A 72,089-nucleotide genomic window follows, 5' to 3' on the forward strand; every position below is an offset into this window, starting at 1 on the left:
GGAGGAGAGCATGGTCAGTCGTCATCTTGGTGAGGACACGGAAGTCTTGCCCGTTACCAGTCTGGTGCGCATGGCTGACTTTATGTTACGCTGCCTTAACTGTGACCCTCGCATTGTCAAAATGTTGGGTGACAGTCATTACTGGTTGGTGGCACTTTTAGACCACCGCTACAAGGAGAACTTTCACTCTCTTATTCCTGAGGTGGAGAGGTCTACAAAAATGGGGCAGTACCAGAAGGCCGTTGTGACTCGCCCCCTGGGCTGTGGGGCACTCGGGACCGGGCTTCGGGGCAATGCTGGGAGTAGTAGTGGCGACCCGGTCCCGTGGCTCAGGGTGGTCAGACAGGGGCAGTCTTTTATATGTTTTAGGTAATGTCCGACTACGCCACCCGTGGATTGCGGCTATTATGAACCGCCGCTGCAAGGCAGTACACTGAGGCTGATGGTGTGTGCAGCAGAGATAGTACAACTCCCCACGGGAAGAGTGTAGCCTCAGGGCAGTGAGAGTAGATGGTGGGGGTTGTAGTGCAGGGCGTCCCAGTACCGGTAGTGCTGGCGCGGCAAGAGATGCAAAAGACAACGTGTTGCAGTCCAGTGTCTTTTACTCGCAGTTCATATAGTCCAAGTCACTTCTGCAGGGAATGACTGCCCAAGCCGTGCTGCGTCCACCAGGTGAGGGGCTCGGTCAACCCCCAGGCAATTCAGGAGCATGACACAGGACTCCCCTCTATCCTTCCTCCGGCTCGTGCCCCACCAGTGACCAAGCTTTTGTCCAGCTGCCGCGGATCTATGTGGGTAAACATGGGCCCCATTTCCCGCTATCCTATATGGTGCTTTCCTAGCAAGTTTTAGCAGTGGGTCGCACCAAGTGATGATCACAACCTCCGGTTCTTGGCTGAGGGATAATTTACCTCCACCATTTTGGGATCCGGTACCCTTTTCTTGCCTGACCGGTCACCCGATTTCACGTTGGTCCTTAGGGTCCCTTCTGCCTTCTTGTTTCTGAGCCCTTCTGTTTCTCTGTCACTTCTCCTCCTGTCCTGTTCCTTCTTCTCCTCCTTCCCTCGGCCTCTTATCCAGGCCTACTTCTTCTCCTCCCAGACTCCGGCCTTCACCCTAGGCCTGCCTTTGAGCAGAGCTCCTACAGAGCCTCCCCTCCCTGTCTTCTCCTCTCCTCTCAACTGACTGACTGACCGACCGCTGTCCTAAGATGGTGCCCACCTTTTATACCTCCCCTCTGAGTGTGAGCCCAGGTGACCAGTACCCAATGAGCTCCTTCCTATGATCAGAAACCGTCCCCTTCTGCTCCTACATCACTGGTTTTTCCTCCCCCCACCCCACTCCAGCCAGGGACATGGTCTGTCGTGCCTGCATTACTGAATAAATGGGAGCACCGTTGAGCTGTCCCCCGGAAATGGGGTGTGTGTGATGCATGCAGCTAACTGAGCCCTGGTCCATACTCTATTCTTACCCGGGAGTGGAATATCACACCTCTGGCAGAGGTGCAATACCTCTGTAGCGGCCAAACCCTCGGGGCGCTACAGTTGCTGCAGAACTGTTAAAAAAATTCCCATCTGAACACCCTAGTGGCAGAGGACACAGTTCATTGCCCAATCAAGGCGTACAAGCGAGAGACACGCATCTCCAATCCAGCAGAGGCATGGCAACACTGTCAACGTTCTGGGACAGTTTTCTGAGACCCTCCAAGCTTACAGGCCCTGAGGCGTCTCTCACAAGGAGTGGAAAGTTTCAAAAGATGAGGGAGTACCTTGTCGACCGTACCAGCGTCCTCCGTGATTCCTCTGTGCCTTTTAATTATTGGGTATCCAAGCTGGACACTTGGAATGAACTCACTCTGTATTCCTTGGAGGTCCTGGCTTGCCCTGCCGCTAGCGTTTTATCGGAGCGTGTTTTTAGTGCCGCTGGGGGAATTATAACTGATAAGCATACTCGCCTATCAACTGACAAAATGCTGACAAGCTGACCCTTATCAAAATGAACAAGGGCTGGATTGGGCCAGACTTCTCATCACCACCAAATGACAGCAGAGTAACATAAAGTCAAATCCACTGTGTTATTTCGGGAGGTGTATTCCCATGCACCGCTTCACACCCACACATGGGTATACGCTTCCTCATTTCGGCTGTTTTTTGCTCTTCTCCTTCTCCTCAGCCTCCACCACCACTATACCACAAGTGTGACCGTGGTCCGTGTTGCCAGCATTGCAAGTTCCTCCATCCTAATTTTTTGGCAGCTTTTGCTTGGAAGGCATCGGCAAAGACTTTGGGAGACCCACTCCCCAATAAAGGGAATAATGTTTTTAATTTGCGGTACTGCATGGCTCTTGTAAGGGGGCATTAAAATCATCTTGTTAAGCTACTGTGACCTCCACGTCTCTTCCAAGGGGCATTGATATTGTGTTTTTATTCCACTGCAACCTCCACCACTCTTCCAAGGGGCATTAAAACCGTCTTGTTAAGCTACTCTGAACTCCACAGCTCTTCCAAGGGGCATTGAAATGTTGTTTTTAATTACCTCTAACCTCCACGACTCTTCCAACGAGCATTGCATTTCCTCCTAATTTTAGTCAGCTTTTGCTTTTCAATGCATAGGCGAACACTAAAGGAGACCCACTCCCCAATAATGGGTAGAAGTTTTTTAGTACGCTGTAATCCACGTCTGTTTCAAGGGGCATTGCAGTTCCTCATAATTTTTTGGAAAGCCTTCCATTCACTGCTTAGGCCAACAGTGTACCGGAGACCCAGTTGCTATAAATGGAAAAAACGTTTTAGTTAAGACCCTCTGACCTTCATGTCACTTCCAAGGGGCATTGGAGTGCCTCGAAATTTTTAGTAGGCATTGCACTCACTGTATGCCCTATAACTGTGTAGCCGAACCGCTCATTTTGGTACAGAAACATATCCTACAAGACATGTGTGGTTGACTGGCCTGATATTGATGTGAATGGTCCCTGTTCCTCCTGCTCTTTCTCCTTTGCCACCACCTTATCCATCATTCATCACCTGAAGATTTGTTTTAACGGGAGTCATAGAACTGGGATAGTAGCAGGAAAACATCCAGCAATCCTCGGAGGAGGAAGGATATGAGCCAAAACCCTGACCACCTCAGGCCTAGCCGCTACTACATACATGCGCTTGCATTCCAAGGAACAGAAAGCTAAGGAGATGGATGGCCTCATGACCATGAATAATTTACTCATTGTGTAGGAGGCCAACAACTGCTGCTGTCTACCTTCTGAACTTTGTGTTGAAGCCTGATTGACCCAGGACCCGCAATCCTCTGTCTGGAGGACGTGTTGCATCCCAGTGTCCAACTGTGTCCCGGCTTCCACAATATTAACCCAGTGTGAAGGCGTCAGTGAGATGGACCTTCCCTGGCCACATTCACTTGTCCACATGTTTGTGGTTAGGCTGTCCTTCCTACTAAATGCACTGGGTAGGGCACAGGTACTGTTTTGGTATGCGCTTGTATATAAGGCGCACCAGGACAAATAGGGGCGGCTGGGGACCGTGTGTGGGCACCCGGCCGCGGGGCGGCTGGGGACCGAGTATGGACACCCGGCTGCCCCCTGGTTGCTGGGGACTAAGCATGGACACCCGGCCGCCGGGCGGCTGGGGACTGAGTATGGATACCAGGTCGCCGACGCAGCTATGATGTGGTGGCCAGATTCTACCTCCATATGCCTAAAAAGCCCAATTTCAAGTGCAAGCAAGCAAGCAAGCACTATGGTATTGCAGCCTGGGGGAGGGTGGGTGGCAGGCTGCATACTTGCGCTTGCATTGCAAGGAATGGGGGAGGTGCAATTAAACAGTGCCCTGGGACAAGGACTTGCACGGGGATAGTTGCAAGTCTGCATCTTCTGATGCGGCAAGGATCACTTCTGATGGGCACACTTTTAGGCAGTGACCTGGGTGTCAGAGATGCTTCCAGGGGTCTTCCCCATGCTGTTCCCATGTCTTTTCAGCACTGTATGCATGTGTCACACAGCACATGGCCACATAAGGTTGTAAAATGTCAAAATGACATTTCCCGGTGAATGCATTTGTCACGGTTGAAAGCAATACAAAAGTGCAAAAACGCATCAAAAATGCTACTTGTGAACATTGCCCAAGGTGTGGAGGAGTATTTTTGTTTTTGGTTATTTATTTTACCTTATACACAAGTCTTTACCCTGGAAAGGAAGTTCCTTAACATATTTCACAGGAAAACAGTTTCAGTTTCGTTTTTGAACGTTTTATTGTGAGCCCGTAAAAGTGGCTTAATACCTCTGACCACATTGTTGACAGCAGTGACCTGGGGGTCAGAAATGCTTCCTGGGGCGATCCCCATACTGTCCACATGTTATTTGAGCACTGACACTATCGTTTTGGGCACTTTTTAGGCTTTCTACAGACTACCGGGGGTGCCGCCGCAAAAATGCTCGGGTCTCCCATTGACTAACATTGGGCTCGTTGCTCGGGTCGAGCATCCGAGTATCACGGTGAGCTCGGCCCGAGCTTCGAGCACCCGAGCATTTTAGTGCTCACTCAACACTATAGCCATTACCCCATATTATATAACTTACTGTATTACACTATCTGCACCACTTAAACTTGATAGGAATATCAGAAAGATTGAGATCACGACTGCCAAGAAAACTTCCAAGTTTTGGCGCGAATATCCCATACCCCATCATAAGCAACTTTTCCAAAAAAATGGCACAAATCAGTTGATAAATTTCCCATTTGGAGCTTTGTATTAGGAAAACATTAACCACAAAGAATTTTGGACCTAATTAATTTAGAAAAGTTTAATTGTAGGTATAATTATACAATATAACTTAAATGAAATACATAATTATATAATACCAGATGGTGGCCCGATTCTAACGCATCGGGTATTCTAGAATATGTATGTGGCCGACCGGGCGCGACTAAGCAGTGAAGCAGTATTTAAATGGGTTGTGTACTACTTTAAATTAACCCCCCAATGTATCCCCCCGGGGCCCCTAATGAATTTGGTAATTATGTCATGTTGTCATTACTGCTTGTGACAACATCGCTGACCACGCACAGCCAGCACGTAATTCCCCCTGCTGCAGGCGGCTCTTGCTTCCGCTTACATCACGACTATTTGCGGTTGCAGCCAGTGGTCTCCTGTTCCGCGTACCACGGTGAATGACGGGCTGTGGGCGGGGTTATCCCCCATTGTGTCACACCCAGCATCCACCGTGCGCTCTGTCAATAAATGCGCGTGCGGTGAATGCCGGGTGTAACGGGATGTGGGATAACCCCGACCACAGCCCATCACTCACCCTGGAACGCGAAACAGGAGACCCCTTGGCTGCAGCCGCAAATAGTTGTGACATAAGCGGAAGCAAGAGCCAGCTGCAGCCGGGGGTACATGCTGCCTGTGCGTGGTGACCCGAGTATAAGCTGAGACCCATAATTTTACAACCAAAAAAAAGGGAAAATGTATTGACTGGAGTATAAGGCTAGGGTGGGAAATGCAGCACCTACTGTTAAATTTACATATCCTGGTATGTATGGCTCCCTCATCCCTTAATTGTGGTTTTTATGGCTCTGTCATTCTCCTAATCCTGGTTTGTATGGCTCCGTTATCTTGGATTGTACGGCCTCCTTATCCTGTCTTGTATGGCCCCCTCATCCTGGTTTTGGATGACCTACTCATTCCCCATCCCCACAGCACAGTTAAAAAAATAAACACTAATACTCACCTTTTTTCCTTATCTCTGCCTGAGTTGCTGCTGTATGTAGATTCGCTCCTCTCCACGCCGGGACTAAGTGCGTGGAGAGGCACAAATCTGCATTCAGTTTAGTAGCAGATGCTGCAGATGCCGCTATAAAGATTTAAGAATAATACAATACAATGAATACACTGGATTTTCTGGTTAAAATAATACTTTATCATTAAATATTATTGGTTATAGAACTTAATACAACTGAATGAAATTATTAAACAGATGATCAAAATATATAAACTGTTCCATGAATACCTAACTATTTTTTTACATAAATCATCGGACAAAAGAAGTACGACCCTATAATATATTTCTTAACAATATGAAGCCAAAATATTTTTGTACGTTACATTTTTTGTGAATACTTTTTGACTATCTGGAAGCAACTTTCCTTGTAAATGGGTATCCAAAACTTGCACCTTGACGTTGGATCTCATTTCAACTCTTAAAAATGCAACATACAGTTGTCCATGACCAAAATGGTAAATATATGCCAACACGGTGTAGAGTTTGACCTTGTGACTTGTTTATTGCCATGGCAAATGCTGGTTTTATTGGAAACTGTCGACGCCGAAGCCTAAATGGAAGATCGTTGTCCGAAGGACATAAATCAATGCGTGGAATGAACACTTCGTCTGCTTTCACTGATCCAGTGATCACTCTTGATTGAATTATGTGGGAATGGAGTCTAGTAACAATAAGGCAAGTTCCATTACATAGACCATTTCTGGTATTTAGATTCCGCAGCAACATTACAATTGTTCCAACTTTCAGTTGTAGTCTGTGGGATGGTATTCCTGATGGCGTAACACTATTTAAAAATTCAACTGGATAATGCTCTCGTTCATCTTCATTGTCTATATCCACCTAATCATCACTTTTGTACAATTTATACTCTCCAGGTATTCTATTCATCACATGGGAATTTAGCAGAGCTACGTCATCGTTCTTGGGACAGAGAATTGCATAGGAGGAGGCTCTCTCAACACTGCTTTGGTCGTTCACATCAATTTCAACACGTTGTCCAAAAACGTGACTTGCGATGCAGTCAGTGCACAACATGTCTTCTGGTATTTCAATTATGTCTTCTCCAAGGTTATATTCATTGCTAAGTTCACAATTACCAAGTTTAAGAAGCCAGTTGCTGTACTCTGGGTCAGAAGATCGCATGTTGTTAATTAGTTGGAGTTTATTAAACTCTTTCCAAAGGTCAGACATTTTTAAGCTGGACTCGATAATATTTGTTCTTGTTCCATTTGGTATAACTGGAAGGCATTGCCTAAAATCTCCGCCAATGACAAAAACTTTACCTCCAAAAGGAATTTCATTTTTACAGCAACATTTGTAGTCATAACTTCACGCAGAAGTCTGTCAATTAAGCTCAAAGCATATTTGGGTGCCATGGTGCACTCATCAAGTATCAAAACATTTGCACTGGTTAACTATCTTCCTGCAAATGAGTCTTGTTTGATTCTGGAAACGGAGATTTCATTGACTGGAACTGGTATCCCAAACAGTGAATGCATAGTGCGTCCTCCTCGTAAAAGGTTTGCTGCAATACCTGTTGTAGCCGATGGCAATACGACTTTTCCCAACCCTCTAACGTGATGCAGTAAAACTTCATAGAGGTATGTTTTACCGCTGCCTCCAGGACCATCAATAACTAAACATTTTGGCCTTACATCTGCTTGGTTTTCTATAGCGCTCACAATAGTGTCATATGCAATCCGTTGTTGTTCATTTAAGGCGTTTTTCTTCTCTGTTGCCAACAATAATTCATAAGCTTAGTCATACTCTGGAATTTGTGGAACTTGATTTGCAGGCTGTGGCAAATTAAAGTCTGAAAACGTTTTTCCATGCAGAAGTAGGACATTTTGGACATCTTGCATGGCATAAGATTGGCAATTTTGACAATTTCCACTTCCGTTGTGAAGACGTAAGCAGTAATACTCAATTATATGTTCTTTGAAATTTGTCCAAAGTTGAGCCGGATTTGTAGGCGGTCCAAATACACAAATGTAGGCAAACAATTCGCGAAGTTTCTTAGGCATATGTAGGGTAACTGCGTCTTCTAAAGTAAGTGTCCACACAGTATCATCCAATAGAAGTCCCAAAGCTGCAGCTTTAAATGTATCGTGCAATACTCCGTTAACTGTTTTCAAATCGTCGTAACTTGTAGCTCCTTTGACATGCAGTAGTAACAGCCGAAGGCAATATCTTTCTTGATCCTTGACACTAACAGTATACATGCGTCCAATTATTCTGCTAAGTCCTCGTTGTCTTGGATTCCAAGTTTTATTCTAAACGTAATGCTCTGGAATCTCTCGATACAAATACTGCCTTGCGTTTTCGTCACGTTGGTTCAGCAGAAACCATTCTATTAATGTTGACGTCGTGCTTAAAGTTTTTGAGACATCTTCGACTTGAGCATTTTCAAAGAAATAAAGCTGCTGTTGATTTGGTAAATGAATAGCTAACCGTATAATGGCATGGGACTGTGAATGGATTGGAAACGCAAATATCCTCCAAGCAGCTTCTGGAGCACTCACATATCTTGAGTCAACAAAACTTGATGATTCATTGTGATTGACTGTTTTCTGTTGTATTTCGATGTTAGCTTTGTCATGCCCCTTGTAGATGTACTTAAAAAGATATTTGACACTTTTTATTGAAGCGCAGATTTCAACATTGATGTGACAGTTGTAGCATTTTAATAAGTACGGGTTGTATGGAACTATCCATGAGTTATTTATAATTTTGTTGTTGTATACAATGTTATCAATGAGTTGTCGCCGGTAGGATGGGTAGCCATTCAAATCTTTAACAGTGTGCTGTTTCAACTGCTTTGGAAACCCTTTTGTACACTTTTCGCTTTGCATGCATGGACTTTTTGGATTTGCTACACCGCATGGGTCATGAACCATATTACAGATTACAATATTATACAATTCAGGATACTTTTCTTGGTTTGGAATTTCAGCCCACACTATGTTGTCAATTTCTTCCTCCGTGCGAAACTTGGAATCCGCGTCTAAGATAATTAGTATATGCGCATGTGGAAGACCTTGTTTCTGAAACTCAATGACGTGTACCATTGCTACGACTGTTCCAAAAAGCCCATTTTTGATGTCTTTAAAAAGGCTGCTGAGTTTTACGCGTGCAACTAAGTCCGGCCTGTGTTCAACTTGCTGCCAGGGTTCTAGATTTTCTGTAATTTCCGGCCATTTAGGATTACAGGTCATTGTTACAAAAATGTCAGGTCTTCCATACTTTGTTACTATTGCCATTGCATCTTGATAACGCTGTTGCATGTTGCGGGGGCTACCTTCAAATGACGACGGGAGAATTACTGTTTTTCCAATTGGAATTCCCTTTTGAATGGATTGTTTTTGCAAATGTTCTTGAACGCAGTAGTCTTCAACTTTAAGTTGTTTTTGGTTCATTCGTATGAAATTGAGGCGATTAGCTTCAATTTTATTGTATGCGTCGACTAAGTACTGTTGTATTAGTTTCCCACCGTTTAAAATAGGATTGAAGTAATTTCGGACAGACAGAAGAAAACTGTAGTACTGCAGTTGTGTAATTCTTCTTGAAGTTCCTTGCTGATGTAGGTTTTCATGCCACCCTTGATCACCGCTTCGAAAGAATAGCGGATACAGAAGAGCATCAAGGTTGCTGTGCAAAATGCTAATTCGTTGTGTTTTTGGAACGAAAGTATTGTTTTGGTCTGGTTTAAGATGGACTAATATATCCCTTTGAAACGGAGGCTCTCCATCATCGTTTTGAAAAACAACTGCGACCTCACTTACGCGTGGTTTGTTGTAACATCGGGGATCTTGTTTACGGTCTTGTTTAATGGCCATCAGAATAGAAGGCATTTCTGTCCCATTTTGTATAGCCTTCTGTTCCTCCTCAGCTTCGACGTCTCTTTTAGGATGCGATATGCTGCAGCAAATGGGCTGATTGTTTGTAAATGTATGGCAATTAGGTTCATCAGTTCAGCATTACACTTTTCATTTTCTTTCAGGTTCATCCTTTGTTCTGTAGCCTCATTTGTATCAAAGATGTATAATTGTGCAAATTTTGGTGGTTGTCCTATTTCTGGGTGAAGTGTTCCAGTCCAGTGGTAGATCTGGCCATGAATTTTAAAACAATGCGGTCCGAATCCAGGGGGCGGTGCAATGTTAGCACCAAATGAAGCAAACGCATGAGAACTGTTGATACTTCTGAAATTTTCCATAAAATTTTTACTGTGTTCATGCGTTCCTTTCATTAACTGCTCAAACAGATCTGAGTAGTGAAGTCTCGGTAGCATAACTTTTCCTTTTTGGCAGTGTGGCACCCCACTGGGTCTGGTTGCCACAGTGGTAGAAATACCATGTCTGAAAGCGAGCATGGGTTTTCCTGGTCAGGAGCACTATTGCATGCAACGCCTCCTGCCCCAGTCCAGGGAGGAGAGGAACCTGCCCTTTATAAACTGGATCTGGGGCGGGGTTAGCACAGTCGAGTCGAGTTCTAGTCCAGAGGAAGGGACAGAGGAGCAGCAAGGAGCTCTGTAGGAGACAGGAGCTGAAGGCCAGGGACTGGAGCTAGCAGAGCTCGTCCTGGCCGAAGACGCAGAAAAACGGACACCGGAGTCCGAGGCTGTGAGGATATCCACATCCAGCAGCAGAAACCACCTGGCAGGGGATTTCAGGTCCTCTGGCCATAGAAAGCCCGGAGGCTCAGTCACACGCAAGGGACCGGCACCGCCATCGAGGAGCGGAAGGTACCAAAGGCCCCAAGTCACCAGCCATACGGGTGAGCACCACACGGTACACTCAGTGACGTAGGCTACTACACGACTACAGCAGGGTAGCCAGGAAGAGTGCAGTCAGACGGGAAGGCCTACACCTCCACCTGGCCAGGGGGACTCTTGTTCGCTCTCAGACTGACCAGGCCTCTAATGTTAGCCAGTACTCCCGGCAGGGCATTCTTCATTACCAACAGTAAAAACCCTGAACTGCACTGCACGGACTCTGAGTCATTTCTGCTGTGCCCATGCACCAAAACCCTCAGCATCTACACACGCTGCCCTGAGGCTATACTCCTCCCGTGGGGAGTTATACTACCCTATGCTGCGCACCCAACATCAGCCTCTTCCCCGCAGCAGCAGTTCTCAGTGACCGCAATCCACATGTGGCGTAGTCGGACATTTAAACATTAAAAACCAAATAAACAGATCCGCCACTGGTTTGACCACCCTGAGCTACGGGACCGGGTCGCCGCCACGGAGGCTACAACCCCTAGCATTACACAGAGACCCGGCTCTGGGTATTCCCGCGCACACGGCCCAGGGGGCGGCTGCGACCAATCAGCGAACCGTGTTAGTGAGGACCGGGGAGCGGCGGTGCCTGTGCGTGTACTTCCGCTGTGAGCAGCCGGGAGATGACCGGCTGGTCGCAGCAGAAGTATCCCGACTGGCGGCACCGCTCCCCGGTCCTCCGTTCACACTTGCCTTCGGGAGATCAGCGGCCCTAGCCGCTGATCTCCCGACGGTAGCCGCATGAAGGTCAGCGGCGCCGCTGGTCGGGATAGTTCTGCTGCGAGCAGCTGGGAGATGAACGGCTAGCTCCGCTCATCTCCCGGCTGCATCGCCGCTGACGTCCATGCGGCTACCATCGGGAGATCAGCGGCTAGGGCCGCTGATCTCCCGACGGCAAATGTGAAGGGAGGAGCGGGGAGTGAGGCCGCCAGTCGGGGTACGTCTGCTGTGAGCAGCCGGGAGATGACCGGCTAGCACCACTCAACTCCCGGCCCCGTCGCCGCTGATCTCCCGATGGTGGCCTGCGTGCTTAAAATCCGGCGCCAATTCGTGGCCGGGCTGCGGCAGTCGCTGATTGGTCGCGATCAATCAGAGAAGCAGGGTTTGAAATTTCGCGCCAATATCGCTGATTGATCGCAGTCGCCGGCCGCGACCAATCAGCGAATCGTATTAGTGAGGACCGGGGAGCGGCGCTGCCTGTGCGGATACTTCCGCTGCGAGCAGCCGGGAGATGACCGGCTGCTCGCAACAGAAGTATCCCGACCAGCGGTCCTCCCTTCACACTTGCCGTTGGGAGATCAGCGGCCCTAGCCCAGGTCACTGCGCCCTCTGACCTGAGACGTCACAGAGCTGCAGCAGAGACACAGGAGATGCAGTGGAGGAACGGGGAGGGGTAAGTATGACGCCGGGGTCCTGATCGAGCGGGGAGAGGGACGGGAGGAGAGGGGAGGGGAGAGGAGGGGAGGGGAGGGGTAAGTATGACGCCAGATCGAGCGGGGGGGAGGGACGGGAGGAGAGGAGAGGGGAGGGGAGAGGAAGGGAAAGGAGGGGAGGGGAGGGGCGTCACACTTGTCCTCGGGAGATAAGCCGCCGTAGCCGCTGATCTTCCGACGATAGCCGCATGTAGGTCAGCGGCGCCTGCGGTCGGGGGCCTTATGCTGCGAGCAGTCGACTGCATCTCCCAGCTGCATCGCCGCTGACCTCCGTGCCTCACATGAGCCGCTAACGGCCGCCATGTTTTTCTGAAATGCCGCGTCGCTGATTGGCCGCGGCAGGACCAATCAGCGACCCGGGATTTCCAGGACAGACAGACAGACAGACAGACGGGATAAGACAATTATATAGATAGATACCCTTCACATTCTGCTATGTACGTATCATGTATGCTAATAATAACTAGTCCATTATCCTCAAAAAAAGAAAGAAGTAGAACATATCAAATACAGAACTTTATTAGTCAATTGTAAATTGATATTAATAATTAATTTTTAGGCAAGTTCTCAAATCTAGCTTCTGTCAATGAGGACTTCAGAAAGAAGGTTCACAAATTCTTTAAAAGTTAATTCAGTGTCTCCATTTTTATCCAGATCATTTAGGAGTTTTTTGGAATTGTTTTTCTCTTTGGCATTCTAAAAAAAAAAGAAAATATTTTAGAATCAAAGAAGCTTGTCTGTTATTTGTCAATATATGCATAACTGAATTAGCCAAGAAGAAACGGAATAAACATGAAAATTAGAATTTTAGAATTTTCAAAGTTGAATATGAAAGACCCCCCCTCCAATCCCCCCCCCCCCCGAAAAAAATACATCCTAAATACACCACTACATGCTATAAGCAATGATCTGTAAGACGCTTTGAATATTTATACAAGACCCTTTGGTGTAACCATCCATAACCCTAGACACCTAAACACATAGGAGCTCTGTCTTAACTCCCTCTTGAAGAATATGGCCACCTTTGGAAAATGTTTATGGTTTAAATGTACTGTAAACAGTTCAAGACTTTGGCCATTTACCTCCACTCATGACCCGGCGCATTTTCAGTTTCCGGTTTAAAAAGCTGTACTTTTTTTTTTATCATTCAGATATTCAAGTAATTTTTATGTTAATCTTTTATATCATTGTAGTATTCTCTTTTTTTTTTTGCTGATATAGGCCATCTTTTTTTATCAGCGTACAGAATCACTGACATACTTTTAAGAATATGTTCTCCTTTCTGTAACAATTACTTTTATATATCGGACATTTTTCTTTACTTATGGGGGCGAAGCTAGTAATAGCAATTTGGATTGACAGTGCCATTTTTATCTATTTATTTTTGCTTGTTATTTTTCATTTATTTTATTACACATTATGCCCCTTCCCACAAAGTCATAAAAGACCTCTGGGGGTAAGGGCATTTCAGTTTTTAATTATTTTTATTTTAACCCCTTCACGACCTTGGACTTATCCATATGTCCAGGTTGGTAAGTACTTATGTATGGATACGTCCTGGCGATTTTGCGTGAACAGGGGCTGTGTGTGCGCGATCCCACGGGTGTTCAGCTGATATGACAGCTGACACCCGGCACTCACTGCCAAAAGTGGTGCCTGCACAGTTCCCGGCACTTTAACTTATTAAATGCTGTGATCGATATCGATCGCAGCAGTTAAAAGGAAGGCAGAATAAAGCGATTCAAAAATAATTATTTTTTCTATAAAATAGTTTTTATTGTGTAAAAGCGCCAAACCATAAAAAACAGTATAAATGTAGTATCACTGTAATCGTACTGACCCGAAGAATAAAGCTGATTTATCAATTTTACGACATGCAGAACAGCATAAAAAAAAGACAAAACAATTCATTCCTGAATTGCTGTTTTTTGTTCATTCTGCCTACCAAAAATCGGAATAGAAAGCGATCAAAAAATATCATGGTACCAATAAAAACCTCAACTCGTCCTGTAAAAAACAAGCCCTCACATGACAAAATGTGGAAAAAGTATAGCTCTCAAAATATGATGATAAGTTAATAAAGCCATATAATCATTTATACAGCATGAGGAATGGCGTAAAAAATAAATAATACCAATTCTTCACCTGCTGTTGATTTGTTCATTCTGCCTCCTAAAGATCGCAGTAAGGCTCGGCTCTCATTTATCCTGCGCTCTGCGCTGAGCACTTATACTAGGGTTTCCGTGTAAATCTGTGAAATAAGTGATTCAGAATGAACCCCTGGTGGAAGATTTCCTATAATGAGACAGATTGAGGCACTGTTGGCTGCAGTGTCCGGTTTTGAATTTGCTTAAAACACAGAGGACAATGCTGAACAGAGTCCAGAGTAACTCTTCTGCCTCATTATTGTGAATGGATCTCTCTGGTATTTTATCTGAATTTCATCCCTTTGAGATTTAGGCCAGGGACCCACTATCAGTATTCGGTCAGTATTTTTTCTCAGGAGTGGGAGCCAAAACCAGGAGTGGGTGATAAATGCAGAATTGGTGCACTTGTTTCTATTATACCTTTTCTTCCAGACCGCTGGAAAAATGCTTGAGTTTCCCATTGACTTACATTGGGCTCGTTTCTCTAGTCAAGCACTCGAGCATTATGATTTTCTTGACCCATGCAATAAGCACCCGATCATTTTAGTGCTCGCTCATCACTAGTGCACAACTAAAATATGTAATACAAAAAATGTATTGAACAGCAAGACATGGATAAAAACACTTAAAAAACCAAGGATGGTCTATAAAAAATCCTTAAATAATCATACACGTATAATAAACGTTTTATAAATAGCAGCCAATCTTAACCAGTCAAAAAACAATAGTATCTAAATATGATAAATGGATCCACCATAACAGAAATTATGGGATACACTTAATTAAAGTTACAGTTGTGCTCAAAAGTTTACATACCCTGGCCTTTCTTGGCCTTGTTTCAGAGAATATGAATGATAACAAAAAAACTTTTTCTCCACTCATGGTTATTGGTTGGGTGAAGCCATTTATTGTCAAACTACTGTGTTTTCTCTTTTTAAATCTTAATGACAACTAGTGCTAAGAGAGCATGCTCGCTACTGGCTCAGTGTTCGCCTGAGCATCTCACTGCTCGAGATGCTCGGCGCTCGCCGAGTATTTCCGGGTTTACTCAGGCAGGAGCTCGGGTCTCCTCCCTGCATGTTTGACGCTCTTTAGAGAGCCAATGAACATACAGGGATTGCCTGCCACTCATTGTAATGCCGCAGCCATGGTGGTTGTGGCATTACAGTGATTGGCTGGCCGCACAGCGTCATCAAGTCTATATCAGACCTGGCGCCGCTGTGCTCATCATAGTCACTCCGGAATCAGACAGTGTAGGGAGAGCGGCTGCTGAGCTAAGGAGAGATTTGCTTGTTTCTAGTTAGTGTAGGTGTACCAAACTATATTAGAAATCAGGGAAATCCAGCTGAGCAAGTCTTCTAAAATTACTTTCTTTATTAGGTCATAAAAACATAGTTAAAACAGCTGTTGTCCTCCCAAGGTTGTTTTAACTATTTTTTCATGACCTAATAAAGAAAGTAATTTTAGAAGACTTGCTCAGCTGGATTTCCCTGATTTCTACTTGTCCTCCCAGTCGCACTGCTGGTTCCATGTTGCAGTCTTCTAAGTGGGTGAGCTGATATCTACTTTTTTCTCTTTTGCCAAACTTTATTACACATATCCATCTCAACAAACAGTTCTTCTGAGGACTAATCCATCTGCAGAGATATCTGGCAGGCAGTGTATATAGGCAGGCAGGGTAAATAGTAGACTGCAGTGCACATAGCACAAGAGGCTCCATTCCAGTTTTGTCTGCTGCTGCTGTTAAATATTTCTAGAAATAGGCCCCCCAGGTCTCAGGGGCCAGGAATAATTTTTTTTTTTATCTTAATCCTCATTATTTGCTTAAAAAGCAATCCAGAGAACACTGTTGTTCTGCACCATTTGCTTGTTGGCACTGCAGAATACAGCCAGGTCCTTTCCATAGTACAGCACTAAAAATCCAGCCATTTAAAACTGTGGTTTGTCCATCACACGGATCACATATAATTGCGCTGAAAATACTGCCATTTCTGGCGTCCATTAGAAAAAATTTTCAGTGTGTCAGTGAAGCTATTGACACTAGTTTGCTGTTCAAAATAGTTACCTACAGGCCAGGTATTTAAAACTGTGTTTTCTCCGTCACACGGATCACATGTACGTTTTCAGAAAATACTGCCATTTCTGGCCTCCATTGAACATTTGTTTCAGTACATTAGTGAAGGTATTGACACCAGTTTGCTGTTAAAAATAGTTACCTACAGGCCAGGTATTTAAAACTGTATTTTCTCCGTCACATGGCTCACATATACGTTTTCAGAAAATACTGCCTTTTCTTGCCACCATTAATCATTTTTTTTCAGTGAAGCTGTTGACACCAGTTTGCTGTTCAAAATAGTTACCTACAGGCCAGGTATTTATTACTGTGTTTTCTCTATCACACGGATCACATATATGTTTTCAGAAAATACCGCCATTTCTGGCCTCCATTAAACATTTGTTTCAGTGCATCAGTGAAGGTATTGACACCAGTTTGCTGTTCAAAATAGTTATTATTATAAGTATTATTTATTATTATATCGCCATTTATTCCATGGCACTTTACATGTGAAAAAGGGGTATACATACAAGAACAATTACAATAATCTTGAACACAATGTGACGGCGACTGGTACAGGAGGAGACAGGACCCTGCCCATGAGGGCTCATAGTCTACAAGGGATGGGTGAGGATACAGTAGGTGAGGGTAGAGCAGCCTTTCCCATGACCCTCACGTTCTCAAAATTTTGGGTGACAGTCATTACTGGATTGTGACACTTCTAGACCCACACTACAAGGAGAACTTTATATCTCTTATTCCTGAGGCGGACAGGTCTACAAAAATGGGGCAGTACCAGAAGGCAGTTATTGAGGAACTATTAAAAAATTCCCATCTGAAAACGCTGGCGGCAGAGGTCATAGTTTGTTGGACAACCAAGGAGTACATGCGAGAGAGACACAACTCCAATCCAGCAGAGGCAGGGGAACACTGTCAAAGTTCTGAGAGAATTTTCTCAGCCACTCCCATCGCACAGGCCCTGAGGCGCAGGGCCGCTAGTGGAATTATAACTGATAAGCGCATCCGCCTGTCAACTGAAAATGCTAATGGGTGACGCTCGCAGCCCTACCTTGGGAGATGGGGGTACACTGAGCCGGGTCAGATGTTTGGTGGGTTGCAGCCATGGCCTGGACCTGTTCCGTGCCCAGGGCCGTCATACTAAAAAAAGGGTGTAATGGGCTTTCAGGGTTGAGTGGTTGCTAACGACTACGCCACCTGTGGTACCTGGTGAAGGCCACCAGCACTGCTGCAGTCCTCTGAGGCGTGATGTTGTGGCAGCCATAGTTGACACTACTCCCCACAGGCGGAGCAGGGCCTCAGGGCAGAGACGAGGATGGAGGGAGTGGTAGTATAGGAGGTCTGGTGCTGCGCGGTGCGGTGCAGTGCAGAAATAAAGAGTCCGGAGGCCATAGGGGTTGACTTCCAGGATTTTTACTCAAGATGCAGCTGAAAGGCTTCTCCCTGCTCCTCGCGGAGTTCTGCGGTCACCAGAGACGAGGGTCCGACAACCTCTGAGTAATTCAAGTGCGTAATCAGGACCCCGCACCAGAGTGTTCCTATACTTCAGACCGAGTCCTTTCCTGTCTGTGTGTGTAGATAGGCCGGGTCTCCCTCTGGACTACGCTCAGAAAAAGGGTACGGGTGGCAGTTTGGCTCCTTCCGTTACCGGGTGGGATCCTCTGGGCCTGCCGGGCTTCCCTGACTAGGACATAGAGTAGCAAAGTCAGGTGTCGGGAGTCGGTACCCCTCTTGCAGCCGAAATCCCTCTGACTAGGCCAGATTAGCGAGGACAGGTGGCGTATACCGCTTCGTCTGCATCCCCCTGGGATCCTTTTGTGGTGGAGCTACACTCCTAAGCTCCAGGCCTTCTTGAGTATGGTCCTTGACCGGGTTGAGACATTCGTTAACTCCAAGCTGCCCCTCGACTCAAGGCCGGAGTATGAGGGCCGTGTCTCCATCCGCCGCAGGTTCACCCAGAAGCCAAGTTCAGGGATGGAGATCACAATCAAAGATCCTGTGCCCAAGATGGCTGTTTATTAAATATGAAATATTAAGTGTAACTAAATGTGCGTCCTCCTCCCTCACCCACTAAATGGTTCCCCCTATCTCTTGGTTCCCCAGTCTCACATTTTCCAGTGGGGGCAGCACACTAGTGCCTACTAGCCCCCTCTGGTGGGAGAAGTGTGGTGTTGGATGTGGAGGTGGGGTCCTGACCATTGCACCATTCTTACCTCGAAGGAGGAACACCACACCCCATTGAAGAGGTGCAGCATCCCTGTGGTGATCGAACCCTCAGGGGCGCCACATTAACAGGCTGACTCTTATAAAAATGAACAAGGGCTGGATTGGGCCAGACTTCTCAACACCACCGAATGATAGCAGCGTAACAAACTCAAATCCAGTGTCTTTTTTTGATTTTGGCTATTTGCTCTTGTCCTCCTACTTCTCCTCATCCTCTACCACCATATCACCAGGTTGACCGTGGTCCGTGATGCAACACTCACATAATTTCTTTAAAGGGTGTTTATGATGCCCGTAAAAAAAATTTTTTATACAGTATGTTCATGTATACCCCCCAAGGGTAAATGTTTGTCAGCCCATACACTTAATGCATGGGCATTACAAGAATAGGAGACCCGCTCCTTCTAACATTTCTTTATGAGGCCCTCTAAGTGTCTTCCAAGGGGCATTGGATTAGCTCCAAATTTTTGGCAGCCCTTACATTCACTGCATAGGCCAACACTATGGGAGACCCCCTCTTTTCTAATGGGAATTTGCTGTTACTGTGACCCTTCTCTATGTGTCTTTAAATTGTTAGTGGGGTTTTTCCTAAATTTGGTCAGACGTTGGACTCACTGCATACCCTATAACTGTATAGCAGACCCTCTCCTTTCTAATGGGAACATGTAGTACTCGTTACTGTGGCCCTGCTCTATGTGTCTTTAAATTCTTAGTGGGTTTTTTCCCAAATTTTGGCAGCCCTTGCAGTCACAGCATGGGCATTACCACTATAGGAGACCCGCTCCTTTATAATGTGAACATTTTTTTTACTGAGACCATACTCTATGTCTCTTCAATGGGGTATTGGGTTGCATCCGAATTTTTGGCAGCCCTTGCAGTCACTGCATACGCAATAACAGTATAGGAGACCCTCTCGTTAATAATGGGAACAACAAAGCATAGCCGGCTGATGGCTCTCTAACAATAGTGAGGGCCGACTGCTGGCCTTTTAAGAATTTTAAGGGCCGCCTGATGGCCCTATAAAAATAGGCTTTGTGACTTTTAAGGTTGTAAAATGTTAAAATGACATTTCCCGGTGAATGCATTTGTCTTAAAAATAACGTAAAAAAAACAGTAGGATCTTTCTTTAGTATAAAAAACAGAGTCGCCAATGTAACCTCAATGTAATCACATTGAGCAGCTCCTGCATCTCCTCCTCCATCTCTGAAATAACCACATCAGTCACAAGCTGAAAGCACTGCAGCACTGCCTTGGCCAAGCGGCAATAGGCTGTGCTGAAGATAACATGCTTAATGCTTAGGTGACAAACCGCCCAGCGCTGCAAAGTTGTTGAAAGCTGTAACACAGCAGCCTGATCTGTGGCTCTCACCACTGAACATACAGCCAGTCATGGTCGTGTATGACAATGGGCAGAACCTGGTGACGGAGAAATGACAGCCAGAATAGATACGGTTTCCCTTTCTGCCAGTCCTTTCACCGAGCTAAAGAATATGGCTGTGGTGAAATACAACTTACAACTCCCACTGAGAAGCTGTTTCAGATTGAAAAACATTGGGCCCACCAGAGGATTTAATTCTGAGGGCTCACCTTTCTCCCCCGCTCAAGAGTCCCATAGCAGCTACATAGTTAGCGCTATCATGAACTCTCCTGATGTAAAAGCCAGGGCACACCAGAGGATTCTCTGGTGGGACCATCCAACCCTGCCGAGAAGCAGTCTTGGCTAAGAAAAGTGAGTGGGAAGGTTCCCAGAAACGCTATGGCTGCTTTTTTACTGAGGAGGAAACACACGCAAACACAGGGAGAACATACAACGTCCTTGCAGATGTTGTCCTTGCTGGGATTTGAACCCTGCATTCCAGCGCTGCAAGGCTTCAGTGCTAACCACTGATCCAATGTGCTGCCGTTCACCCTCTGATATCTAACAGGCTGAAGAAACTTGCACCTACTGCCACTCTATCTTCAGCTCCTTTACGAGAAACTAATGTATTTGGGCAGCCACTCAGTATATCAAATAAAATTCCTGAGAAGGAAATTGGGATGGCTTCACTACTGGTACTGGCGGTAGTGCTAATACCATGGCATCGTACCATAGTTTACTGGAAATATTCCAGGCTGGTAGGAGGCAAGCAGATTCCCACAGAAAAGTACAAGCAGTAATGTTCAGGGACCCACGCTTGTAGAAGGTGGAGACAATACCGGGAGAAATAGTGGCGGCTGGGGACCGAGTATGGACACCCGGCTGCCACCACCATGAGTTTATGGACAGCTTCTGCCTCCACGAGCCTAAAAGGCCACATTTCAAGTGCAAGCAGCTGCCCAGAAATCTGGCAGTTTAGTATTGCGGCCTGTGGGTGGGTGGGTGGCTGGCTGCATACTTGCGCTTGCATTCCAAGTAACAGAAAACTAAGCAGATGGTTTCTCTATCATCATCATGGCCTCACCTTGGCACTATGAACTCTACTGAAGGAGAAGTCAGGGCCCTCCGGAGGAGTCTCTGGTTCTCTAGTGGGCCCGTCCAACCCTGCCGAGAAGCAGCCCTGGCTTAGAAAAGTGAGTGGGAAGGTTCCCCAACACTCTATGGCTGCTTTGTAAATGTGGATTGGACGTGCTTATGCATGTTATTTCTCAAACCGCATTGCAGATCAGGCCATTGCCCAACTATTTAGTCATGAAATTAAAGGCGCAAAGAAAGATGTTTGTGTGTCAACGCACCAACGACAAGTGCGAGCTGATGTTGGAAGGGCTGCCATTGCTTCTGCAACAAGCTGCATTAGAGGACTCTCTGGGAGAAATGACACCCAGAGTAGATACGGTTACCCTCTATGCCAGTTCTTTCACGGAGCTAAAGAATATGGCTGTGGTGAAATACAACTCTCAGCAAAAAAAGCTGTGGACTGGCTCCGTACCGTCCCTGGCCACATTCACCTGTCCACATGTTTGTGGTTAGGCGGTCCTTCCCAGTAAGTACACTGAGGAGGGCACGGATAATGTTGTGGGACCTGTGCTTGTGGAAGGCGGAGACGCCGGCAGAAATAGTGGCGGCTGGGGACCTAGTATGGACACCCTGCCACTGCCGGCATGAGGTTGTGAAAAGCTTCCGCTTCCACGAGCCTAAAAGGTCACATTTCAAGTGAAAGCAGCTTTAGAGGACTTCCTGGGAGAAATAACAACTGGAGTAGATATGGTTTCCTAAGTCCTTTCACCAAGCTAAAGAATATGGCTATGATGAAATACAACTCTCAGTAATAAAGCTGTGGACTGGCTCCGCACCATCCCTGGCCACATTCACTTAACCACGTGTTTGTGGTTAGGCGGTCCTTCCCAGTAAGTGCGCTGGGGATGGCACAGGTAATGTTGTGGGACCCATGCCTGTGGAAGGTGGAGACGATACCGGGAGTGGCGGCTGTCAACTGAGTATGGATACCCGGTCGCCGCTGCCGCCATAATAGTTTACTGGAAATATTCCAGGCTGGTAGGAGGCAAGCAGATTCCCACAGAAAAGTACAAGCAGCAATGTTCAGGGACCCACGCTTGTAGAAGGTGGAGACAATACCAGGAGAAATAGTGGCGGCTGGGGACCGAGGGGACACCCGGCTGCCATCACCATGAGTTTATGGACAGCTTCTGCCTCCATGAGCCTAAAAGGCCACATTTCAAGTTCAAGCAGCTGTCAATAAATTAGCAGTATAGTATTGCAGCCTGTGGGTGGGTGAGTGGCTGTCTGCATACTTGAGCTTGCATTCCAAGGAATGGGGTAGAGACAGCTGAACGCTGCACTGGGACAAGGACATGGATGGTGATTGTTGCAAGTCTGCAAGACAGGTGCATGGCGGGAGGCATCTTCGCATGCGCCAAGGATCACATATGATGGGTACACTTTTAGGCAGTGACCTGAAAGTCAGAGATGCTTCCAGGGGTCTTTCCCATGCTGTTCCCATGTCTTTTCAGCACTGTATGCATGTGTCTGATGTGTCACACACCACATGGCTAGATAAGGTTGTAAAATGTTAAAATTACATTTCCCAGTGAATGCATTTGTCTTGGTTGAAAGCAATGCAGAAGTGAGAAAACGCATCGAAAACGCTATGTGTGAACATAGCCCAAGGTGTGGAGGAGTATTTTTGCTTTTGGTTATTTATTTTGCATTATATACAAGACATTACCCTGGAAACTATGTTCCTTAACATATTTCCCAGGAAAATCCATTTTGGATTATATTTTATGTTTTATTGTGAGTTCGTAAAAGTGGCGTAATACCTCTGAAAATGTTGTTGACAGCATTGACCTGGGAGTCAGAAATGCTTCCAGGGGTCTTCCCCATGCTGTTCCCATGTCATTTGAGCACTGTTCCCATCGACTTGGGCAATTTTTAGGCCCTCTGCAGACCACAGAGGGAACCACCTGAAAAATGCTCGAGTTTCCCATAGACTTACATTGGTCTCGTTGCTCAGGTCAAGCACCCAAGCATTCCAATTTGCCCGACCCGAGCATCGAGTACCCGAGCATTTTCACATACCCTGGTTATTTTGGCCTGACAACATGCATAGAATTTGAAACAAATGGGTTTGAATGGCTACTAAAGGTAACATCCTCATCTGTGACCTGTTTGCTTGTAATCAGTGTGTGTGCATAAAAGCTGAGTGAGTTTCTGGGATCCAGACAGACTATTGCATCTTTCATCTAGCCACTGACGTTTCTGGATTGTAAGTCATGGGGAAAGCAAAAGAATTGTCAACGGATCTGCGGTAAAAGGTAGTTGAACTGTATAACACAGGAAAAGGATGCAAAAATATATCCAAGGAATTGATAATGCCAGTCAGCAGCGTTCAAACTGTGATTCAAACTGTGATTAACAAATGGAAAATCAGGGGCTCTGTAAAAACCAAACCACGGTCGGGTAGCCACAACTGCCAGGAAAATTGTTCGGGATGCAAAGAAAAACCCAGAAATAACATCAGCTGAAATTCAGGACTCTGAAAACTGGAGGTGTGGCTGTTTCAAGATGCACAATAAGGAGGCACTTGAAGAAAGATGGGCTGCATGGTCGAGTCGCCAGAAGAAAGCCATTACTGTGCAAATGTCACAAAATATCTTGCCTACAATACGACAAGCAGCACAGAAACGAGCCTCAAAACGTCTGGAGCAAGGTAATTTGGAGTGATGAGACCAAGACTTAACTTTTTGGCCACAACTATAAACGGTACATTTGGAGAGAAGTCAACAAGGCCTATGATGAAAGGAGCACCATTCCTACTGTAAATCACAGAGGTGAATCGCTGATGTTTTGGGGATGTGTGAGTTGCAAAGGCACAGGAAACTGGTAAAAGTTGAAGGAAAGATGAATGCAGCACATTATCAGCAAATACTGGAGGCAAATTTGCAATCATCAGCCCGGAAGCTGCGCATGGGACGTACTTAGACTTTCCAACATGACAACGATCCAAAACACAAGGCCAAGTCGACCTGTCATTGGCTACAGCAGAACAAAGTGAAGGTTCTGGAGTGGCCATTTCAGTCTCCTGACCTCAATATTATTGAGCCACGCTGGGGAGATCTGAAGCGCGCAGTTCATGCTAGACAGCCCAGGAATTTACAGGAACTGGAGGCTTTTAGCCAAGTAGAATGGACAGCTTTACCATCTGAGAAAATAAAGAAAATCATCCACAACTACCACAAAAGACTTCAAGCTGTCATTGATGTTAAAGGAGGCAATACATGGTATTAAGAACTGGGGTATGTGAACTTTTGATCAGGGTCATTTGGATATTTTTGGTTGTCATAAAGATTTAGAAAGAGAAAACAGTAGTTTGACAATAAATGGCTTCACCCAACCAATAACCATGAGTGGAGAAAAAGTTTTTTGTTATCATTCATATTCTCTGAAACAAGGCCAAGAAAGGGGTATGTAAACTTTTGAGCACAACTGTAAATCACACATATATGGTGTAACAGGCCCGGATTGATAATCTGGCGCACCGGGCATTTTCATGTATAGTGGGCCACGCAGGGCCCACTGATCCGTCTGCCAGCCCGCTCATCCGTCTGCCAGCCCGTTTTTCCGGCCGCTGACCCCTTAAATCTGGAGGCACAGCTGTCCAGGAATAGAATTAGGGGTGCACACTGATCCGGCTGCCGGCCCGCTCATCCGGCTGCCAGCACGTTTTTCCGGCCGCTGACCCCTTAAATCTGGAGGCACAGCCGTCCAGGAACAGAATTAGGGGCTCGCTGCGCGTGCATGCAGGGTTCGATATTTGAGCCGCTGTGTGCGTCACAAGAGAACCCTGACGTTGGCACGTTAGCGTTCTCTGTAAGAGGAGATAGCACGATCCTCTCTCCCGCCTTTTCAACGCCGGCTGTAACTGTTGGTGCAGCACAGCGTGGCGGCGTAGTCGTACCGTACCTAATCAGGAAGGGCTGGATTTGGACATCCTTGTAGCCTGGATCCGCCGCTCACCGGCCGCAGGGAGTGGATCGATCCTTTTACCGGCCCCAGTGATCATCTGCTGGCTTGCAGCCTTATGCTGGACACTCTGCAGATCTTCACTTTCCCCATCATAATGATCTGGGTGAGTCAGAGTCCCAATATAGAGCATGTACTTTATGTACGGTATATACAGCAGTCAGTTTTACCTGTATAATGTATATTGATTGCTGTATATACATTATATAGATGCTACTGCCGTGTATAATTGCAGTATCACCTATATAATGTATAAAGACTGCTGTATGTATGTTATGTAGGTGATAATGCAATTATACACTGCAGTAGCATCTATATAATGTATATGGACTGCTGTATATACATTATACAGATGCTACTACTGTATACAGTATGCATCACCTATATAATGTATTTGCAGCAGTCCATATACATTGTACAGGTGCTACTGCTGTATACACATTATACTGGTGCTACAGCTGTATATACATTATACAGGTGCTACCGCTGCATATTTATCACCTATATAATGTACACTGCTCAACAGAATATAACTCCAAGTAAATCAAACTTCTGTGAAATCAAACTGTCCACTTAGGAAGCAACACTGATTGACAATCAATTTCACATGCTGTTGTGCAAATGAAATAGACAATAGATGGAAATTATTGCCAATTATCAAGACACACTCAATAAAGGAGTGGTTCTGCAGGTGGGGACCGCAGACCACATCTCAGTACCAATGCTTTCTGGCTGATATTTTGGTCACTTTTGAATGGTGGTTGTGCTTTCACACTCGTGGTAGCATGAGACGGACTCTACAACCCACAGAAGTTGCTCAGGTAGTGCAGCTCATCCAGGATGGCACATCAATGCGAGCTGTGGCAAGAAGGTTTGCTGTGTCTGTCAGAGTAGTGTCCAGAGGCTGGAGGTGCTACCAGGAGACAGGCCAGTACACCAGGAGATGTGGAGGGGGCTGTAGGAGGGCAACAACCCAGCAGCAGAACCTCTACCTCCGCCTTTCTGCAAGGAGGAACAGGAGGATGCCCAGGCATTGTAGGGAGGTCATACAGGCACGTGGAGGCCACACACAATACTGAGCCTCATTTTGACTTGTTTTAAGGACATTACATCAAAGTTGGATCAGCCTGTAGTGTGTTTTTCCACATGCTGCGGAAATTTCCACTGCGAATTATCATTGCGGAAAAATCAGCAGCACTAACAATTATTTTGCGGAATAATGACTTGCGCCATTGACTTGCATTGGAACGCATGTAATCCGCATCACTGCATCTGTACATGCAGAATCCATGCATTACAATGTGCGGATGGTACCCGGGTTTGGAGAAGAGGAAACTCTCCTCCGGACCCGGGTACCATAGAACCTGTAAAAAAAAGAATAAAATAAAAAATAAATATTATACTTACCTTCTGAAGGCCCCCGGTGTCTTTATCCGATGTATCCTGGCTTGCCAGCAGCTCGCGATAGTCTGAAAAGGACCTGCCGTGACGTCATTTAGTCATGTGACGGGTCACGCGACCGCTGACGTCGGCAGGCCATCAGAAGGTAAGTATATATTTATTTTTTACCATTCTTTTACGGTCACACTATATAAATCCATGCCGGTTGCATGGATTTATATAGTGTGACCAAGTTGTCAAGCACTTTCCAAGTGATGCTAAAATCGCTTGGAAAGCGCTTGTCAACCCGCATGCGGAAATGCATGTGAAGAACACTTCACATCCGCATGTCCCTGGCCGGAAAAACGCATGTACAATCTGCATGTACAATCCGCATGCGCTTTTTCTGCCAGGGAGATGCAGAAACGCTCAAAAAAAATCCGGAGCATTTCTGCATCATGGGCACATAGCCTTACATTAATTGTATGACTCAATATTGAGCACACGTAGCCATCTATACACAGCAGGAGGCCGCACGTAGCCATCTATACACAGCGGGAGGCCGCACATAGCCATCTATTCACGGCGGGAGGCCGCACGAAGCCATCTATACACGGCAGGAGGCCACACGTAGCCATCTATACACGGCAGGAGGCCGCACGTAGCCATCTATACACGGCAGGAGGCCGCACGTAGCTATCTATACACGGCAGGAGGCCGCACGTAGCCATCTATACACGGCAGGAGGCCGCACGTAGCCATCTATACACGGCGGGAGGCCGCACGTAGCCATCTATACACGGCGGGAGGCCGCACGGAGCCATCTATACAAAGTGGGAGGCCGCACGGAGCCATCTATGCACAGCGGGAGGCCGCACGGAGCCATCTATGCACAGCGGGAGGCCGCACGTAGCCATCTATACACAGCGGGAGGCCGCACGGAGCCATCTATACACAGCGGGAGGCCGCACGGAGCCATCTATACACAGTGGGAGGCCGCATGGCGCCCCCCCCAGAGACAGCGGGAGGCCACATGTAGCCATCTATACACGGCAGGAGGCCACACGTAGCCATCTATACACGGCAGGAGGCCACACATAGCTATCTATACACGGCAGGAGGCAGCACGTAGCCATCTATACACGGCAGGAGGCAGCACGTAGCCATCTATACACGGCAGGAGGCCGCACGTAGCCATCTATACACAGCGGGAGGCCGCACGGAGCCATCTATACAAAGCAGGAGGCCGCACGGAGCCATCTATACACAGCGGGAGGCTGCACGAAGCCATCTACACACAGCGGGAGGCCACACGGAGCCATCTATACACAGCGGGGGGCCGCACGTAGCCATCTAGACACAGCGGGAGGCCTCACTGTGCCATCTATACACAGCAGGGAGCCGCACGGTGCCATCTATACACAGCAGGAGGCCACACGTAGCCATCTATACACAGCAGGAGACCACATGGAGCCATCTAGACACAGCGGGAGGCCACACTGTGCCATCTATACACAGCAGGGAGCTGCACGGTGCCATCTATACACAGCGGGAGGCCGCATGCCCCCCCCTCCAGAGACAGCATGAGGCCGCACGATGCCATCTATACTCAGCAGGAGACCGCACGCAGTCACACACGCAGTCACGCACACAAGCATATACAGACATAAACATACACGCATAAACACATTTGAAACACAAAAATACATATAAACAGACATCACACAATGATATCTGCCTGCACACACATACATACATACACATACACACACACACTCACTCTCACACATACACACTCTCACACACACACACACACTCACCATCCCCTGGCTCAGCTCCAGTCCTCCTGGCTCCTGCTCCTCTCTGGTGGTAAGTAGCAGTACAGGCCGGGCACGCACTGCGTGACGTCACAGCTAGGAGACACGACAGGGCTGTGTCTCCTAGCAGTGAGGCAGCCGGGCCAGCACACAGGGAAGTTAACTGCTGCAGTGCTGGCCCGGCCGAAGAAGAAGCAGCGGCCCCTGCCACTATCTGCCGGTATGTGCCGTGGGGCCACACATATAATGAGGGCAATCCGGCCATAGCCCCCCCCGGAGCCCCGGGCCCCCTGGAGAACCGAGGCCCCGGGCGGTAGCCCGGATTGCCCTCATAATCCGCCTATGGTCACATGACAGTGAAACAATCACTTGTCACCCGTGTGCAGTCACAGAATTGTAATGTATCTATGGCACCCCAGGGGTCCGGTTGCCACAGTGGCATTGCCTCCCTCACAAGGGGTAATGCCATGCTTGGAAGTAAGGAGGGGTCCCCTAATCAGGTTTACCAGCGTTCAACACCTTCCTTGCTTCCGACCAGAGACGGGAGCTCCTCCCTGTCAAACTGAAATCTGGAGACGGGGTTAGTAAGGGTGAGTTGTCAGTTGAGAGGAGTTGAAGACAGGACAGCGACGAGGAAGGACCTGGGGAAGGGAGCTGTGTACAAGCTTGCCCCAGAGGAGAGAAGCGCAGAAGAACCGGACACCGGAGTCCGAGGTTGTGGGACACTGAAGGCCCAGCCGCAGAATCCGGAGGGCAGGAGACTGCCCAGCGACACAGCAGCACCATAGGGTCCAGCACCGCCACGTGGGAGCGACACATAAAGAAGGCCTGAGCTGCCTGCCATTCGGGTGAGGAACAGACGTTTTACTCAGGGACGAGGGCCGCAGCATAGCTACAAGCAGCAGGGCCAAAGAGATTAGCACAGAGGGAAGGCCTTCAATTTCACCTGGCGAGGTTGATCCCCAACTTGCTTCCAGGCCGCCCGGACCTCCACTACCAGCTAGTACCCGTACCCGTGTCTCCTTAACAACCGCCAGTAAAGATGAGAGGAAACCACCATTAAGCTGTGGACTGGTCATTATCTGCGCCATCACCTACACTACACTGCACTAGCAACATCTACCTCATAGCATCACTATATCCTGCACTGGAGCTTAGCTCTGCCTGTGGAGAGCTGGACCAACTCTGCTGCGTCACCATCAGCTCCAGAGGATCTGCACCGCCAGCGGTGGCCCCATATAGCCGCATACCACAGGTGGCGTCACGAACATTATCTCTATAAAAACTTTATTCCCCTTTTACTTTTCCCCTTTTATTGACCACCCTGGGTCACGGACCGGGTCACTGCCACTGTGACATCTCCCAACATCGACTGGCACCGGCTACCGATGAAACCCCACGGCCCAGGGGGCGTGTCATATCCATAAATATCGGCTCCGTATTGTGGCTGTATACTGCAGCTCCTCCATATTGCGGCTCCATATTGTGGCTCCATACTGCGGCTCGGTATTGTGGCTCCATACTGCAGCTCCTCCATACTGTGACTCTGTGTTGCGGCTCCGTATTGTGGCTCCATACTGCGGCTCCCCCATACTGCAGCTCCTCCGTATTGTGGCTCCATACTGCGGCTCTCCCATACTGCAGCTCCTCCGTATTGTGGCTCCATACTGCGGCTCCCCCATACTGCAGCTCCTTCGTATTGTGGCTCCATACTGCAGCTCCTCCATACTGCGGCTCCGTATTGTGGCTCCATACTGCAGCTCCTCCATACTGTGGCTCCGTATTTTGGGCTCCATACTGCGGCTCCCCCATACTGCAGCTTCTCCGTTTTGTGGCTCCATACTGCAGCTCCTCCGTATTGCGGCTCCGTATTGTGGCTCCATACTACGGCTCCCCCATACTGCAGCTCCTCTGTATTGTGGCTCCATACTGCAGCTCCTCCATACTGTGGCTCTGTATTGCAGCTCCGTATTGCGGCTCCGTATTGTGGCTCCATGCTGCAGCTCCTCCAAACTGCAGCTCCTCCTTACTGTGGCTCAGTATTGCAGCTCCGTATTGTGGCTCTGTATTGTGGCTCTGTACTGTGGCTCTACTCTGCGGCTCCATACTGCGGCTCCACACTGTGATATCCTATTTTTTTCCCTCACCCAGAGTCAGATCGCAGCTGCTGCTATTTTTTTCTCACACCTAATCAATATAAGAAAAAAATGATTCTCTCTAGGGCTTCATTGCAGAACATCGGTCAGTGTGCGACCTGATAGAACATTGGATGGCACACCCCTGATTTATACACTTGTTTGCACGAGCCCTTGGGAACATTGGACTTCTGGATTGTCATTATTGGTTTATTATTTTCTACATTCCTATGGGCAAATAAAAATAATTTTTAAAAGCCTATTTAAATGGGTTATCCCCAGGATAGGGGATGACTTTCCATTTGCTGTGGATCTGACCGCTGGGACCCTCAAGATCCTGAGAAACGTAGCTTTGTAGAGCACCATGTAAATGCAGCTGTGGTTGATCATACTCACCGTGGCGCAATTCCCATGTAGCTCATTAGATGACTCCTTTGAAAGGGAACCTGTCAGCAGGATTTAGCCCTATAAACTAAAGGCATAGCTATAATGGCGCTGCAATGCTGATTAATCTAATACCTGGTGTGGAGTGTGGACTACACAAGGGAATCCACAAAAGCTGCTATCCGGATCAGAGAGACTGTAAGCGGGACCTCTGGCGAGAGGCCGAAGTATTCTTTTCTTCAGCGAAGTTTGTTGTTCCTGTTTTCTTCGGCTGGGACGCCTTCCTGCAAAGACAGACAGGCCTGCGACGGGGGACACATCCTTCTGGAGTAAAGGACTGGTAACGTGTGAGTAGGGACAGTGAGGGTCAGCTTATAAGTACACATTATTGCTGTGAACAATTACGGTTGTCATTTATTGTGTTCTGCTGTGTTAAAAATGTATACAAGTAAAGATACGGTTATCAAAATAGAGTCTGTGTGTGGGGATCTTGCTGGGCCAGATCATGGATACCAACGCGTGGCCTTGCCCGCGGTCACTTCACTCACATTGCCCTAAGATGTACATGTCAAATGAAGACACTTGGTAAAAGCTCAATAAATGTTTTAGATGTGGACAACTCCATGTAGTTCTTTCTTTTTTGTTATACATGTTGTTGCCTTTCTACATGATGTAGCACCCTATATTACTTATTACTCTTATTTGTCGTGCACCTTCCCTTTTTGTCTCTATACAAGATGGCGCCACGGGACCGGAGCAGTGCCGGAAAAAGGTGAAGATGCCGGAAGGGGACTATAAAACCGGGGGCAAGGACCTTAGGTTTAAAGCACCACTCTAGCACTGAAGAAAAAACGCTGGAGTGGTGCTTTCATAAAGACTTTTTAGAAACTTGGCGTAGATTGTGAGCCCTCGCGGGCAGGGTCCTCGCTCCTCCTGTACCAGTCGCTGTCACATTGTGTTCAAGATTATTGTAATTGTTCTTGTATTATACCCCTTTTTCACATGTAAAGCGCCATGGAATAAATGGCGCTATAATAATAAGTAATATTACATTTACATTTTTTTTTATTGCAGCACTGAAGTGGTGCCACCAAGTTTCCTGCACCTAGTCTCATACTTACCAGCCGCTGTCTTCATATTTTATCGGCACCGCTCCGGTTGATCTCCAGCAGTTTATGACCTGCCGGATCGCACCAGCAGCAAACACTGTTAGGCACAGCTGAATCAGAGTGTGGCCAGAATGAGGCTCTCATAGACTTGTATTGGGAGCTCGAGACCGTTACCTCTGACTTCTGGTCAGTCAGAATTTCCCGTCACCAGACTGTAGCTCAGCGGATCCGGGAACAGCTGAAGACGGAGGCTGGTGAGTATAACACTAGCTATAACTAGTATAACTTAGATTAGTTGCACCACTTCAGTGCTGAAATGAAAAAAAAAATGCTGGAGCGGTGCATCAAGAAGCAAATGAAGAATTAAGAACATTAAGTGCAAATGTTTATAAAGCATTTAAATGGGTTTTCTCAAGTTCAATCAGGAGCGCATTGCTCCCCTACCTCTCCACTTGCCCCTTGCCAGAGGAAAGTGCCTTCCTGAAGATTGACAGCTAAGGCTGGCTGCATGGCTGATCCAATGGCCTGGTCTATGTGTTCTATGTTCCTGCAAGGAGAGGCAACATTGCAGCTGCAGCATCAGAGTAGAGCAGGGTCACTAAAGCTGGCCGTTAGAGCGTTCCAGCAGGCTTCAGATTAGTATTTACAATCTATACAGCAAAAAACTTGCAAGAACTGGATTCATTGACTAGGAGACCAGCCACCACTGCAATTTATCTGGGCAAGGAACAGTAAACTATGCAATGAATAATCCCTCCATTTGTAAGAATGAAAGATTTTTGTTAATTTGCAAGCACTTCACAATTTAGCAATCTTTCATGTTGAGAAAACACTTTAAACTAGTTATGGCTACTGTCATATTGGAAAGTGAAAAAAAGTTTTGTATTCCAGCTCACCAGTCCTTTTGTATAAAGGCTTTTCCGGTTGTGCACGAACCAAAAGGCTTGTGTCAGCAACAAGAGAGGAATCCAAAGGGAAAAAGGGGATACAGCACTTCTGATGCAGAAAAATCAATGTTTGATTAAAAGAACAACACTTATTGAAAAAAGATTAAAAATAATTAATGATAAATAGCGCTATGTCAGGAGCATACAATTTACGAGTTTCAAACACAATGTTCTTAATCCTAGTTGTGAATGGTGTTGGCCCCATAGATGTTGTTTAAATAGTATTAAGCAAAGGAAATGAAGTAGGGAAATGAGTCATAAAAAGTCCAAATATACATAATAATGAATCAAAGTCTAATAAATATACATCAAATCCGTTTTGATATTCATACCATCTGGTCTTCAGCTGTTTCATTTTAAAATCCATGCTGCTTCCCTATATCGCAATTTCCTAAGTCTATCTCCTCCTCTTTTAGAAGAAAAAACCCATTCTATTCCATTTACTCTTTGAGAACTGACATCCTCACTGTGGCAATTAACAAAGTGCTGAGAAGCACCTAATAGACTTTGTGTGGTGTAGTTCTGTGAGTCATATACTCTATGTCCTCTGAAATGCGCTTTCTGAGAGTTCTTGTAGTGCACCATAGAAATTGCAATTGACATTTATCACAAGTAATAGAATACAAAATGTAGGTGCTGCTACAATTTATAAAACTTTTTATAGGGTATTCCTTTTTGTCTTTCATTGAAGCACATTTGCCAGTGTTAAGCTTATAAGCACATAAGCCGCAACCAGGGGTGAATTAAGAGTAGCCAGGGCCCCGGGCAGTTTAGAAGGCGGGGCCCCCCGATACCTGATGTATCACATGACATGTCACATGATCCCCTTTGATAAATCATGTGATAGGTCATGTGAGCAACACACAGGTGCTTTGGTGCATATCTGTAGACGGAAAAAGATAGAAAGCGGCGCGTTATGCGTGCCGCGCAAATTTTTCCCTTGTGTGCATAACATAGCACTAAACAAAATAGAACAGGAATGGGAGATCAATTTTCCCAAGGGGCCACACGAGAGACCATGACTTTTGTGGAAGCCGCACTAATAGACTGAAATTAATTCTGCACAATATTAATATTAACGTTTAAATTATAAATTAAGTGTATGCCTTAATATTGACCACAATTGAGTATGCTAACATCCCACTATATACAGTATGAGCCCCCTAGGTACAATATGAGCCCACACATAATCCCCTTATATACAGTATAAACCCCACATAGCTCCCTATATACAGTACGAGTCTCCGTATAGGTCCCTAGATATGGTACGAAGCTCTAAATAGCTCCCGCCTACAGTATGGGGCGGCGCGGAGCTCCCGGGCTACAGTACGGGGTCGGCTACAGTACGGGCACGCACGGAGCTCCGGGGTTACAGTACGGGGCTGCACATAGCTCCCGGGATACAGTATGGGGCCGTACATAGCGCCCGGGGTACAATACACACACGCAGTCACACTTGCAGTCAGACACAAGCAGGCACGTGCACACAAAATCATGCACATGCAGTCAAACACGTAGTCATGTATATTGTTACGGATCCGGGTGGTGGAACCTCTGTGCTGCGGTGCAAGGAGGGATCAGAAGGGCGTAACTAGGTATCAACAAGGTCAAACGGCGGCTCAATCAACTCCGTGACCAGGGAGGAACCGAGCAGAGGGACCAGGTGCTACTCTGGGACCGACCTTGTATGAGAGCAGGTGACTCCCACGGGTCAGAAGGCAGGGACTGACCGGTATAGCAGATGGGCACAGCAGACAGGCTGACGAGTGATCCAGGTAGACGGACTGGTAGGCACTGCAGGTAACAGGCAGCAGAGACGGCAGGTAACAAGCAAAAGCCTCCAGGTAGGCTGGCAGGTAGGCACGGCAGGTAACAGGCAGGAGCCTCCAGGTAGGCTGGCAGGTAGGCAGGTGCTTCCAGGTAAGCAGGCGGGCAGAGCCCATAGACAGACTGGCGGACTGAACGGAAGACAGACTGTCGGGCTGGAGAGTAGTCAGGCTGGCGGACTGGACTTGGTAGTCAGGCTGGTGAACTGGACTTGGTAGTCAGGCTGGCGGACTGGACTTGGTAGTCAGGCTGGCGGACTGGACTTGGTAGTCAGGCTAGCGGGCAGGACTGATCGTCAGGCAGGCAGCGGAACCTGAGTGCTGAAGCAGAGGTAAGTACACAGTGCTACAACTTTGCACGGGCACCTCCATTTTGGAGGAGGTGCCTTATATATGGGAGGACCTCCAGCCATTGGCCGGGGACTCCTTAGGACGGCGCGCGGCCCCTTTAAGAGGGAGGTAGCACGCGCACCCTAAGCACAGTGCCCGGGAAGATGCGGCGGCAGCAGCTGCAGGAACAGGAGCGCCGGAGGACGCCAGGCGGGGACCGCGGCGGTAAGAGGGGCGGCGTCTCTGCCTGGCAGGGGGCAGAGACGCAGATACTACATATATACAAGCAGACTTGCACATATATGGGTCGCAGGAATGTACACACAGACACATATACAGACATATACAAAGACATATACAGGCGTAAACATATTTGAAGACATGCAGAAAAATACATATAAACAGCCATATCACACATACATAAACGCAATTATACATGTACACAGACACACAGGGGTTACATTGGGAAGCAGGCACTCACCATCCCCCAGCTTGTCTCCGGTCCAGGTCCTCTCCAGTAGTAAGTACGGAGCAGTACAGGCCGAGTACACACTGCGTGACGTCATTTCAGCAGACACGGCCGCGCACAGATCTGGCTGTGTCTGATATCTGCTCGGGGAGCGGCCAAGAGCTCCTCGGGCTTTGGGAGCGGCCGAGGAGCTGCTGGGGGAGCGGCAAAGGACTTCCCCGGCCCTGTCTGCTGCCCCTGCGTGAAGTTGCCCGGGTATGTGTGCCGCATCAGCGGCATGGCGGCAGCGCATAAAACATTGTAATGAGGGCAATCTGGTCATGGGCCCCCCCGGAGCTTTGGGAGGTTGCCCAGATTGCCCTCATTATAATCCGCCTATGGCCGCAACTTCTTTTTCCACACCGATATGAACCATTGATGGAAACCCAGTTCTGAACATTAATGCGGTTGTCTAAATTTGTATGGTCGCTTGGGGCAAGTCTATTTCCAATGGTTAATCCCTTCTTAGATATAAAACGGCAACCATAATGAAGAATTTTTTTTAGACTATCAGTGTATAGAATATAAAAAAAATGTTGTATATAATATTTACTACCTGATGATAGTCATTACTATAATTTGTAGAAAAAAATTGTAGATTGATTACTTAAATCATCTTTGGCAAGATTCATTTTATTATTTTGGGCCAGATATTCTTGTCTACTTTTAGAATTGGCTTTACTTTTGCCTGAATTTAATATTTTGTTAGAGTAACCTCTTTTGGTGAAGCGAGAATCAATGGTTATTGTAACATCCCTGGCGGCATGCTTGTGTAGCACCCTGAGGATTCGGCTGCTACAGGGGTATTGCACCTCAACCCAGAGGTGTGATATTCCACTCCCGGGTAAGGATGGAGTGTGGAGCTGAGCTCAGAAGGCTGCATGCACTACACACATCCCATTTCCGGAGGGCAGACCAACGGTACTCCCACTTAGAAATGTGCAGGTACGACCGAGTCTGTCCTTGGCTGGAGTGGGAGGGGGGTGGACCATCCCAGTAGTGTAGGGGCAGATAGGGGGAGCAGTCTGGGTAAAGATAGGAGCTCATTGGGTGCTGGTCACCTGAGCTCACACATAGAGGGAGTATAAAAGGTGGGAACCATCTAAGATCAGGGTCAGTCTGTCAGAGTCAGTCAGTCTGTCAGAGTTGAGTCAGTCTGCCAGTCTTTGCAGAGGAAAAGAGCAGAGGAGCAGAGCAGCCCCAGGCCCAGAGTGAGAGAGGAGATAACGAAAGACCCAGAGGGGGAGAAAGAAGGAACTCTGAGAGCCCAAATACAACCACAGGGTGAAGAGTTGGCAACAGGGTACCGGATCCCAAACTGGTGGGGGCTACAGCATACCTCAGCCAGAGACCGGAGGCCGTGGGCAGCATCTGCCACGGCCACCCACCATATCCACCCGGAAGGCAGACCACGCGTAGGGTCAGGGAACCCAGAGTCAAGGGTTTTCCCAACAGAAGGCCCGAGGGAGCCGGACTTAGGTGGATCCCTGGTGGGGAAGGCCAGAGACGAGGACAGGACAGAACGGGAGCTCAGAACCACGCTCCAGAGCTACTTGGGGGTTGGCCGAGTCCAGGACCTGGTGGACGCAGCACGGCTCGGGTGGTCACTCAAGGCCGGAGTGACCGGAACATCTGCAGTAAGTAAAAACCCTGAACTGCACAACCCGACTCTGTCTCTCATTACCATCCTCACTGCACCTCCACAACCACCATCCTCTGCACCTGACCCCCTGAGGCTATACCCCTCCCGTTGGGGGTTATACTACCTGAGCTGCGCACACACCATCAGCCTCAGTGGACCCTGCTGCAGCGGCGGCCGTAGTGACCGCAATACAACGGGTGGCGTAGTCGACATAAAGAACTTTAGTAACATCAGTAAGGACTGCCACACACTGAGCTTGACACCCTGGGCACGGACCGGGTCACAGCCACTCGGAGACTACAACCCCCCATCTGATCCGGCTCCGGGTATTCCCCTAAAGAATATGGCCCAGGGGGTGCGTCAACTTTGGCGTAGTCGGCAGGATAACGTGCCCGCAACACCCGGGTACTGCGTGCCTGAAGAAAAGAACAAGTTTACCTCAAAAAGAAGTCTCCTGCCGGTCCCGGAGGGTCCCTGCCATCGGACTCCATCACAGATCGATTCCCGCCGGTTGTCCGCCATTAACAGCTTTTTCCTGCCATCTGCAGAGTTTCCCGCCACTGGGAGACGATTCCCGCCATTTCCAAAGGTTTCCCGCCTTGGAAGAGCGGACGCCATTATGGGCGTGCCAGAGGATGGCAAGAGGCCACCTCCCATCGTGGGCCAGGACCGAAAATGGCGCCAAAAGTGGAAACCGCCCCCACCAACAGAGACTGTGATGCTAGAGGTGTCTGTCAGCGTGAAAGAACTGCCCCTGGAGCTGACAATCACCAAGTGGCCCCGGGACCGCCCTCGAAGTGGGAGGACTGAGAACAAGAGAGCAAAGATGGGTGTCGCCTGGAGCAGTCTGGAGAGAGCGCACCCGGAGACAAGAAGCCTGGAGCAGAGTCCAGAAAGAGCCTACCCGGAGATGGAGGGAGAGCCAGGCAGCACCGACCCAGTGGTCAGGAGCCTGATGCGGGCCGCCACTCCAGGCAGCACCGACCCAGTGGTCAGGAGCCTGTTGCCGGTCGCCACTCCAGAAGGCCTGCTGGAGACAACGGGAGGAGAGCAGAGCAGCACCGACCCGTTGGTCAGGAGCCTGCTAGAAGCAACGACCCCACTAGGCTTAGTGGAGGTCTTGGCACAGCTCCCCCGAGATCGGGAGTGTGCACAGACTGCGCTGGAGGGCCTCGCACGGAGGATGGCCCGGGTGCAGCGAGAGACGTTAGCAGAATGGAGCCGTGAGATGGCCCAGCAGACAAGAACCCGTCAGCGGAGCACGCCACCCGAGATGAGGAGACAGACCGCCTCTGAGGATGGCGCAGGAGGACTGAAGGCCGGAGACGGCGCCGAGAAGGGAGCCGAACGAATGGAGGCAGGTAAAGGGGACGTCTATACCCCAAACCGGGAAACCGCGTACCTGCCCCAGCTCCCCGTCGCAGAGCCCGAAGTACCCCCTGCCGTGCCCGTCGCTGCAACATCACCGCCGCAGACTAGGCCTCAAACGGAAGCCGCGACCCCTGTGACGTCACACGCCTCGACCTCGAGCGTGACCAAGCAGGAAGTACCATCGGCCTGGTCGCAAGGCCTAGTACCCCCGGGCGCCGCAATACCAACAGCGCCCCCTACCTCCGCGGAGCCTCCGGCCTGGTCGCAGGGCCGAGTAACACAGGGCGCCGCCGTCCTTACAGTGCCCTTCACCTTCAAAGTGCCCCAAGCCTGGTCGCAAGGCCAGGGCAATCCAGGCGCCGCTACCACCACAGCGCCCGTAACATCAAGAGTGCCGCACCTGGGTGAGAACCTGTTCACCCAACATACCTGGCCGGATGGGCAGCCCTTCATCTGGCCCCAAGAGTACTACGAACTAGAACTCCAGAGGGCAAGGCCCATGTGTGAACCCCTGATCCCGGCTCCAAAGCCCGTAAAAAGGATCTCGCCCCCGCTTGAAGAGACCCAGTTTGAGTGGGACCCCACCGGAGAAGATCTCATGGGGTTCACTCAGGAGACTCGGGCAGCCGCAGCGGAGCGTGCAGAGTGCTGCCGCCAGCAGCTCGAGGTTTTTGAGAGGGAGCGGAGAGAGAGGCGGGTCCGGGAACAGCAAGCCCAAGTCAGGAGCGCGGAGCAGAAGAGCCGGACCAGGAGAGACCCCCGTGCAGCGCATGGTCCCCGTACCATCGGGACTGTGATAAAATTTAATCTGCAGCATGGGTGGGGTTTCATCAGGGATCACCGCACCCCAGGCGACGTCTTCGTGACAAGAAGAGACGTTGAGTCCCACCTACCGGAGGTACACAGAGGTCGTGACCTGTATTTAGGGGACGAGGTCACCTTCACCCGGCACAAGTGTGCCAAAGGACCCTACGCCCTCCATGTGCATCACCTGACGGAGGAGGAGCTGCGGTGTGAGGAGGAGCAAGAGGACCCGGACGGGTCTGAACCAGAACCTGGAACCAAACACAAAGAACGAGCAGGAGGACGCCGTCGTTGAGTACGGTAGAGGAGAGACTGTAAATAGTTGCCCGTCGGGGCACAGTGAACCGTTGCTGCTAATATAGTCCCCGTTGGGACCAGAGAATTAAACTGTTACCCGTGTGACCCTATTTCCCAATACCTGGCCGAGGACTGAGAGCGGCCACCTTCCCCTTTGTATATAGTTGCGCTTCCTAAAGCGCCCCCTTCCGGTTTTATAGGAAAACCGTGTTTTCTTCCAAAAGAGACTGTCGCACTTTACCCGGTCACAAGTTGCACCGTGACCGGAGGAACCAGAAACAAGAATGTTTATATGAAAAGTTTTATTGCTGATATATATGTTTTATATGTTTTTATTATGTTGTTTATGCAAAAATTGTATGTTTTGGTGTTTTATCTCTTACAGCCCGAGGACGTGCTGTGATTTACCAGGGGGGAATGTAGCACCCTGAGGATTCGGCTGCTACAGGGGTATTGCACCTCAACCCAGAGGTGTGATATTCCACTCCCGGGTAAGGATGGAGTGTGGAGCTGAGCTCAGAAGGCTGCATGCACTACACACATCCCATTTCCGGAGGGCAGACCAACGGTACTCCCACTTAGAAATGTGCAGGTACGACCGAGTCTGTCCTTGGCTGGAGTGGGAGGGGGGTGGACCATCCCAGTAGTGTAGGGGCAGATAGGGGGAGCAGTCTGGGTAAAGATAGGAGCTCATTGGGTGCTGGTCACCTGAGCTCACACATAGAGGGAGTATAAAAGGTGGGAACCATCTAAGATCAGGGTCAGTCTGTCAGAGTCAGTCAGTCTGTCAGAGTTGAGTCAGTCTGCCAGTCTTTGCAGAGGAAAAGAGCAGAGGAGCAGAGCAGCCCCAGGCCCAGAGTGAGATAGGAGATAACGAAAGACCCAGAGGGGGAGAAAGAAGGAACTCTGAGAGCCCAAATACAACCACAGGGTGAAGAGTTGGCAACAGGGTACCGGATCCCAAACTGGTGGGGGCTACAGCATACCTCAGCCAGAGACCGGAGGCCGTGGGCAGCATCTGCCACGGCCACCCACCATATCCACCCGGAAGGCAGACCACGCGTAGGGTCAGGGAACCCAGAGTCAAGGGTTTTCCCAACAGAAGGCCCGAGGGAGCCGGACTTAGGTGGATCCCTGGTGGGGAAGGCCAGAGACGAGGACAGGACAGAACGGGAGCTCAGAACCACGCTCCAGAGCTACTTGGGGGTTGGCCGAGTCCAGGACCTGGTGGACGCAGCACGGCTCGGGCGGTCACTCAAGGCCGGAGTGACCGGAACATCTGCAGTAAGTAAAAACCCTGAACTGCACAACCCGACTCTGTCTCTCATTACCATCCTCACTGCACCTCCACAACCACCATCCTCTGCACCTGACCCCCTGAGGCTATACCCCTCCCGTTGGGGGTTATACTACCTGAGCTGCGCACACACCATCAGCCTCAGTGGACCCTGCTGCAGCGGCGGCCGTAGTGACCGCAATACAACGGGTGGCGTAGTCGACATAAACAACTTTAGTAACATCAGTAAGGACTGCCACACACTGAGCTTGACACCCTGGGCACGGACCGGGTCACAGCCACTCGGAGACTACAACCCCCCATCTGATCCGGCTCCGGGTATTCCCCTAAAGAATATGGCCCAGGGGGTGCGTCACTTGCATAGTGCACCATCTCCCACTATGCAAGATCACAATCTTACCTTTCAGTCCAGCTTGCAAATCTTATAATCATATTGTGTGCATGCCTCTGATCTGACTGCTTAGGGTAGCGGCCCAGTTACTTCCTGATTCTTGTAGCTGCTGTGGGCACACCCCTAATGCATCCCCAGCCTATTGCTGTGAGTCACTGGATATTTAAACCTCCTTCTCCCAGAAGAAGGTGCCTGAGCAACTCTTACCTTCAGAGGGCTCCTTGCCTCTGATGTGCCAGGTCCCGTTCTGTTTCTTGCCTGTCCGCCAACCTGGGGGCTGTATTCCCAGGCCTGTCTGAACTATCTCTTAGCCTGTTTGTCCATCTCTCTGGGGTCCGTATACCAAGACTCGCTCCTGTATCTTGTTGCAGTGTCAGTTCCTGTCGGAACACTCTCCTAGCCTGTTTGTCCGCCTCTATAGGGGGCCGTATACCCAGACTCGCTCCTGTATCTTGTTGCAGTGTCAGGTCCTGTCTGAACACTCTCCTAGCCTGTTTGTCTCTGTGTCTGTACCTTCCCTTTTCCTGCAGTCTCTGAACCTGCACCTACTGTAACTCCTACTCGTTGCCTCTGCACTTCTGTTGTGAGTTTAGAGTCCACTCGCTACTTCATTGCTAGTATCTTGTGTGTATCTGGTTCTGCTTGTCCCTTCCAGTCTGTTCAGTGTGAACAGAGCCCTGTCCTCTCTGCTCTGCCTTGTTCACCGCTCCGGCGGTTTCGCTCTGCTCTGCCTTGCTCACCGCTCCGGCGGTTCCTCTCTGCTCTGCTTTGCTCACCGCTCCGGCTGTATCTCTCTGCTCTGCTTTGCTCACCGCTCCGGCGGTTCCTCCTGCTCTGCCTTGCTCACCGCTCCGGTGGTTCCTCCTGCTCTGCCTTGCTCACCGCTCCGGCGGTATCTCTCTGCTCTGCTTTGCTCACCACTTTGGCGGTTCCTCCTGCTCTGCTTGCTCACCGCTCCGGAGGTTCCTCCTGCTCTGCCTTGCTCACCGCTCCGGTGGTTCCTCCTGCTCTGCCTTGCTCACCGCTCCGGCGGTATCTCTCTGCTCTGCTTTGCTCACCGCTTTGGCGGTTCCTCCTGCTCTGCCTTGCTCACCGCTCCAGCGGTATCTCTCTGCTTTGCTTTGCTCACCGCTTTGGCGGTTCCTCCTGCTCTGCTTGCTCACCGCTCCGGAGGTTCCTCCTGCTCTGCCTTGCTCACTGCTCCGGCGGTATCTCTCTGCTCTGCTTTGCTCACCGCTTTGGGAGTTCCTTCTGCTCTGCTTGCTCAACACTCCGGCGGTATCTCTCTGCTCTGCTTTGCTCACCGCTTTGGCGGTTCCTCTTGCTCTGCCTTGCTCACCGCTCCGGCGGTATCTCTCTGCTCTGCTTTGCTCACCGCTCCGGCGGTTCCTCCTGCTCTGCCTTGCTCACTGCTCCGGCGGTTCCTCCTGCTCTGCCTTGCTCACCGCTCCGGCGGTATCTCTCTGCTCTGCTTTGCTCACCGCTCCGGAGGTTCCTCCTGCTCTGCCTTGCTCACTGCTCCGGCGGTATATCTCTGCTCTGCTTTGCTCACCGCTTTGGCGGTTCCTTCTGCTCTGCTTGCTCACCACTCCGGCGGTATCTCCATGTTCTGCTTTGCTAACCGCTTTGGCGGTTCCTCCTGCTCTGCCTTGCTCACCGCTCCGGCGGTATCTCTCTGCTCTGCTTTGCTCACCGCTTTGGCGGTTCCTCCTGCTCTGCTTGCTCACCGCTCCGGAGGTTCCTCCTGCTCTGCCTTGCTCACTGCTCCGGCGGTATCTCTCTGCTCTGCTTTGCTCACCACTTTGGCGGTTCCTTCTGCTCTGCTTGCTCACCACTCCGGCGGTATCTCTCTGCTCTGCTTTACCCACCGCTCCGGCGGTTCCTCTCTGCTCTGCTTGTCTACCGCTTCTGCGGTTTTGTTCCTGAATGCCAGTCTGTACTGGACCCTATCCAGCCTGCGCTCCAACCTACTAGTGCCTCCCTGTCGGCACTCCAGCCGTGCTTGCCAGTATCCTCCTATCTGCACTCCAGCCGTGCCTGCCAATACCCACCTGTCTGTGAGCCAGCCTAGCCTGCCTGTTCCTGTATTCCCCAGTGTGGGTCAACAGCCGTGTCCGGGGCCTGACCTGGAGTAGCGCCTGGTCCCTCTGCCCGGTTCCTCCTTGGTGCACAGAGTCGATTGAGCCGCCGTGCGACCTTGGTCGGATCGGGTTGATACTTAGTTACGCCCCTCTAGGCACTCCTCGGTTCATGGTACAGTGGGATCACTAATCACGCACACCCCAGTTAGTCCGGGCGTGTGCACAACAGTTATACACTCTTTTTCATATTGTTCATTCAGAGTACAACAGCACTTTGCACAGATATATTCACCCACAGGTAAATTATGGACTACATGTCCGGGGTAACAGCTTGTTGCATACAACAGGGAATTTACTGCCGTTGCATTTTTAAATAAACTGGAAATAACTGATTCAGCCTAGACATTTCCGCTCATTTGTATATCCAAAAAAGTAATTTGCAAAAAATTAAAATGAAAGGTAAAATGGACATTGCAACTATTGTTATTCATATATTCCATAAATTGCGGTATGGACGCTTCATCGCCACACCAGATAGATATCGTCTATGAAGCGCCCATACCAAAAATACTTGACAGAAAAGGGTTAGACATGTTGTAAATAAAACGATCTTCCCACCAGCTTATAAAAATATTAGTGAGAGCTGGAGAAAATTTAGCCTCCATCGCACAACTCTGACATTGCATATCAAACACTCCTAAAAATGAAAACTAATTATGAGTCAATAAAAAACTCATGTCTTGTAGAATATAATCAATTAATTCTTCAGAATAATCAGAATATTTGTGAAGTTGTTGTAATACTGATACATATGCCAGTTCATGTAGTATTAAGGTATACAAAGAGGTTACATCACAAGTAAACCAGATATAATCTTTACACCATTTAAGTTTGTTATGATGTTCAATACATGTTTACTGTCCTTATATAACTGGGAGATGTCAAAACCAAAGGTTGCAACCTTTCATCTAACCATTTGCCGAGGTTTTCTGACACAGATCCGATGCCGGATATTAAAGGTCTGAATGGGGGTGGAAACACCTGTTTGTGTGTTTTAGGTAAGGCATGAATTAAAGGAATTTGCGGATTTTCAGGATTAAAATACTCAGCTTGTTTCTTATTGATTAATCCGAATCCCAGACCTTTATCTAGAAGTTGTTTCAATTTTTCTTGAATTTGTAGTGTAGGATCATAATTAATCTTGCGATAAACTCTTGTGTCATTTAACATTTTCAGGATTTCTCTCTCATAGAGTCCCCTATCCAAGATAACAATTGATCCATCCTTGTCAGAATCTTTAATTTCAATACAGAACAGACCAAAAGTTTGGACACACCTTCTCATTTAAAGATTTTTCTGTATTTTCATGACTATGAAAATTGTAAATTCACACTGAAGGCATCAAAACTATGAATTAACACATAGCATCTTTGGGAACTCCTTCAAGATTGTTGGAAGACCATTTCTGGTGACTACCTCTTGAAGATCATCAAGAGAATGCCAAGAGTGTGCAAAGCAGTCATCAAAGCAAAAGGAGCCTACTTTGAAGAACCTAGAATATAAGACATAATTTCATTTGTTTCACACTTTTTTGTTAAGTATATAATTCCACATGTGTTAATTCATAGTTTTGATGCCTTCAGTGTGAATTTACAATTTTCATAGTCATGAAAATACAGAAAAATCTTTAAATGAGAAGGTGTGTCCAAACTTTTGGTCTGTACTGTATTTTTATTGTTCTGTAATGTTTTGTATGATCAAATTTGACGACAAGGGAAATGATTTGTCATGTAAGATCTTAAGTATTTTTTCTACTACTGTGGAAAATCAGCCATAGCCGTACTGCGGGTTTGTACAGGGTAGAAATCTAGATTGGGTATTTTGCATCAAAATTACTGTCGTGTAAAGAAGATCTTTTGTGACCATTTTCCGACAGGGATTGTAAATTAAATAGAGAAACTTGTTCCATAAAAGTAACATCAGCATATCCATTAATATGTTCACTTTTCCGATGTGTTTCAGTTTTAGAACCCATAACATCATTTTGCATGAAATGTTTTTTTTACAGTCAAGCGCCTTATAAACTTATTTACATCCATAAGAGTAGATGGCAAATCAAATTTTTGTGTAGGCACGAATTTTAGGTATTTTTTAAGGACATTAAGCTGTGGTTGATTTATAATGGTAGCAGACAAATTGACAATAGTTAGATCATCCTTGGACTCAGAATTGTCTATTTTTTTATGTGTTGGGTAGTTGTGCGTTTGTTTTTTGGTGTTTTCTACCTGCCCTTTTGCTTTTTTTTGGTATTGTCTCTGTTTTTTCTGTGTGATAAAATCTGTCCGTTTTCTTAATATTGCTTTAGGTTTGTCTTGATATTGATGCAAATCATAGACGTGATCATTTTCGTAATCCATAAAGTCTCTTTTAAATTTACTTTGATAGTGGTGATGTTATCTTCCCATTGGCATAAATTCTCGTTGATCTTAGTTTTTGTGGTAGTGTATATATCCGTGGTGACATGTGGTATTAGGATTTTTTCAATTTCTTTAATTTCCAGATTAATTGCTTCAATTGTATTTTTCTCATTTTGAATTATGAGTGTCATTAATTGAATGGAGCAGTATAAAAGAACTGCATCCCATTTACGTGCAAAGTCATCACTATGAAATTGAAGTTGGGCATTTTTTTATATTCTCAGCCCCCTTGGAATCATAGATTTATCTATATAATTTTGTAATGTTACAAAATCCCACCAGATTTTAAGTCTACTGACCATGTGTTTTTCTAGTTATTTTAAAGATTCCTTTATGGCATTTTGATCCTCTGAAATGTCCTTATTTTATGTTGAAAAAATATTAGCAGCTTTGCGTAATTTTGCTTGATTGTCCATATTGAAAAAATCATTTTCTACTGTAGAAGGAGAATCCATTTGATGAATATTAATTGTTTGTAATTATTTATGTATATACATTAATGAGCACGGAAAAACATTTTCTGACATGTAATATAGGAAAGTCAAAAAAAGTTTTGAAAACCAGATGGTATGAATATCAAAACTGATTTGATGTATATTTATTAGACTTTGATTCATTATTATGTATATTTGGACTTTTTTATGACTCATTTCCCTACTTCATTTCCTTTGCTTAATACTATTTAAACAACATCTATGGGGCCAACACCATGCACAACTAGGATTAAGAACATTGTGTTCGAAACGCGTCAGTTGCATGCTCCTGACATAGCGCTTTTTATTATGAATTATTTTTAATCTTTTTTCAATAAATGTTGTTATTTTAATCAAACATTGAATTTACCGATCAGAGGTGCTGGATCCCCATTTTCCCCTTGTCATATTGGAAGACATAGAGAAGAAATATCTTCTACATATGCTTGTTCTTATTCTCCTGATTACCAGGCTGCAAAATAGTTTTTCAAATACTGTTCAAGCTTGGCCACTTATCATCTATGGAAATTTCAGTATATATACAGCCATAACACCTGTCTACTGTATCTATCATCTATCTATCTATGTTTCTATCTATCTAAACCCTGTTGATATGTTCCTTATTTAGAGTAAATCAGGAATTACTATCTAGTTGTTTTCTAGCAGCTTTAGAGAGATGTTCTGGTTCTACTAAATTGCTATTTATTCAATGTTCCATTTTTATTTTTGTGAACCTTACATTCACAAACACACCTGACAGATAGGTATTTTTTATATGTACGTGAATTAAAATCTTACCACCATGATCCCAGGCAGTTCCTTCTCCAGCAGAGTCTTCATTCCCTCTTTGGTTAATGTGTTCTTGTTGCCCTCCGTAGAGGAATATTTGTCGAAGACATCATGGATAGAAAGAATTGCAACCTCCAGCTGGGTCATTTTTGGATGTGATATTAGCTCCTCGGTTCGTCCAGGAAGCTTGTTGTAGGCGGAATGTAATATTGGGGACGGATGCAGTACTTATATAGGGATTGTGTCTATAGGGTGACGAGCAAATATTACATAATTAAGTAAATATTATACTGGGTGTAACAGTCACACAGATACCTGTAATGAATACACTGCTCATCATTAATTATTTTCTTTGTTTGGTAAAGGTGGAGTCGGTACATTTTTGTTGTCTTTATCCATACGAATTAATGACACACCTTAATGATATTTCAATTTTCACCTGTAAAATTGTGACACTAAACTCAGATTTGGGAATTTACAGTTTCACACAGGTGAACTGCAATATTTAAAGGTGCCCATATATATTATATGTAAGTCACCTAATCCCTGATTTCAGCAGAACCGCAAACCATCAACGGAGGTCACCCAACAGCAACGGTCAAAGAGTTTATTCGCAAGTTTAGGAACTGTGCAAAATCAGGTGGAATTGGTTATGGTTTATATATGAATGTAACCAGGTCACAATCATAGGTTATATAGAGTCTACAACATAAATTTGCATTAAATATAAAATATAAATATGTATAGAGGATTAGCTATTAAATAAACCCAATATTTAAACTTTGCAGTTACATTTTGAGATCTATGACCTAACTAAAGAACAATTCACTGAAAAAGATATCAAATCTAAAGAACATAACATAAAAATGGCACAATTTCAAAGTACTGCAGAACAACTCATACACCTATCATCCATGGGAAGGATGAGGAAGCAGGGCCGGCATTATGGGGGGTGAAAACTGGGCAGTTGTCCAGGGCCACCACATCACCAGCCAGTGGTGTGCTGCTATTAGTGACAGACCACATGGCCGCTATGGGGCTCGTGATTCGGGGGAGGCCCGGTGTCAGTACCGCCTCCAGCTCGGCATCGCGCATTCAACTGTATTGGCATTCAGGATGCCGGCACAGTTGAAAGCAATGATGGAGTAGGAATGCCCTTTGCTCCCTCCCCCATCATTCTCCCTCAGAGTCTGACGTCTCAGCCAGCGAGTGCAATGACATCACTTCATCGCACCATGCATTGGTGGGCAGTGGAGCTGCTGAGGCGATGCGCTGTGGGGACCGGAGCAGTGGAAGAACGGGGAGAGGTGAGTCTTGTATTTATTTTTTTAAATCAGTAAGTACATTGTGGTGACCATAATAATGTATGGAGGACTTTGGAGTGTTCATTATAGTGCATGCACTGTATGGAGGACTATCGAGTGTGCATTTTGGTGTATGGAGGACTATTGGGTGCGCATTATACTTTATGGAGGACTATGGGATGCATTATACTATATGGAAGACTATGGGGTGTTAATTATACTGTATGGAGGACTGTGGGGTGCATTTTACTGTATGGAGGACTATGGCTGATGCATTATACTGTATGGAGGACTATGGGTGTTCATTATACTGTATGGAGGAATATTGGGTGTGCATTATACTATATGGAGGACTATGGGGGTACATTACACTGTACGGAGGATTATGGGCTGTGCATTACACTGTATGGTGGACTATGGAGCACATTATGCTATCATGAGGACTTCACATTATACTATACAGAGGACTCTGGGCTGTGAATTTTACTGTATGGAGACCTATGGGGTGCATTATACTATATGGAGGATTATGGGGTGTGCATTAAAATGTATGCAGTACTATTGGGTGTGCATCATACTGTGTGGAGGACTATCGGGGTACATTATACTATATGGAGGACTATAGGGGTGGAATTATACTTATACTGTATGGGTGACTACTGTATGAGCTGTGAATTTTACTGTATGGAAACCTATAGAGTGCATTATGGGGGGACTATGTATGGAGGAATTTGGGGTGTGCATTATACTATACAGGGACTATGGGGTGCATTATACTATATAGAGGACTATGGAGCGCATTATGTTCTAAGGAGAACTTTGGGGAGCATTATACCATATGGAGGACTATGGGGGGCATTATACCATATGGAGGACTATGGGCTGTGAATTTTACTGTATGGAAACCTATTGGTGTGCATTATAATGTATGGAGTACTATTGGGCATGCATTATACTGTATGGAGGACTATCGGGGTACATTATACTATATGGAGGACTATAGCGGGGAATTACTGTATACTGTATGGGTGACTACTGTATGGGTTGTGAGTTTTACTGTATGGAGACCTATGGGGTGAATTATACTATATGGAGGACTATGGGATGTGCATTATACTATATGGAGGACTATGGGGTGTGTGTTATACTGTATTTGAGAACTTTGAAGGGTGCATAATACTATAAGGAGGACTATGAGGTGTGAATTATATTATATGGAAGACTGTGGGGCAGATTATACTATATGAAAGAGAACTCTGGGGTGTATTATACTATATGGAAGACTATGGGTAGTGCATAATACTATATGGAGGACTATGGGGAGTGTATTATACTATATAGAGAACTACAGGGAGTAGCATTCCTGGCAGCATGCTTGCATAGTGCACCACCTCCCATTATGCAAGATCGCAATCTTACCCTTCAGTCCAGTCTGCAAACCTTGCTCTTGTTCATGCTGTGTGCATGCCTCTGGTCTGAGTGCTTAGGGCGGTGGCCCGGTTACTTCCTGATTCTTATAGCTGCTGTGGGCACACTCCTAATGCGTCCCCAGCCTATTGCTGTGAGTCACTGGATATTTAAACCCACTCCACCCTGAAGGAGGTGCTTGAGCAACACTATCATTCAGTGTGCTCCTTCGCCTCTGAGTTGCCAGGTCTTGTCCTGTTTCTTGTCTGTTTCCGCCATTTATGGGGGCTGCATACCCCAGACCTGTTACCTGTGACTTCTTGTCTGTTTCCGCCTTTTCTGGGGGCTGCATACCCAGACCTGTTACCTGTGACTTCTTGTCTGTTTCTGCAATTTCTGGGGGCTGTATACCCAGGCTCGTTCCTGTATCTCGCTGCAGTGTCAGTTCCTGTCTGAACTGTCTCCTAGCCTGTTACCTGTTTATCTCTATGTCCGTACCTTCCCTTTTCATGCAGTGTCTGAACCTGCACCTAACTCCAACTCGTTGTCTCTGTACTTCTGTTTGTGAGTTTAGAGTCCACTCGCTACTTCATTGTAAGTACCTTGTGTGTATCTGGTTCTGCTTGTCCCTTTTCCCTTCCTCTGTATCTACCTCCTGTGCTCTAACCATCTTCCTGTATGTTCCAGTCTGTTCCATGTGAACAGAGCCCTGTCCTCTCTGCCTTGCTCACCACTCCGGTGGTTCCTCTTTGCTCTGCCTTGTCCACCGCACCTGCGGTTTCACCCTGCTCTGCTTGCTCACCGCTCCAGCGGTTCCTCTCTGCTCTGCCTTGCTCACCGCTCCGGCGGTTCCTCTCTGCTCTGCCTTGTCCACCGCTCCGGCGGTTTCGCCCTGCTCTGCTTGCTCACCGCTCCAGCGGTTCCTCTCTGCTCTGCCTTGCTCACCGCTCCAGCAGTTCCTCTCTGCTCTGCCTTGTCCACCGCTCCAGCAGTTTCTCTCTGCTCTGTCTTGTCCACCGCACCTGCGGTTTCGCCCAGCTCTGCTTGCTCACCGCTCCAGCGTTACCTCTCTGCTCTGCCTTGCCCACCACTCCTGTGGTTCCTCTCTGCTCTGCCTTGTTCACTGCACCAGCGGTTTCGCTCTGCTTGCTCACCACACCAGCGGTTCTGCCTTGTCCACCGCTCCGGCGGTTTCCCTCTGCTCTGCCTTGGCCACCGCACCTGCGGTTTTGCTTCACTCTACTAGTCTACCACATCTGCGGTTCTGTTCCTGAATCCCAGTCTGTACTGGACCCTATCCAGCCTGCGCTCCAACCTGCTAGTACCTCCCTGTCTGCACTCCAGCCGTTCTTGCCAGTACCCCTGTCTGCATACCAGCCGTGCTTACCAGTACCCACCTGTCTGCATACCAGTCATGCCTGCCAATACCCACCTGTCTGTGAGCCAGCCTAACCTGCCTGTTCCTGCATTCCCCGGTGTGGGTCAACAGCCGTGTCCAGGGTCTGACCTAGGAGTAGCACCTGGTCCCTCTGCTCGGTTCCTCCCTGGTGCATGGAGTCGACTGAGCCACCGTGCGACCTTGGTCGGATCGGGTTGATACTTAGTCACGCCCCTCCAGGCACTCCCCGGTTCATGGTTCAGTGGGATCATTAATCACACACACGCCAGTCAGTCGGGGTGTGTGCATAGCAGTTTGCTCAGGCCATGGTTCCTGTTGAGCCCCACGGCCCTTCGCTCTCAGAGACATTTTGAATCCTTGCCTGGCGAATACGTGCACCAAGAAATTTTTTTTTCGCAAGCTGAGGTCCAGCCGATTTACGCACCAGCCCAAATGGAGCTATCAGCACTCGTTCCTGCGGATCCGCCACGGTACTATGGGGATCCAAAATGAAGCTGTGCGTTTGTTGAGCAATGCATGCTGCATTTCAAATTCTATGCTCATTATTTTCCTACCGATTGGGTTAAAGTGGGATTTATGATGTCCTACCTAGCGGGTGATGCCTTGAAATGGATCACCCCCTATGGGAAGCATGGGATCCTGTCATCTCTGACCTGCAGGCCTTCCTGGTGGCCTTTCTAATGGTCTTCGATGACCCTAATCCTGAAGCCTCTGCTAAAGCTTCCCTTCCCAATATCCCGGAGCAGCCCCGATGGGTAATGTGTGTGGGTAGCTCACCAGTTCTCCAGCCTGAAGAGACTGCTGCCCACCCAGAAGCCACACAGGATGTCTATGCTCCCCAAATACTTCTCTTCTCAACCTCAAGAGGCAGTCCAGACGTGCAAGGCGTAGAGGCAAACCATCACGCCAGGTTCTGTCCTCCCAAAGACCTCCTGTTCCCCAGCCTGAAGAGGCAGCTATCTGCACTGAATCCATGAAGGTTGACCATGTTTGTCAGGCAAAGCAGAGGCCGGAACTCAGTCACAAAATCGGATTGTGGTCCCGCTGCGGTTGTTTGGGACCCCCTGACGGTCTTTGTCCAGCGAAGGTTGGAGAATCCCAAGACATTAGGCATGTAGGAGAGGCTGCCCTTGGCGTTAGTGTTTTCTCTCCACAGATGACCATGACTGTCTCCGTGGCAAGTGAAGGCCTCGGATTAACCGGAAGATTCGGGCTTAAAGCCTTGAAGAGTCAGTGTTTGATTTCCGTCCAAAAACTCCAGAAGCCGGTTTGGGCATTGTCAGCGGAAGGACGAGCCCTACTCAGAAACAGTCAAAATATGTCTGTACAAATTAAGCTCCAGATTGGAGCATTACACATGAAGAAGCTCACATTCCAGGTGCTGACTGGTTTACCCACAAGTCGTCCATAGCCGAGAGATCTAGTGCCCGCTCAGGTCTGGAGACCCTGCATGGTGTATCCTGGGGGACTGCTAAGGTACAAGGGGTGTCCAGTCCCCATATCTTCAGGACAGTCAGCAGTTTCTTCTTCTTCACCATATCTGCTAGTCGCTGACTCACTGTGCGCTGAAGTCTCCGAAGGAAGAGAAGCAGAGGCAGTGTCCCCACATGTCTCGACGATTGTACCAATGATCTGGCTTCAGGTACTGCCCCGCCTCACAGACATGTCATCTCTGAAACCAGATTGAAGATGGTCCCAAAGCAAGGACCCTCCATCTCTAATAAATCTGGCATTACGTCCATCAAGGCGGTGGTTACCCCCAAGTCTCTGCACCCCTCCAACCAGGCAGAGGACCTCCAGTTGTCTCCTGAATCCTCCGGGGTGCTACCTGATAACAAATGGAGAGAGACTTTCCTACACCCTGTACCTGGTACTTCGCCCACTTCATCCAGTAAGCTTGGCAAAGTGTACTTTGAAGCAGTGATTACCCCCGAGTCTCTGCACCCCTCCAACCAGGCGGAGGACCTCCAGTTGTCTCCTGAATTCCCAGGGTGCTACCTGATAACAAATGGAGAGAGACTTTCCTACACCCTGTACCTGATACTTCGCCCACTTCATCCAGTGAGCTTGACAAAGTATACGTCAAGGCGATGGTTACCCCCGAGTCTCTGCACCCATCCAACCAGGCGGAGGACCTCCAGTTGTCTCCTGAATCCACCGGGGTGCTATCTGATAACAAATGGAGGGAGACTTTCCTGTGTGCTGTACCTGGTACTTCACCCACTTCATCTGTTGCTGAGGATGGCTTGATGGGAGGAAGCATCCTAGTTACCAAGATGATGAGACCAGGCTCTGTTCCTGTATCCCAGTCTGTACTGGACCCTATCCAGCCTGCGCTACAACCTGCCAGCACCCCCGTCTGCATACCAGCCGTGCTTACCAGTACCCACCTGTCTGCATACCAGTCGTGCCTGCCAATACCCACCTGTCTGTGAGCCAGCCTAACCTGCCTGTTCCTGCATTCCCCGGTGTGGGTCAACAGCCGTGTCTGGGGTCTGACCTAGGAGTAGCACCTGGTCCCTCTGCTCGTTTCCTCCCTGGAGTCGACTGAGCAGCCATGCGACCTTGGTCGGATCGGGTTGATACTTAGTCACGCCCCTTCAGGCACTCCCTGGTTCATGGTACAGTGGGATCACTAATCACGCCAGTCCAGGCGTATGCATAACACCTAGCCTGTTATCTGTTTGTATCTGTCCATACCTTCCCTTTTCTTGCAGTGTCTGAACCTGCACCTAACTCCAACTCGTTGTCTCTGTACTTCTGTTTGTGAGTTTAGAGTCCACTCGCTACTTCATTGTAAGTACCTTGTGTGTATCTGGTTCTGCTTGTCCCTTTTCCCTTCCTTCGTATCTACCTCCTGTGTTCTAACCATCTTCCTGTATGTTCCAGTCTGATCCATGTGAACCGATCCCTGTCCTCTCTGCCTTGCTCACCGCTCTGGCAGTTCCTCTCTGCTCTGCCTTGTCCCCCGCATCGGTGGTTTCGCTCTGCCCTGCCTTGTCCACCGCACCTGCGGTTTCGCCCTGCTCTGCTTGCTCAACGCTCCAGCGGTTCCTCTCTGCTCTGCCTTGCTCACCGCTCCAGCGGTTCCTCTTTGCTCTGCCTTGTCCACCGCACCTGCGGTTTCGCCCTGCTCCGCTTGCTCACCGCTCCAGCAGTTCCTCTCTGCTCTGCCTTGCTCACCGCTCCGGCGGTTCCTCTCTTCTCTGCCTTGTCCACCGCTCCAGCGGTTTCGCTCTGCTCTGCTTTGTCCACCGCACCTGTGGTTTCGCCCTGCTCTGCTTGCTCACCGCTCCAGCGGTTCCTCTCTGCTCTGCCTTGCTCACCGCTCCGGCGGTTCCTCTCTGCTCTGCCTTGCTCACCGCTCCGGCGGTTCCTCTCTGCTCTGCCTTGCTCACCGCTCCAGCAGTTCCTCTCTGCTCTGCCTTGTCCACCGCTCCGGTGGTTTTGCTCTGCTCTGCCTTGTCCACCGCACCTGCGTTTTCGCCCAGCTCTGCTTGCTCACCGCTATAGCGGTACCTCTCTGCTCTGCCTTGCCCACTGCTCCTGCGGTTCCTCTCTGCTCTGCCTTGTTCACCGCACCTGCGGTTTCGCTCTGCTTGCTCACCACACCAGTGGTTCTGCCTTGCCCACCGCTCCAGCGGTTCCTCTCTGCTCTGCCTTGTCCATCGCTCCGGCGGTTTCGCTCTGCTCTGCCTTGGCCACTGCACCTGCGGTTTTGCTTCACTCTGCTAGTCTACCGCATCTGCGGTTCTGTTCCTGAATCCCAGTCTGTACTGGACCCTATCCAGCCTGCGCTCCAACCTGCCAGTACCTCCCTGTCTGCACGCCAGCCGTGCCCACCAGTACCTCCCTGTCTGCACTCCAGCCGTGCTTGCCAGTACCCCCTGTCTGCATACCAGCCATGCTTACCAGTACCCACCTGTCTGCATACCAGTCGTGCCTGCCAATACCCACCTGTCTGTGAGCCAGCCTAACCTGCCTGTTCCTGCATTCCCCGGTGTGGGTCAACAGGCGTGTCCGGGGTCTGACCTAGGAGTAGCACCTGGTCCCTCTGCTCGGTTCTTCCCTGGGCCGCCGTGCGACCTTGGTCGGATCGGGTTGATACTTAGTTACGCCCCTCCAGGCACTCCCCGATTCATGACACAATGGGATCACTAATCACGCACACGCCAGTCAGTCCGGGCGTGTGCATAACACAGGGAGATCATTATACTATATGTGGGATTATGGGGCCATTATACTATATGGAGGACTATGTTGTACATTATACTATAAAGGTGGCAATGTGGGGCCCAGTATACTATATGGAAGGCAACGTGGGGACTATTATAATATTTGGAGGGCTATGTGGAGGCCATTATAATATTTGGAGAGCCATTATAATATTTGGAGGGCTATAATATGGGGGCCTGTGAGGCAGTGACCGGATTGTAGACGAGGGACGTTATATATCCCCCAGAATGTGTAGAGACCTATTAAATCCATTGGAGTGCATTGCAGTCACAAACTCACCTGCGGCTGCAATGCAGGAATGAAGGTGAGCAATGCCCTGGTCAGACTACCTGGCTAAGGCAGATTAAGTAAAACCGGGCAGGGCCTTCATTTCTGGGAGGAGGTCACAGGAGGCAGTGGGGCGGCCTCCTCCCACCAAGCCGGGTTTTCCAGTGGCTCTTGCCACAGGTCCTTTAAAAACCCTTCACTAAGGATTAGTGTTGTTCTATGTTGGAAACTGCTAGGAGCATAGCAAGAAAGCTCAGCAGGATTGAGTGTGGCTGAACCCCCGCCTGGGAAAGCGTTGCACCTGGCTCTGAGCGGCCCGGCGCGACCGTTGCCCCTGGCAAGCGTTGTTTATGGACTCATGTTAACCCGGCTGCGAACTGGGAGGACTTTCTGTTTACCCGTGAGTTGCTGAATAAAAGCTATTTATGTTGGACTTGCTTGGGTCACTGCCTCAGTTACTGCCTGGTGTGAACACCGCCGCCTTACAGCTTGGTGGAGAATGCGGGCATAGTGACTGAGGCATACCACACCGGCAGCTGCATGACCACAATCCGGCCTGCCACCTTTCAGTTCCACCCCATGGACAAAATGGAACTGTTAAAGCAGCTGGTACTTACCCAGCAGCAGCAGCAACAAACAAACGAATTGTTGCTGCAACAGATTGCTGCCTTGCGGGAGACGTCGATGGCGCCAGCCCCGGAACGTCGCAATGCCCGGGACAAGGTTCACTCAGCGTTGAGAAAGATGGGACCGGAGGATGACGTGGAAGCCTTCCTGACCATTTATGAGCGCACTGCAGAGCAGGAAAACCTACCAGCCAGCCAGTGGGCAGAAGTGGTGACTCCGTTTCTCGTCGGCGATGCCCAAAAGGCCTACTTCGACCTCAGTCGGGAGGACGCCCAGGACTACCAGAAGCTCAAATGTGAGATCCTTGCCTGACTGGGGGTCAATACATACATGAGGGCTCAGCGCGTGTTTTCGTGCGCCTATGTGGAGACCTGACCCGCCTGGTCTCAGGCTTATGACCTCCTGCAGCTGGTAAAGAGGTGACTCCAGCCTGAGACTTTGTCTCCAGCCCAGATGGTGGAGAAGGTGGTGGTTGACTGGCTGGTGAGGACCCTGCCAGCCACTATCCAACGTTGGGTGGGACAAGGGGACCCGGCACACTCGACCAGGTGGTCAGCTTGATCGAGCTCTACTCGGCCACTCAGGACTTTATCCGGGACTCTGCCCCCTCGCGGCTGTCACGCCGATCCCTGCCAACCCAGGAGTCGGGATATGGGTCCCATCCCTCTGCTGGGGACAGTCAGCACCATACCCGTGCTGAAGGGAAACCCCGGAGTGAGAGTGGCAGGAGACTGGTTCCCTCCCAAACTGTCAGAAGACCTAACAGTACCTCCAACCTTAGGTGCTGGCGGTGTCAGGGGCCGGGACATGTGGTTGCTAATTGTCCTCTGACTACAGAACCCATGGACTGTGGATATAGCCGCCGGCTCTCAATGTATGCCCAGACCGTCTGCACGGCGAGTACCGACCCCCGGGACAGTGAACTCCAACTATGCCAGGTACTGGTTAATGGGTACCCCACGGAGGCCCTCCTGGACTCAGGGAGCCTCGTGACTTTGGTACATGGGTCGCTGGTGGCAGGAGACAACCTCAGTGGACGGCCAGTCGAGGTTGTGTGTATCCATGGGGACCTCCCAGAGTACCCAATTGTGGAGGTAGTCTTGTCCACGGCATGTGGAGATATAAAATATTGTGGTGGGGGTGGTAAAAACTCTTCCCTATGGGACTGTGTTGGGAAGAGACTTGCCCCTGTTCTGGACTCTGTCAGGGGAATCTGCCGTAGGGTTGTCCAACCTAGGGACAGAGTGTGACCCCAATAGGTTTCCCTTAGAGGTGCTGGCAGGAGAGGTTGAGGAGACCCCATCGATCCCCGAGCTGGAAGTGTCCCGGGACATGTTTGGGACGGCTCAGCTACAGGATCCCACCCTGATTCAGGCGCGTGAAAGGGTGGTAGAGGTAAACGACGTAGCCCAACAGCCTGGTGCAGATACTGTATTTCCACGCATGGTAGTCAACGGTGAGTTGCTCTATAAGATAGATAAGATCAGGGACGAGGTCGTGGAACAGTTGGTGGTACCTCAGTCGTACCATCGGGTGGTTCTAGATTTGGCACACACACACCTGCTGGGTGGACACTTAGGGGTAAAAAAGACGCAAGAACGTATCTTACAGCAGTTCTTTTGGCCTGGGGTTTACGCGGAGGTCAAAAGGTACTGCGAATCCTGCCCTGAATGTCAGTTGACCACACCCACCGCAAGTTTCCGTAGCCCATTGGTACCCCTGCCAGTGATAGAGGTACCTTTTGAACGGATTGCAATGGACTTGGTAGGGCCCATTGTAAAATCCGCCCGTGGCCACCAACATATACTGGCGGTCGTCTACTATGCCACCCGGTACCCGGAGGCTATACCGCTACGCCACACCTCGGCAAAACTGATTGCATGGGAGCTGTTTGCCATTTTCTGTTCGCTTGGACTACCTAAGGAGATCCTGACTGATCAGGGGACCCCTTTTATGTCCAAAGTGACAAGGGAACTGTGCAAATTGCTAAAAATTAAACAATTGCGCACCTCTGTGTACCACCCTCAAACTGACGGGCTAGTAGAACGGTTCAATAAAACCCTCAAGTCCATGTTAAAAAACGTGGTTTCTAAGGACGGAAGGGATTGGGACATGTTGCTACCCTATTTGATGTTCGCCATTCGTGAGGTACCCCAGGCTTCCACAGGGTTCTCTCCCTTTCAGTTATTGTATGGCAGACACCCTAGGGGTCTGTTGGACGTAGCCAAAGAGACATGGGAACAAGAGCCGACACCACATAGGAGTATAATTGAACACGTGGCTAGTATGCAGGACCGAATCGCGGCGGTCATGCCCATCGTGAAAGAACATCTGTTAGATGTCCAGGCAGCCCAGAGGCTGACATATAATAAAAGATTCAGAGTCTGTTCTTTTAACAAGGGCTATCGGGTGTTAGTACTGGTACCCACAGCCGAGAGTAAACTCATGGCCAAGTGGCAAGGGCCATATGAGGTTCGAGAAAAAGTGGGGGAGGTAAATTACCGGGTTTATCAGTCTGGAATGAGGAAACTTGAGCAGCTTTACCATGTAAACTTGCTAAAGCCTTGGAAAGATCAAGAGTGTTTAGTCACAGACATCACCCCGGGCATATCGCCAGAGAGTTCTCTACCTTCAGCCATGGAAGCGTCCGAGGGGGAGGTCAGGATAAGTGATGCCCTCACTAAACAGCAGCGACAGGAGGCTCACTCGCTGGTGCAGCACAATACCGACGTGTTCTCAGAGCTACCGGGTAGGACTACGGTTATCCAACATGACATTGTCACCGAACCTGGGGTAAGGGTGCGATTGAGACCATACTAGGTACCCAAAGCCCGGAGGCAAGCCATCACGGCTGAGGTAAAACAAATGCTTCAGTTAGGCGGAGTGGGTGGGCTAGCCCCATCGTACTGATTCCAAAATCAGACGGATCGTTACGCTTCTGTAACGATTTCCGGAAATTGAATGAAGTGTCAAAGTTTGACCTCTATCCAATGCTCACGGTCGACGAGCTGATTGAGAGACTGGGGCAGGCCCAGTACTTTACCACGTTCGATCTCACCAAGGGTTACTGGCAGGTACCTCTCACATATTCTGCAAATGAAAAGACCGCCTTCGTAACTCTGGAGGGTCTATACCACTATGTGGTCTTACCTTTTGGGTTATATGGGGCCCTGGCTACATTCCAGAGGTTGATGGACATAGTGCTCAAGCCTCATCAGGAGTACGTGTCCGCGTATCTAGATGATATTATCATCTTTAGCACCGACTGGCATATGCACCTATCACAGATACAAGCGGTGCTGGATTCTCTCAGAGCTGCGGAGCTAAAGGCCAATCCATAAAAATGTGCGATAGGGCTAGAGGAAGCTTGATATTTGGGGTATGTGATAGGCCGAGGAGCTATCAAGCCCCAAATCAATAAAGTTGAGGCCATAAAAAACTGGCCTAAACCATCAAGTACAAAGCAGGTGAGGGCGTTCCTTGGCATCATTGGGTATTACCGCCGGTTTATACCTAATTTTGCAGGGCGAACGGTGGCCCTGACCAATCTCTTGAAAGGAAAAAAAATCGGTAATGGTTCGGTGGAACCCTCAGCCAGAAGAAGCTTTTCAGTCCATGAAGTTGGCCCTGTGTGGACAGCCAGTCCTCATCGGCCCCAACTACAGACAGATGCCTTGGAGGTTGGCCTAGGGGCGGTATTGTCACAAAAAGTGAATGGTGAAGCGCACCCAGTCACCTACTGAAGTAGAAAACTTGTCCCGGCGGAGAAAAACTATAGCGTGGTAGAGAAGGAGTGTTTGGCTATTAGGCGGGCCTTGAAATCGCTTCGTTTTTATTTACTCGGGCGTCAGTTCCGCTTGGTGACGGACCACTCACCCTTGATATGGATGAGGAATGCCAAGGAGAGGAATGCGTGAGTCACCAGGTGGTTTCTGTCACTGCAAAATTTCTGTTTCTCTGTAGAACATCGCCCTGGGAAGTTGCAAGCAAACGCGGATGCCCTGTCCAGGGCACCCTGTATGGTGGCAAATGTTCAACCCCACAAGTTTGAACAGGGGGGGGGGGGAATGTGAGGCAGTGACCGGGATCGTAGACGAAGGACATTATATATCCCCCAGAATGTGTACAGAGACCTATTAAATGAAGGTGAGCAATGACCTGGTCAGACTACCTGGCTAAGGCAGATTAAGTAAAACCCGGCAGGGCCTTCATTTCTGGGAGGAGGTCACAGGAGGCAGTGGGGCGGCCTCCTCCCTCCAAGCCGGGTTTTCCAGTGGCTCTTGCCACAGGTCCTTTAAAACTCCTTCACTAAGGATTAGTGTTGTTCTATGTTGGAACCTGCTTGGAGCATAGCAAGAAAGCTCAGCAGGATTGAGTGTGGCTGAACCCCCGCCTGGGAAAGCGCTGCACCTGTCAGGCTCTGAGCGGCCCGACGCGACCGTTGCCCCCGGCAAGCGATGTTTATGGACTCATGTTAACCCGGCTGCGAACCCGGAGGACTTTCTGTTTACCTGTGAGTTGCTGAATAAAAGCTATTTATGTTGGACTTGCTTGGGTCACTGCCTCAGTTACTGCAAAACATCCAAATGACCCTGATCAAAAGTTCACATACCCCAGTTCTTTATACCATGTATTGCCCCTTCTAACATCCATGGCAGCTTGAAGTCTTTTGTGGTAGTTATGGATGAGGTTCTTTATTTTCTCAGATGGTAAAGCTGCCCATCCTTCTTAGCAAAAAGCCTCCAGTTCCTGTTAATTCCTGGGCTGTCTGGCATGAACTGCGCACTTGAGATCTGCTTTGTGCATGTTTCTGTATGTAGATGCTCTGTATACATGTACTATATCTGCATGTACGTACATGCCTTTGCATATATGCTCTGTGTCTACATGTGTATATATATATATCCCCTCTGATGTCCCCATGTACTGCCCACACATATATATATGCCCCCATATTCTGCCACATATTATTATAATTCCCCCACATGCCTTGTGGATATGCCCAGGAAAATACCAGTCTGGGCATATCAAAGTAGATGGACAATTGTCATTCTGTTATCTGTGGCCATCTGCTCACATAATTACCATGTCAGGAGATAACCACAAATAGTAGAAAGCTGTTCGTCACTCCGTATAATCATGGTGCCCATGGAGAGAAACAGCAAAATGGAAAGGAATCCCGGCACTCACATGTTGAATATTTGCTTATTTAATCCAGTGAAATCCAAACAATCAGAGACATTTCAGCCCATTCCAGGGATGAGCTGAAAGGTCACTGATTGTTTGGATTTCACTTGATTAAATAAGCAATTATTCTACACGTGAGTCCCAGGAGAAAACCACAGTCTGCTCGGACAAAAGATCAAAAGTGATCCTTTGTCCTAGCAGCAGCCGTTGCCTTCAGGGGTTCAGACGTTGACAATGATATAGTCACTTCAGAGCGCCCTGCCGCCATGACGCGCAAGCGGGGATGTGCATGCCGGAGAGGTGACATCATATCACCGCGCCAACACTCGCGGCCTGCAAACACATGTGCAGGGGGAACAGCGGCAGCGCTCCATATTTCTGTTCTCGTCTCCTGCTCCCCTCCTGCACTGTACTCCCCCTCCTGCACTGTACTCCCCCTCCTGCTTTCTGTTCTCTCTGCGTCAGCCCTGTCCTCTCTGCCCCATGCTGCAACCCACCTCTCAGCACTTCAGCTCTTATTCATTTGCACGCTCCCTACAACGCGCACAGGTAACGGCAAGGAAGATCATCACGTCACATCGTTCGAAGACCATTTCGGGTTCATCTAAGTGGTCCAGCTGTCGGGAGAAAAGGCTCTCTGGAGAAAAGGACCTTTTTCCAAGCAGCGCAAGAAGGACGGAGGAACAGATGACACCGAGCAAGCTGACCACTGAACATGAGCAGGAGCTTTTCCACACTGAAACACCAGTCTAGAAATAGCACATTTAACCACATACTTCCCAACACTTACAAATCCACAGAGATGCTCTGGTCTGCTTTGCTGGACCAGGCATATGCACATGGCAAACTGTGTATCAGTAGAAGCATTTTCCATAAAACAAGCAAATGCCTCCAAATGCTGGCCAAATTGGTGTATACCTTTGAGGACAACAAGAAAGACAGAGGAGGTTTTCACGACGGATAGCTTCCACTGCCATTATTGTCTGGAAAACATAAAACAAGTACACACACTTGAAAAACAGTTGCAAGAAAGGGCCCAGTGTACAGCCTAGAGGGGCAGGGAAATTTGTGTTGAAATCTAGACTCTTGGAGAAAGAGACCTATTATTCCAACATGGACAGCGAGCTCCTCCGACTGTACACTGAGATCAATCAGTTTAAGAACAGAGCCGCATCCACGGATGCGCTGGTTACTACACTTAGAGAGGAGCTGGCTGCAAAGATGCAAACCATTGCGGATTTGCAACAGATCATCTTTAATCTGTTGCGGCCTGGTATGAATAGCATGTTACCCTTGGCCAAGAAACAGGTTTGTGTTTCAGGAACTGCATAGGAGGAGACAGTGGCAACAGAGTTCACATCTCCTATGAATCAAAGATCCGGAGCTTCAGATACCTGGGGACAGGTAGAACGGTCGCTACAGTTCACTCCAACAATGTTGGCGTACAGACATACTAGCCGCTTTCAGGGTCAGGATGACAATTGGGGATATAGAAGTGGGTGGGAAATGGATCACACCACTTTCAATTCACCAAAGCATCCGGAAAGGCCAGAGGAATTTTATCCTAAACATAGCATGGAAAGGATAAATTTCCTGTTACGGATCTGCAAGGAGATCCCGAAATTCGATCCCTATGTAGATCCGTTTACTTCATACAATATCTTTGAAGGTCATTGCACTAAATATTCTGAGGCCGCTGAATATCACATGGAGTTGTTCAAATTGTGGTTGCCTACACACCTCATGAAGAGGTATGAGGCGACGGGGAGAACGCAACCCAGGAATGGGCAGTTTCATGACGAGGAAGAACACCTTTCCTTACTCATGAGACTTGCAACAGGACACTGGGACTTTACTCCAGAAATCCCAACAAAGTTCAAGCCAAATATACACGATGAGCCTTTGTCGCTCTGTAGTCAGTTTGGAGCTATGTACAGGAAAGTTACAAAGGACCAAGGTATCGGTATTCCAGAAGGCATGATCCACATTTGTCGAAAAATTCCCATACCTTGAGACTGCAATTCAGCTAATTGCAGCAAGGGAACCATTGTTGAATGATGCCGCCATGATTATTTAGCAGTGTAGACAAGATCTACTGCACAATAAGAAGTCCGTTAAAGTAAGGGAGCACATACCCATACAAATTAGATTGCAAGATGAATGTGTACACCATGCTAAGACTAAATCAACTGTTCACCCCACGGCTCTACCATTGGAAAGGACAGGGAGCATTCGATGCTTTGTGTTTGCAATATGGACACACATGAAGAGAAATTGTCCTCAATGGATACGAAACCGTAATGGCCCTGAAAAATCTGGCAACAATAATGGTTTCAATATGAAACCCAATTATGCTAGAACAAGAAGGGTGAACAGACAGACAGAAATCAGGGACATTTATAAAGGCACGCACCTAAACATGTGGCTATTGTAAATGCCCCAGCACATGGAACAGTGGGTGTGGGAATCTAATGATTCCACAAAAAGAACTAAGGTTGAGAACCCACAAGTGGCAGTATGTACCTCACAGGGATCCATGCTTGTTGACATTGATTGACAAGCAGGGATTCCCAAAGATCTGGCACCATTATGTCATGTCATACTGGATGCTTCTGGGAGTCCTCACATAAAGGCCAGAATTAAAGATCAGGCCATGCAAATTATGCTTGACACTGGTGCGAAAATCTCCATTACTAGTGTCAAACATGATTTACATCCCAACAGCTCTCAGTTTGTGATGATCGGATTTGATCACCAACAAGGGAGGGTGAAGGCCCACAGAATTGAGGACATGATCATCTACATCTAATTACGTAAGTCTCAGGATCCCAATGTGGTATTACTCTGGTTCTGACAACATCGTCGGAACTGATGTAATGACTCAAAATGAATGGTTCCTATGTTTGGCAAACTGCATTCTATGGAAGGTACCCAGACAATCCAAGGTGAGTGTCATACAACGCCCGTGTCTTTGACCACCCTTGATGGCAATGGAAAGCTCAGCAGATGCACTCAAACACAAATGACCAGAGGTCTCACACAACATAAACCTCAATCCCATTGTGTTTGAACATCCTGATTTGTGGCCTAGAGTAAAAATGACTGTGGCAGATTGATTGGTGTTCTAGTGGACATACAAGGCCAGGCCCACTCCCTCAATGCCAATACCGCTTCTAACCAGAAGAGACCCAGTCGATACACAACACTGTCCAGGAATTGAAGACAAGGCGTGATCATAGAGGGAAATTCAAAGTGCAACAACCCTCTATGGCCAGTGAAGAAGAACACCAATGCATGGCGTCTCACTATAAACTTACATGCCCTTAACAAATACACCCCAATGTCTGCCCCTGTAGTTGCACAGACTCCCCACATAATGGCGAGGATAAGTGGCAAAAGCCGCATTTTCTCGACCATTGATATCGCCAATAGCTTATTTTTAATTAAACTCACTGAGAACTGTAGGTACAAATTTGCCTTTACAGTGAGAAACAAAAAGTACGTTTGATGTACTTCCCCAGGGGTTCCACAGCAGTCCTACGCAATTTCACCAGGCATTGGCATCCATACTGAACATGTTTTCTCGGCTGGAATGTCTCCTGCAATACGTAAATGACTTGTTCCTGCACACAGAAACCATGGAGGAACACTGGGATCTGTTAAGGGAGCTATTGGGACTCCTATTTAAATTTGGATTCAAGCTGAGTCCTCACAAGGCAAATTTGGCCAGGGCAGAGGTGACTTTCCAGATTTCATTTGGAGCCAAAGGAATTGTGATGGCCTGAGAGGAAGCCATGGATAAGCTACCTCGGCCTGACTATCTGCAGGACTTGTAAGAGTTCTTTGGAGTGGCCATCTTCCTGAGGAAGTTCATAGAGGATTTTGCTGTCATAGCGAAATCCCTCTATGAACTCTTCAGAGGAGAAGAACCCTCTCTTAAGGGATGGTCGGAAGCACAGGAAGAGGCCTTTTCAACTCTGAAAAGAGACCTCTACTGTGTGCCTGTATTGCGCTCCCTAACTCGGATGGGGAAATGGACAACCAGATGCATGCTGGGACTCAGTCTATCTCGGTTGTCCTTCTACAGCAGATGGAACATGATAGTATACCGCTGGAATATTTTCCCTGGCTGAACTCGCCTGTCAAACGAGGGTTCAACGAATGTGTCAAACAACTGGCTGCCATACGTTATGCTGTTAAAAGCACAAAGCATACTGTTGGCTTCAGACCCCTCACTTTACAGACTCTGCATTCCCTTTTGGTCCTCTTGCTCCGAGATACACTCCTTGGAGTCTCCCAACAGGGATTCGGGAGGTAGATCTTGGACCTCAGTGGCAGGAATCTGAAAGTGGACGACAAGGCGAAGTATGTTCTGTCCCAGTTGTTGAACATGACAATGACCCAACATGACTGTGGACAACCACCGCAGATTGCTCCACTACAAACTTTCTCCTTCTACATGATATGTAAGAATAAACATACAGTATGATGTGGATTGATTATGATGTGGCCATGATTGATACTGTATATATTCAATTGATTATGGACCGTCGGCATATAATTAATTTAGGGATAAAACCAGGGGAGGAGTCCTGAGGAGATAATTTGCATATTCCCACTGCATTTTGGGGTAAGTGAAGAGTCTCCGTGAGCTCAAAGAACACTGGATTTTGGCTGTTGGAGCTGAAAAGAGGATATCGGTAAACCAGGGGAGGAGTCCTGAGGAGATAATTTGCATATTCCCGCTGCATTTTGGGGTAAGTGAAGAGTCTCCGCGAGCTCAAAGAACACTTGATTTTGGCTGTTGGAGCTGAAAAGAGGATATCGGTAAACCAGGGGAGGAGTCCTGAGGAGATAATTTGCATATTCCCACTGCATTTTGGGGTAAGTAAAGAGTCTCCGCGAGCTCAAAGAACACTGGATTTTGGCTGTTGGAGCTGAAAAGAGGATATCGGTAAACCAGGGGAGGAGTCCTGAGGAGATAATTTGCATATTCCCACTGCATTTTGGGGTAAGTGAAGAGTCTCCGCGAGCTCAAAGAACACTGGATTTTGGCTGTTGGAGCTGAAAAGAGGACATCGGTAAACCAGGGGAGGAGTCCTAAGGAGATAATTTGCATATTCCAACTGCATTTTGGGGTAAGTGAAGAGTCTCCGCGAGCTCAAAGAACACTGGATTTTGGCTGTTGGAGCTGAAAAGAGGACATCGGTAAACCAGGGGAGGAGTCCTGAGGAGATAATTTGCATATTCCCACTGCATTTTGGGGTAAGTGAAGAGTCTCCGCAAGCTCAAAGAACACTGGATTTTGGCTGTTGGAGCTGAAAAGAGGACATCGGTAAACCAGGGGAGGAGTCCTGAGGAGATAATTTGCATATTCCCACTGCATTTTGGGGTAAGTGAAGAGTCTCCGCGAGCTCAAAGAACACTGGATTTTGGCTGTTGGAGCTGAAAAGAGGACATCGGTAAACCAGGGGAGGAGTCCTGAGGAGATAATTTGCATATTCCAACTGCTGTTATAGAATTTTGGATAACTAGAGGAGGAAGACATGTGAAGACTCAAACTTCAAGGTTAGATTTTAGAAAGGCAGATTTTAAGAGACTCAGAAAGAGAATAGGAGGGATCCAATGGCTGGATGTCCTTAAGGACAAAAATGTCCAGGAAGGATGGGAAATTTTTAAAAATGAGATTCTCAAAGCACAATCGTTAACAATCCCGAAAAGTAGGAAGAATGGGAAGCATTTAAGGAAACCAGGATGGATGAACACAGAACTTAAACACATGCTAAAAAGAAAGAAAGAAATGTTTATTAAATGGAAAGAGGGAGGCATATCTAAAGAAGATTATAATGCAGTCTGCAGATCCTGCAGGGCACGTATCAGGTTAGCTAAAGTTGACAATGAATTAAGGCTTGCAAGAGATGTCAAAAGCAATAAAAAAGGATTTTGGGGGTATGTCAAAAGTAAAAGAAAAGTCAAAGATGCTATAGGATTTTTACAGGATGAAAATGGAGAAATAGTAAGAGAGGATGTTGAGAAGGCCGAACTTTTTAATTCCTATTTTGCATCTGTTTTCTCTCAGAAAGAAAATGTAACATCAACTGATCTTCACTGTCCTTTTAAAGGAATAGAGGAATCCAAGTTATCTGTAAACAGAAAGATTGTGAGGGAATATTTAGCTAACATAAATGAGTTCAAGTCTCCAGGTCCAGATGAATTACACCCCAGAGTACTGAAGGAGATTGTAGAAGAAATTTTAGAACCACTCTCCATAATCTTTGAAAATTCTTGGAGAACAGGAGAAGTCCCAGAAGACTGGAGAAGAGCAAATGTTGTTCCTATCTTCAAAAAGGGGAAGAAGGTGGACCCAGGGAACTATAGGCCGATGAGTCTGACTTCTATACCAGGAAAGATCTTTGAACAAATTATTAAACAACATGTATGTAAGTACATGGATAAGAATGAAGTGATTAACCAGAGTCAGCATGGGTTTGTAACTAACAAGTCATGTCAGACTAACTTAATTTCCTTCTATGACAGAATCACTGACTGGGTGGATCAGGGAAATGCTGTAGATATATTATATCTTGACTTCAGCAAAGCATTTGACAAAGTATCTCACACCATCCTTATTGAAAAAATAACCAAGTATGCAATGGACCAGGCAACTGTTAGGTGGATTCATAACTGGCTTAGTGATCGGACTCAAAGGGTGGTTGTAAATGGCTTCACATCCAGCTGGATGAATGTCTCAAGTGGGGTACCACAGGGCTCCGTCCTGGGACCTGTATTGTTCAACATCTTTATCAATGATTTAGATGAAGGAATTGATGGTAAACTGATTAAATTTGCTGATGACACAAAGCTAGGAGGGATAGCTAATACTAGAGAAGAGAGAGAGAGGATTCAAAAAGACCTAAATAAACTGGAGCAGTGGGCAGCAACCAACAGAATGGTTTTTAACAGGGAAAAATGCAAAGTACTACATCTGGGCAATAAAAATGAAAAAAGCATATACAGAATGGGAGGAATAGAGCTAAGCAACAGTACATGTGAAAAAGACTTAGGTATACTAATAGATCATAGACTGAACATGAGTCAACAGTGTGATGCAGCAGCAAAAAAGGCAAATACAATTCTGGGATGTATTAACAGAAGCATACAGTCTAGATCACGTGAAGTCATTATCAGTCTTTACTCCTCTTTGGTCAGACCTCTTCTGGAATACTTTGTACAGTTTTGGGCACCACATTTTAAAAAAGACATAGACAAACTGGAGCAAGTTCAGAGAAGAGCGACCAGAATGGTGACTGGTCTGCAAACCATGTCCTATGAGGAACGGTTGCAGGATTTGGGAATGTTTAGCTTGCAAAAAAGAAGACTGAGAGGAGACTTAATAGCTGTCTACAAATATGTCAAGGGCTGTCACATTGTAGAAGGATCATCTTTATTCTCATTTGCACAAGGAAAGACTAGAAGCAATGGGATGAAACTAAATGGGAGGAGACACAGATTAGATATTAGAAAAAACTTTTTGACAGTTAGGGTGATTAATGAGTGGAACAGGCTGCCACGAGAGGTGGTGAGTTCCCCTTCAATGGACGTCTTCAAACAGAGGCTGGACAGACATCTGTCTGAGATGATTTAGTGAATCCTGCTTTGAGCAGGGGGTTGGACCAGATGACCCAGGAGGTCCCTTCCAACTCTACCATTCTATGATTCTATGAAATAACATTGGTGACATATGCCCTATATGTAGTATCTTTGATCTGATGCTGAAATTTATCAGAAACGTGGTATATAATTAATTGTTGGCATTAATGCTGGCATATAATCAATTTATGGATATATAAGATTTAGTAATATATGTTTGATACGTAGTATCTGATCTTATGCTGAAATTTATCAGAAATTGGTTTTTTTTTATAGTTATAATTTGATTTGTTGACCCATTTGTCAATCCTGATGGATTGTATAAATATCCGGGACAAGGGGCCGACCTTGCCCTTAGAAAAAGCCGGTATACCGGCAAAACAAGCGTCAGTGACTGAGTCCCGTGTTCTGATAGTATAGGTGAATAGGGAAGATAATACCAATAAATTAATATAAGCTCCTGTGTGAATCACATCACACAAGCAACATTGATTTAAGATCCTCTGGCTAGCTTGTGATCTACACAGCACATGTGCTCTGTGGTCTTAGTGTGGCATGCATGCTGACCGCAGTCTCGTGTGTGGTACCTCAGAGACTGTAGTATCCAGCTAACTCACGATCATTGCAGTAATGCGCAGTGACTGACTGCTCTTTGGTCTCGGCATAGCATAGCACGCTGACCGCAATTTCATGTGAGAGTCATCCTGGAGATTTATGAGTAAGCACGTGTAGTTACCAGCCCAGCTACTCATGTGCGGTCGTGCGTACCAATCGCAAATTTAGGAGAGGGACTGAAGATAAATGGTGTGGCTAGGGAATACCATCCCGAGACCACTCTCTATACTACTAATCTGTCAACCTATTCAATCTCTGCTAATATCAACTTACGGTCTGATGTGACCATATGGTGTGAAGTGTTATAGCACTAACCAGCTATTTACATATTCTAACACTTAAAATTATGAGCACACATATACATATAGTATGATTCATATATGAGCCTTACAATAGGCATTGTCAGACCATACGGATTGGATATCAGGTGGAGAACATAACTCCTATTCATATGAGCAATCTATGTCCGTCATTTAAAAGAAAACTGGCAATGAACTTTCATTAGGCTAATATATGTGTATAATATACAGCCACAACCCAATAAATAAGGGACAGGGTTAGGCATTCCGACTAATACTTCTTTCCACCTTAATACGGACCGGGTTTTGTGGATCACTATTTAATAGATGGTGACCCTGTATGCATTTATTAATGCACGTTTTACACAAATGTATTCATTTTAAGAGAAATTTTCAATAAATGTTATATTTTATTTTCCATTGACATCTTTTCCTCCTTTCCCTTCCCATTTTATACTTGATGTAATGATGGTGGTGTACAACAGTGAATGGAAGTCTAATGAGATATGATCTCTATTTCTGAACATTAATAAAACACAGCAAGCAAATCTCTAATAAAACACAATAATAAGATCGACGGAACCGGTGCTCTATGCTGGAAAAAGTCTGCATCCCTTACAGCCGTGGACTCTGCTCTGCATGCATTGGTTTAATAGTCTTCGAAAAAGGCCACCTCATCACAGCCCCCTAAACCTAATAACTGGTTGGGCCATCCTTAGCAGCAACAACTGCAATCAAGCGTTTGCGATAATAATAATAATCTTTTTATTTATATAGCTCCAACATATTCCGCAGCGCTTTACAATTCAGACAATATTGGCACTGTCCCCATTGGGGCTCACAATTTAGATTCCCTATCAGTATGTCTTTGGAGTGTGGGAGGAAACCGGAGAACCTGGACGAAACCCACACAAAAAAGGGGAGAACATACAAACTCCTTGCAGATGTTGTCCTTGGTGGGATTTGAACCCAGGGCCCCAGTGCTGCAACGCTGCAGTGCTAACCACTGAGCCATCGAGCTGCTAAATGGCAATGAATCTATTACAATGCTCTGGAGGAATTTTGGCCCACTCATCTTTGCAAAATTGTTGTAATTCAGCCACATTGGAGGGTTTTCAAGCATGAACTGCCTTTTTAAGGTCATACCACAGCATGTCAATCGGATTGAGGTCAGGACTTTGACTAGACCACTCCAAAGTCTTAATTTTGTTTTTCTTAAGCCATTCAGAGGTGGATTTACTGGTGTGTTTTGGATTATAGTCCTGCTGCACAACCAAAGTGCGCTTCAGCTTGACATAACGAACAGGTGGCTGGACATTCTCCTTCAGGACTTTTTGGTAGACAGCATAATTCATGGATCCATTTACCACAGTAAGTCTTCCAGGTCCTGAAGCAGCACAACAGCCACCGACCATCACATTACCACCGCCATATTTTACTGTTGGTGTGATGCTGTGTTACTTCTATGCTAGATGTAATGAGACATATACCTTCCAAAAAGTTCAACTTTTGTCTTGTTAGTCCACAGAGTATTCTCCTAAAAGACTTGAGTAATCATCAAGATGTTTTCTGGCAAAACTTATATGAGCCTTTATGTTCTTTTTGCTCAGCAGTGGTTTTCGTCTTGGAACTCTGTCATGCATGCCATTTTTACCCAGTCTTTTTCTTATGGTGGATTCTGACCTTAACTGAGGCAAGTGAGGCCTGCAGTTCTTTTTATGTTGTTGTGGGGTCTTTTGTGACCTCTTGGATGAGTCATTGCTATGCACTTGGGTAATTTTGGTCAGCCGGCCCCTCTTGGGAAGGTTTACTACTGTTCCATGTTTTCGCCATTTGTGGATAATGGCTCTCACTGTGGATCGCTGGAGTGCCAAGCTTTAGAAATGGCTTTATAACCTTTTCCAGACTCTAAATTACTTTGTTTCTCATTTGTTCCTGAATTTCTTTTGATTGCAGCATGATGTCTATCTTTTGATGATCTTTTGGTCTATTTCACTTTGTCAGGCAGGTCCTATCTAAGTGATTTTTTTATTGAGAACAGGCGTGGCAGTAATCAGGCCTGTGTGCTGCTAGGGAAATTGAACTCCTCTTCCCAAAGATGTGATAAACCACAGTTAATTTATGTTTTAAGGTCAATC

General features: G+C 47.6%; 1 protein-coding gene across 1 annotated transcript; it reads right to left on the bottom strand.

Annotated features, from left to right (window-relative positions):
* Positions 1 to 12,501: 12,501 nt before the first annotated feature.
* LOC141162199 (protein S100-P-like) lies at positions 12,502 to 47,197 on the bottom strand. Its single transcript, XM_073648049.1, has 2 exons — positions 46,970 to 47,197; positions 12,502 to 12,694 (listed from the first exon to the last, which is right to left on the bottom strand). Exons 1-2 carry the CDS (start codon positions 47,105 to 47,107, stop codon positions 12,572 to 12,574), a joined length of 261 nt encoding a protein of 86 aa, XP_073504150.1. The 5' UTR covers positions 47,108 to 47,197; the 3' UTR covers positions 12,502 to 12,571.
* Between the last annotated feature and the right edge of the window lie 24,892 nt (positions 47,198 to 72,089).

This window comes from Phyllobates terribilis, unplaced genomic scaffold (assembly GCF_046119375.1).
Source record: "Phyllobates terribilis strain yellow unplaced genomic scaffold, ASM4611937v1 Scaffold_1__5_contigs__length_1240528914, whole genome shotgun sequence".
Classification (NCBI taxonomy): domain Eukaryota; kingdom Metazoa; phylum Chordata; class Amphibia; order Anura; family Dendrobatidae; genus Phyllobates; species Phyllobates terribilis.

What these genes read in the sequence shown, in the direction of transcription:
- LOC141162199 (XM_073648049.1), bottom strand. Translation starts at nt 47,107, where the DNA reads ATGACCCAGCTGGAGGTTGCAATTCTTTCTATCCATGATGTCTTCGAC. An exon ending in AACTGCCTGGGATCATGGTG is followed by an intron (nt 12,695 to 46,969) that starts GTAAGATTTTAA and finishes TTTTTTTTTTAG; the next exon opens with AATGCCAAAGAGAAAAACAA.